The 72,089-nt window shown below is 38.9% G+C and overlaps 1 protein-coding gene across 4 annotated transcripts; it reads left to right on the forward strand.

Annotated features, from left to right (window-relative positions):
* Positions 1 to 5,606: 5,606 nt before the first annotated feature.
* Positions 5,607 to 44,090, forward strand: LOC113930978 (nuclear RNA export factor 2-like). Of its 4 annotated transcripts, XM_035725637.1 has the most exons (22): positions 5,607 to 5,720; positions 7,608 to 7,705; positions 28,441 to 28,624; positions 28,857 to 29,010; positions 29,314 to 29,397; positions 29,512 to 29,616; positions 29,734 to 29,814; positions 29,933 to 30,002; positions 30,148 to 30,236; positions 30,357 to 30,464; positions 30,642 to 30,751; positions 32,588 to 32,624; positions 32,979 to 33,047; positions 33,133 to 33,188; positions 33,328 to 33,435; positions 33,556 to 33,620; positions 33,725 to 33,840; positions 33,933 to 33,975; positions 34,557 to 34,629; positions 35,184 to 35,366; positions 43,646 to 43,706; positions 43,845 to 44,020. In XM_035725637.1, the coding sequence occupies exons 1-22, from the start codon at positions 5,686 to 5,688 to the stop codon at positions 43,887 to 43,889; spliced, it is 1,974 nt and encodes a 657-aa protein (XP_035581530.1). In that variant the 5' UTR covers positions 5,607 to 5,685; the 3' UTR covers positions 43,890 to 44,020. The 4 variants fall into 4 exon arrangements, with proteins under 4 accessions (XP_035581530.1, XP_035581532.1, XP_035581531.1 ...); XM_035725639.1 differs by lacking the exon at positions 35,184 to 35,366; XM_035725638.1 differs by lacking the exons at positions 33,933 to 33,975; positions 35,184 to 35,366 and having other exon boundaries at positions 43,845 to 44,090.
* The last annotated feature ends 27,999 nt before the right edge of the window (positions 44,091 to 72,089 follow it).

Raw genomic sequence — 72,089 nt, forward strand, 5'->3', positions numbered from 1 at the left:
TATCATTATATAGCATTCTTTATTTTTTTCTGACAGCTTTTGACTTAAAATCTATTTTGTCTGATATAAGTATAGCAACTTTTGCTCTCTTTTCATTACTATTTGCATGGAATATTTTTTTCCATCCCTTTACTTTCACCCATATGTGTCCTTAAATCCAAAGTGAGTCTCTTGTAGACAGCATATACTTAGATCTTGTATTTTATTCATTCAGCAACTTTACTTCATTTGAGTTTAATTCATTTATATTTAAAGTAATTATTTATAGGGTAGGATTTACTACTGCCATTTGAAAAACTGTTTTTTGTTTGTTTTATAGTTCTTTTATCCCTCTTTTTCTCTTTTGCTGTCTTTCTTTGTGCTAGAAACTTGAGTAAACATTTCTCTAAAGACACACAAATGTCCAATAGGTATATGAAAAGATGCTCAATGTCACTAATCATCAGGGAAATGCAAATTAAAACCACAGTGAGATCACCTCATATCTATTATAATAGCTGTGATAAAAAAGTAAAAGATAAATGTTGGTGAGGATGTGAAAAAATTGAAACCCTTATACACTGTTGGTGGGAATGGGAAATAATGCAGCCTCTATGGAAAATAGTATGGAAGTCACTCAAAAAATTAAAAACAGAACAACAATATGATAGAGCAATCTCACTTCTGAGTATTTATTGAACAGAATTGAAATCAGGATCTTGAAGAGAAATTAGTAGTCCATGTTCATTGCATTATTCACAATAGCCAAGATGTGGAAACAACCAAAAGGTCCATAGAAAGATAAGTGAATAAAGAAATGTGATATATACATACAATGGGGTATTATTCAACCTTAAGAAAGATCCTGCCATATGCAACAACATGGAGGAAACTTGAAGGCGTTTTCCTAGGTGAAATACGCTAGTCACAGAAGGACAAGGACTGCATGATTACACTTATATGTGGCATCTAAAATAGTTAATTTCATAGAAGCAAAGAAGAGAATGGTGGTTATCAGGGGCTAGGTAGGAGGATGGGGATATGGGGAGTTGCGCTAAACAACATGTATAAATTTTGGTTATGCAAGATGAATAAACTCCAGTGATCTGAAGTACAACATTGTGCTTATAGATAACAATACTTTTGATCACAATTGGTTAAGAAGGTAGATCTGATGTTAAGTGTTCTTGCCAAAATAAAAAAAAAAGAAGTATCATGTTTGTTGTTTCATTTTTTACTAATGTCATGATTGACTAAACCAACTGAGCAACCTGTTCAGTCATTTTATAACAGTCAACTTACTTTTTGATGTTTTTAATAGATGATTTTTTTCCTGCATCTATCAAAAGGATCATATGGTTCTTATCCTTTCCTTTATTAATGTGGTGTATCACATTGATTGGTTTGCATATATTGACCGACTCTTGAAGCCCAGGAATAAATCCCACTTGATCGTGGTGAATGATTTTTTAATGTACGGTTGGATTTGATTTACTAATATTTAATAGAAGAATTTTTTAAACATTGTTTGTCCTTCATTTTCACCTTCAATTTCAAATTAGAAATTTCATTTCTAATTACTGATAATATTTTATCAATAATGAGTTTATTACAAGAAACTAATTATAAGCTACATTCTACAATCCCTTTCAAAAGAATGTGTTTCCTTTAGGAAACTACATCAAGAAAATTAGCTCCCTCTTCTGCAGTATTTTTAATTTCTGCCATACGAGACTTTTGTTTTAGGATGTTGAGTGTGTGCTTACCAAATTTATCAGCTAAAAATTGTGTAGCTAGAGTATGATTTTCTGGTTAGTGTGGCAGATGTCAAATTTATTTAATTTCCAATTACACTTATTTATATAATTTGTGTTTCAATGTCTATTACTGCATAAGGGACTTGAATGAATTTAAATCTAAATTTTCAGTTTTTCTACTCTAACCATTTGCATGTATTAATTTATATCATTTGAAAGACTTTTAATTGCTGGTTTGTATAAAAGTATCCCATATAAAAACCGATACACTGAACTAAATTTGGATTTCAGAATCAGGTTCTAGTGGACTTTTGAAAGTACCTGTGTATTGTGTAAGACTGATGAATCACAGACCTGTACCCCTGAAACAAATAATGCATTATATGTTAATAATAGAAAATTAATTAAAATTTAAAAAATAAAAATAAATAAAATTGATTCAGTAACAAAAAAAAAGTACCTGTCAGTTTTTAGAGATCACAGGATATGCCATGTTTTTTGCATTTTGTGAAAGAATATACTGGTAGAGCATCTTGTACATTTTAGGTTATAATTGGGCTCAAACAGACTGCTGTGAAGTAGATAATTAAGAAATTATCTGGGGATATTATGGAAATACAAAGTTTACCAATATCACTTAGTTCCCAAGCCTAATTTTCTTCTGAATAAAGCTGGCTGGGGCGCCTGGGTGGCTCAGTCTTTAAGTGTCTGCCTTCAGCTCAGGTCATGATCCCAGGGTCCTGGGATCAAGCCCCATACTGGGCTTCCTGCTCCACAGGAAGCCTGCTTCTCCCTCTCCCACTCCCCCTGCTTGTGTTCCCTCTCTTGCTGTGTCTCTCTCTGTCAAATAAATAAATAAAATATTTTTTAAAAAGCTGGCTAAGCTCACTCATTTATATCATTTGCAGACATCTCTCTCAGCAGTAGATTGAAGTGTGATATAATAACAAAACAGTGTGGCTGCTTACATAAAAACTGATTTCACAATATTTTTAAAGATTATTTTTTGAGTGGCAAAAAACAGTTACATTGAGTAGATAACAAAAGCCAAGGTGAGACCGTTTACATTTTCCACTTTTGATAACTTTAAAACCTTGAACCACACTTACTTATTTTTAATGGTCTTCATGTGAATGGGGTTTTCAAACTGTATCAGAGAATCATACTATCATAAATGGCACAGCTCGTGAGCAAAAATCCTGTAAGGAATCCCAATCTTTTCATTCCTCTCCATCCTTTGGCCTCAAAGAAGTTTTCATTGTAGATGTAATTTTCTATTTCCATGCTGTGGAAGCCCCCAAGAATGAACTCATTATCTGTAGTTGTTGAATTTTACATTATATTAGGGAAGGGGAGCATAGGGAGCACTTTGTCACGGAGCATTGTCTACAACTGGTTTTCTTCTTTCCCATTGCTTGACACTGACAGTAAAATTACTTCTAGTTAAATAATGAACTTCTTGAACAAAAAAACAACCATCTTCTGATTACAATTTCTATAAAGATACAGTCACATCTGATGAATTCCCTTGTATAATGTTATCAGGTAAGTCAATTTTACTTTCTGGAAGTAAATTCACATAGGACCTCTAATTCAGTTGTACATATTTGTTTTTGAACCAAAAGCATTTGAGTATTTATGTTTAATTTAATGGATCACAACTGCCTGTTATTCCCCTTTTCCATCTTTCTGTGTTAGGTAAAGCCACTCCTCCAAAAGCCACTAGCGCTGACCTCCAAAATGTTCACCACAAAACAGAAATATAAAAGTAGTAAAAGTTGTTCCCAACAAATCTTGCCAAATAATGTTCAAGAAGAATGACATATCGATCTGCCTCAAATAAATGCAGTACCTGATAAATGCAGTGTGTAAACTGCCTAGCACATATAAGCTGTGTTCATATAGATGTTTATCCGCAGGCTTAGCACCCCCCCCCAATGTATATTAAACAGTGCTGACAGGCACCCATTGATGTAACTAAATATTTTTTTAATCCTAAAAAATTCCTGGTAATCATCTCAGAGGAAAAATATATGATAGGACTACAGGTCTGACAGGAGAAAATCTGACTTTTCTGAAGAAAAGTTATAATTAGAACTACAGTGTTCATCTTTTGGTGAAAGAAGCTGATCTCAATCACCATCAATATGTGTAAGTCTCACTTGAGCATAAGTGGGATAGGTATAATTCTGCTGTGTCTTACACTGTGATCTGTCCATCTGTAGGTAGTTACAGAAACTAGAGTTGGGCCAGGCATAAGGTCTTGATGTCAGACTCCTGTGACTATAAAGATGCTTCCTGAATCTGATTTGAAGTTTTGTAATAGGTTTTATTGTAAATACATGGCTCCATTTTCATAACCTGCATTTACATGTGTCCCATAAATGATTTTTCAAAATTATCTACAGAACACCAATTTTCATGAATTGTAGACAATCAAAAAGAAAATCACAACTTCCTTCAGTAGTCTTAGAACTACAAATACAGAGTCTGTTGTCCTCCTTACTAAAATATTCAGATTCAGCCCAGGTGCAAAATTTGGTCTGTTGAAATTTCTTCAGCTTATTTGTGTAACTATGCTATATTGCAGGTACCCAGCAAAATAATACCATTGCTTTTATAGCATTAAGTTTCCTAAGTCAGCAAACCAGAAAGGCCACATCAAATTTATTGTGGATATACATACAAAGCTTCAGTTTTCCACACAAATCAGCAAAAGAGGTGTTCATAAAACTGCAATTTAAAAAAAAAACACTACATTGTATATTCTTCCCCTTTCTCTTCTTTCTAGGGAAGTTCAAAGTATATCTAATATACACAGTAATATCTAATTCAGATTCCACTCATTTTTAATTTTTGTAATTCCAGCAAGAGCCAGGTATTATGTTTAAATTCTGCAATATTTCCCTTTTTGGTATTTATTTAAAAGGAGATGTTTTCAACTAGCATTTAGCATTATATACCACCTATTATATAAATGAGTATTATATATATTATTACAATTATATTTATACATTAAAATAAATCTAAGGGCCTTAATTAAAAATTAAAGTTTCAATTTTGAATAGTTCTAATTACTGGTAGTACTTGAAATTATTTAAATGGCATTTCAAAGAGGTCCTCCATTATCTCAACTTTTCAGAAACTGAGGATGGCTTTCCAGTTAGTCTGAATAAGGAAGGCTGAATTAATATTAATTTTCTTTGGAGAATCTAGTGGTTGATCAGAAGACAAAGTTTGGATCCAAAGTGTCTGAAGGCAATCCCTGACTTGACATCTATAAATTCTGACTTCTTAGGCAAGTGGCTTAACACATCTGTGCTTCAACTTCCTCATCTGTGAAAATTGGAATAATAAAGATAGTACCTATGCCATAGAATTACAACTATTAAATGAGTTAACATTTTTAAGTCCTTGACACATAGTAATTACACATTTTTTTTCAAATTAAAAGCTAAAATTCACTTATTGGTTTGCTTTAATTTCCTTTAGACTTGCACAAAATTAAGTCAACAATGCTTATCTGTAACCACTCCTTAGGCTTTTGATGTAATCTCCACAATATGGCAATTGTTATGGTTTTAGGGAGGACCCATTTCATTGCTATGTATTAATTTATGTTTTAAATCTCATGTATTATTAGAAAAATAACATAGAATTAGCACATTAAAAAAGGGGTGGGGCAGGTAAAGCCCAAGCTTGTGTGCTAAGGAAGGTCACTTGGAGCCACCACCATGTGTCTCTATCACATGGAGATCGTAGGCTACCAAACTGTAAATCTATGAGTTAGGAGCCATGTGACTCCTACCATTACGTGGCAGTCACGTGAGCACCGCACTACCCAATCACCATTGGTCACCTATATCCTCTGGTCTCGTGAGGCTCAGCTTTCTCCGTCACATGAAAATCCACTGCTCCTAAACCCTGAAGTCACTTGGATCTTTCTGTCATGTGGACCCTGCCAGTGAAGGCCATGGAAGTCAGGTAGACCCCCGACAGCTGTGGGTTACACGGATCCTGCAGTCACGTGATCCCCCTATGTCCCCTACGGTCGTGTGCGAGTGTGCTTTTCAGTGTGTGGAGTCTCCTGAAATGTGGCTCAACTTAGCTTTGTACGAAGTCAGACCTATACAAAGGGAAGACCTTTAGAACTGTGGTCTGCACCCTGGAAAAGGGAGAAATTTCCTGAAACTCGGGTTCAGATCCCATCCTTTCCATCAACTTATATCCTGCCGCGGTAAGCGGCACTCGGGTGGGTTGGGGACCAGTAAATACTGGATATTTACTCAGAGAATTGGCATGAGAGGATGCGGCAGAGGTTCATGTACTTCTCTCAATGGTCAGTCTCTAGAAACGCGGTGGGACCCCATTCCTATTCCTCTTCTGCACCCCCACACTAACGCCCTATTCGATTATCACCCTGCCGTATTAGCTGTCTGTATTGGACTCCTCTGCCATCTATGAGTTAGGAGCCGTGCTGTTATCAGACACCAGAGACCTCTTAGATGCCAATTTTTTTTTAAGATTTTATTTATTTCTTTGACAGAGAGAGATAGCGAGAGAGGGAACACAAGCGGGGGGGGGAGGGGGGAGAGGGAGAAGCAGGCTCCCTGCTGAGCTGAGAGCCCCAATGCGGAGACTCCAGAGAGTCTTGCTGTTATCAAAGACACCAGAGACCTCTTAGATGCCTCTTAGATGCCAATTTGGTTTTTTTTTAAAGATTTTATTTATTTCTTTGAAAGAGAGAGCGAGAGAGGGAACAGAAGCGGGGGGGGGAAGGGGGAGAGGGAGAAGCAGGCTCCCTGCTGAGCTGAGAGCCCCAATGCGGAGACTCCAGAGAGTCTTGCTGTTATCAAAGACACCAGAGACCTCTTAGATGCCAATTTGGTTTTTTTTAAAGATTTTATTTATTTCTTTGAAAGAGAGAGCGAGAGAGGGAACACAAGCGGGGGGGGAGGGGGGAGAGGGAGAAGCAGGCTCCCTGCTGAGCTGAGAGCCCCAATGCGGAGACTCCAGAGAGTCTTGCTGTTATCAAAGACACTAGAGACCTCTTAGATGCCAATTTGGTTTTTTTTAAAGATTTTATTTATTTATTTCTTTGAAAGAGAGAGCGAGAGAGGGAACACAAGCGGGGGGGAGGGGGGAGAGGGAGAAGCAGGCTCCCTGCTGAGCTGAGAGCCCAATGCGGAGACTCCATCCCAGGACCCTGAGATCATGACCTGAGCCGAAGGCAGACGCTTAACAACTGAGCCACCCAGGCGCCTCTAGATGCCAATTTGTACAAACAATTCCAAATCTGATCTTAATTTCTCTTTCTTCTTTGATTTTGTATAGAGAGGGAAGAAGAGAGACTTTTTTAAAGAACTGGATATTTTTTCAATAAAAGTGAAAGTTCAGCTATACTCAAAGAATATTTTTAAGTGTGACAGTAGCCATTATATGAAGTTTTAGAATGTTTTTCTTAGATTTACTTTGTAGTTCAACAGTTTTTCAAAGTGCACATTGGGTGCATATATTTTTGTGCTAGGGATTTCTAAATGGCTTAAACTAATCCAACCAGACACTATTACCTTCTGATTTTCCTCCTGATTTTCTAACCATTGCTTCTTAGAATCCTTGAAAATTCTCCCTTCCTCCTGTTCTTCATATGGAAAAAATAGTAAATTTATTTAAGAAAAACATATTAAGTAAAATTATGGGTGATACATTTCATAAAGATCACATAGATGGTAGAGAATGAGTAAAATTCAGCAAATAAAGGATTGTGTTTATGTTTGTGGGGTTTTGAAATATTGTTTGATAGACAAAGAATATTGTCATGTGTAATATTTTTATTATATGATATCCATTTTACCTTTTCTCTCATTTCAGCACTTCCAGGTTTGATATACAAAACACTATGTCTGAAAGACACCAACAACAAACATATGTTCTTCCATCAGAGAAATTTGGAACATACAGAAATGAAGGTAAAAGGATTTTTATATTATCATATTTTAAGATAACTATGCTAATATGCAATTTGAATATCAAAGAGAGAGGTAGTGTCTTAGTCCATTCAGGCTGCTTTAACAGAACATCATGGAATTTACAACTGAGAGTTTCCAAGTGAGCCAATTCACAGAATATTTCACAGACCATATCTTTTTGCTATTGTAAATAATATATTCACAATGAAATATTATTTTCTATTTGTACAATTCTTTTGTATATATTAGTATTACATCCAATAAATTGGTTAATCTCTATTCTTATAATTTTCTGTAGATTCTCTGGAATTTTTTATGAAGACAGTTTTGTTTCTTCACTCTTACACACTTATTAATTTATGTATATATGTATGCATTTATTTATTTTGGTTAACTGCACTCATTCTCTGCCTAGGAGACTCAGTCAGATGTTGAACAGAACTGATTATATGAGGGGTGCCTGTGTGGCTTAGTTGGTTGAGCGTCTGACTCTTGATTTTGGCTCAGGTCATGATCTAAGGGTTGTGAGTTTGAGCCCCATGTTGGGCTTTGTGCTCAGTGCAGAGTCTGCTTGAGATTCTTTCCTTCTCTCTCTGTCCCTCCCCCCACTCATGCTCTCTCTCTCTCTCTTAAATAAATAAATTCTTTTTTTAAAAGAACTGATTATATGAGTCATCCTTGCCTCTTCTGGTTAAAATGGAATGCTTTTAATGTTTCACAATTATGTATGGTGTTTGTTGTCTTTTTAAAAAAATACATGTTATCAGTTTAAAGAAATAGCTCTCTATTCTTGGTTAGCTGAGAGTTGTTTAATCTTGATTGGTTATTAAGTTTTATTTATGTCCTTTTCTTATGAAAACTTTGTGATGATTATCATTTTCCTGCTTCTTTATCTTATTAACTTAATGGATTACATTATGGATCTCCTAATGTTAAACCACACTGCAAGTTTGGGATAAACACAACTTTGTTATGTTGTATTATCTGTTTTACCCATTGCTGGATTTGGTTTGCTAATTTCCAATTTTTTGCATTTCTATAACTAAGATTGAACAAAAATTTTGCCTTTTAATGCATTATTTGTCAAGAATCCTCTTTATATTAAAAAAGGAAAACCCTTATATTATTATTTTCTATTTCTTCAATTTAAAAGAATATTTTATGACACATGAAAATTATTTGAAATTCTCGTGTCTGTGGCCATACTTAAAGTTTTACTGGAACAGAGCCATGTTATACGTATAGCAGCCTTTGGTTGACAACAACAGATTTGAATAGCTCTTGATAGAGCTATTCTCAGGTGTGGGGATTGATTTTCCAAACATTCAAATATGTAAAAGCCATTCTCACCTTGCAGGGCCCACAAAAACAGGCCGCAGGAGCGGTTTGGTCTATGGGCCATAGTTTGCCAGTTCCCTGCTCTGTGCTAATGGAATCACTAGGTCTCCAAAATAGCACCGAGTGGAAGGTCAGCAAATGAGATGGAAATCATTCCTAGGCTCTCCTGGCAAGCATAAACCAAAAACTGACACTTTAACACAGTTTTCAGTCTTGGTTGCACACTGCAGTCATGTGGACAGTTTAAAAAATGTAGTTGCCTAGTCTGATTCCAATTCTGCTTTAATTGTTGCAGGTATACCCTGGTGCTAGAATTTTTTCCTTTTTTTATAATTTCTTTTTCTCAAATTTTTATTTAAATTCTAGTTAGTTAACATATAGTGTAATACTGGTTTCAGGAGTACAATTTAGTGATTCATGACTTACATATTACACCCATGGCTCATCATAAAAAGTGCCCTCCTTAATACCCATCGCCCATTTAGCCCATTCCCCATCCACCTCCCTCCATCATCCCTGTTTGTTCTCTATCATTAAGAATCTCTTATCGTTTGTTTTCCCCTCTATTTTTCCCTTATGTTCATCTGTTTGTTTCTTAAATTTCACATAGGAGTAAAATAATATCATATTTGTCTTTCTCTGACTGACTTCTTTCACCTAACATAATGCACTCTAGCTCCATCCACATCATTGCAAATGGCAAGATTTCATTCTTTTTGATGGCTGAGTAATATTCCACCCTATGTATATACCACTTTTTCTTTATCCATTCATCAGTTGATGGACATTTGGGCTCTTTCCATAGTTTAGCTATTGTAGATAATGCTGCTACAAGCATAGGGGTTCACGTGCCCCTTCAAATCAGTATTCTTGTATCCTTTGGGTAAATACCTAGTGGTGCACTTGCTGTATCTTAGGGTAGGTCTATTTTAACTTTCTGAGAAACCTCCACACTGTTTTCCACAGTGGCTGCACCTCTGTTTATATTCCCACCAACTGTGTAAGAGGGTCCCCTTTTCTCCACATCCTCGCCAACATCTATTGTTTCCTGTGGTTTTAATTTTAGCCATTCTGTTGGGTTGAGGTGGTATCTCATCGTGGTTTTGATTTGTATTTCCTTGATAATGAGTGATGTTGAGTATCTTTTCATGTGTCTAATGGCTATCTGGGTGTCATCTTTGGAAAAATGTCTATTCATGTCTTCTCATTTCTAAACTGGATTATTTGTTTTTTGGGTGTTGAGTTTGAGAAGTTCTTTATAGATTTTAGATACTAATCCTTTGTCAGATATGTCATATTATAAATATCTTCTACAATTCCATAAGTTGCCTTTTAGTTTTGTTGATTGTTTCCTTCATTGCGTGAAATTTTTTATCTTGATGAAGTCCCAACAGTTCATTTTTGGTTTTGTTTCCCCTGCCTCTAGAGTCGTGTCTAGTAGAGTCATGTCTAGTAACAAGTTGCTACAGCCGAGGTAAAAGAGGTTGCTCCTTGTGTGCTCCTCTAGGATTTTGATGCTTTCCTGTCTCATGTTTAGGTCTTTCATCCATTTTGAATTTATATTTGTGTATGGTGTAAGAAAGTGTTCCAGTTTCATGCTTCTGCATGCTGCTGTCCAGTTTTCCCAGCACCATTTGAAGAAACTATTTTTTTCAATTGGATGTTCTTTCCTGCTTTGTCAAAGACTAGTTGACCCTATAGTTGTATGTCCATTTCTGGGTTTTCTATTCTGTTCCATTGGTCTATGTGTCTGGTTTTGTGCCAGTACCATACCGTCTTGATGGCTACAGCTTGAATTCCGGAATTTTGATGCCACCAGCTTTGGTTTTCTTTTTCACAATTCCTTTGGCTGTTCGGGGTCTTTCGTGGATCCATACAAATTTGAGGATAGTTTGTTCTAGGTTTTTGAAAGATGTTGTTGGTATTTTGCTAGGGATTGCATTGTATGTGTAGATTTCCTTGGGTAATATAGACATTTTAACAATATTTGTTCTTCCAATCCATGAACATGAAATGTTTTTCCATTTCTTTGTGTCTTTTTCAATTTCTTTCTTAAGTGTTCTATATTTTTCAGTGTACAGACCTTTTACCTCTTTGGTTAGGTTTATTCCTAGGTATCTTATTGTTTGGGGTGCAATCGTAAATGGGATTGATTCCTTAATTTCTCTTTCTGCTGCTTCATTATTGGTGCATAGAAATGCAACAGATTTCTGTACATTGATTTTATATCCTGTGACTTTGCTGAATATATGTATTAGTTCCACCAGTTTTTTGGGTTTTCTACATAGAGTATCATGTTGTCTGCGAAGAGTGAAATTTGATTTCTTCCTTGCTAATTTGGATTCCTTTTATTTCTTTTTGTTGTCTGATTGTTGAGGCTAAGACTTCCAGTACTATGTTAAATAGTAATGGTGAGAGTGGGCATCCCCGTCTTGTTCGTGACCCTAGAGGAAAAGCTCTCAGTTTTTCCCCGTTGAGGTTGATAATAGCTGTGTCTTTAATATATGGCCCTTATGATGTTGAGGTATACCTACTTTGTTGAGTGTTTTTATCAAGAATGGATGTTGTACTTTGTCAAGTGCTTTTTCTGTATCTAATAAAATCATACAGTTCTATCCTTTCTTTTATTAATGTGGTGTATCACATTGATTGATTTGTGAATATTGAACCACCCCTGAAGCCCAGGAATAAATCCCACTTGATAGTGGTGAATAATTCTTTTAATGTACTGTTGGATTCAATTTGCTAGTTGAGAATTTTTGCATCCATATTCATCAGGGATATTGGCCTATAATTCTCTTTTTTAGTGGGGTCTTTGGTTTTGGAATCAAGGTAATGCTGGCCTTGTAGAATGAGTTTAGAAGTTTTTCTTCCATCTATTTTTTGGAACAGTTTAAGAAGAATAGGTATTAACTCTTCTTTAAATGCCTGGTAGAATTCCCTGGGAAGCCATCTGGCCCTGGACTTTTGTTTGTTGGGAGATTTTTGATTACTGATTCCATTTCTTTGCTGGTTATGGGTCTGTTCAAATTTTCTATTTCTTTCTGTTTCAGTGTTTGTAGTTTGTATGTTTCTAGAAATTTGTCCATTTCTTCCAGATTGCCCAGTTTGTTGGCATACAATTTTTTATATTCTCTTATAATTTTTGCATTTCTGTGGTGTGGTTGTGATCTCTCCTCTTTCTCTCATGATTTTATTTGGGTGCTTTCTCTTTTCTTTTTGGTAAGTCTGGCTAGGAGCTTATCTATTTTATTAATTCTTTCAAAGAACCAGCTCTTAGTTTTGTTGATCTGTTCTACTGTGGGTTTTTGCTTTGTTTTGTTTTTATATCATTTATTTCTGCTCTAATCTATTATTTCCCTTCTTCTGTTGGCTTTAGGTTTCATTTGCTGTTTCTTTTCTAGCTCCTTTAGGTGTAAGGTTAGGTTGTGTATCTGAGACTTTTTTTACTTCTTGAGATAGGCCTGTATTGCAATATTCTTCCCTCTTAGGACTGCCTTTGCTGCATCCCAAAGGTTTTGAACTGTTGTGTTTTCATTTTCACTTGCTTCCATGTATTTTTTAAAATTTTTTCTTTAATTTCCTGGTTAACTCATGCATTCTTTACCAAGACGTTTTTAACCTCCATGTATTTGTAGTCTTTCCAAATTTTTTTCTTGTGGTTGACTTCAAGTTTCATAGCATTGTGGTCTGAAAATATGCATGCTATTATCTTGAACTTTTTGTATTTTTTGAGGCTTGATTTGTGACCCAGTATGTGATCTATTCTGGAGATTGTTACATGTAGACTCTAAAAGAATGTGTATTCTGCTGCTTTAGGATGAAATGTTCTGAATAAATCTATTAAGTCGATCCAGTCCAATGTATCATTCAAAACCATTGTTTCCTTGCTGATTTTCTGCTTAGATGATATGTCCATTGCTATAAGTGGGGTGTTAAAGTATTGTATTATTATCAATGAGTTTCTTTATGATTGTTATTAACTGATTTATACATTTGGCTGCTCCTGAGTTGGGAGCATAAATATTTGCACTTGTTAGATCTTCTGGATAGATAGACCCCTTAATTATGATATAATGCCCTTCTGCATCTCTAGGTATAGTCTTTGGTTTATTTTTTTTAAGATTTTATTTATTTATTTGCTAGAGAGAGAGAGCATAGGGGAGAGAGAGTGAGCAAGAGTACAAGCAGGAGGAGCTGCAGGCAGAGGGAGAAGCAGGCTCCCTGCTGAGCAAGGAGTCCAATGTGGGACTCGATCCCAGGACCCAGGATTGTGACCAGAACTGAAGGCAGCCGCTAAACTGACTGAACCACCCAGGCGTCTCTAGTCTTTGATTTAAAATCTAGTTTTTATGGTATAATTGTGGATACTCAAGCTTTATTTTGATGTCTATAAGCATAATAGGTGGTTCTCCATCCCCTTTCAATCTGCAGATGTCTTTAGGTCTAAAACGAGTGTCCTGTAGGCAGCAGATAGATGGGGCTTTTTTTTTTTTTTATCCATTCTGATACCCTGTGGTTCTCCATCCCCTTTCAATCTGCAGATGTCTTTAGGTCTAAAACGAGTCTCCTGTAGGCAGTAGATAGATGGGGCTTTTTTTTTATTATCCATTCTGATACCCTGTGTCTTTTGATTGAAGCATTTAGTACATTTACATTCAGAATGATTATTGAAAGATATAAATTTAGTGCCATTGTGTTACCTATAAAGTTGATGTTTCTGGTGATGTTCTCTGTTCCTTTCTAGTCCTTGTTGCTTCTGGTCTTTTTTTCCCCACTCAGAGTCACCTTTAGTATTTCTTGCAAGGCTGGTTTAGTGGTCTTGAATTCCTTTAGTTTTTGTTTATCTGAGAAACTCTTTATCTCTCCTTCTATTCTGAATGACAGTCTTTCCAGATAAAGTATTCTTGGCTACATATTTTTCCCATTCAGCATGTTGAATATATCATGCCACTCACTCTGGCCTGCCAAGTTTCTGTGGACAGTTCTGCTGCAACCTGATCTGTCTTTCCCTTGCAGGTTAAGGACTTTTTTCCCTTGCTGCTTTCAGCATTCTTTCCTTGTCTGTGTAGTTTGTGAGTTTGACTATGATAGGTCTTAGTGATGGCCAACTTTTGTTGAATTTAATGGGAGTTCTCTGTGCTTGGATTTCAATGTCTATGTCCTTACTCAGATTAGAAGTTTTCAGGTGTAATTTGCTCAAATAAACCTTCTGTCCCTTTCTCTCTCTCTTCGTCTTCTGAGATTCCTATGATATGAATGTTATTAACCTTTAAGGAGTTGCTGAGTTCCCTACATCTACATTTGTGATCCAATACCTTTCTTTCCCTCTTCTTTTCAGCTTCATTATTTTCCATCATTTTATCTTCTATATTACTGATTTATTCCACCACTTCATCCAACCTCATTGTCATGGCATCTAGTCAGGTTTGCATCTCAGTTATAGCATTTTTTATTTCAGCCTGACTAGTTTTTAGTTCTTTTATCTCTGCAGTAAGTGATCCTGTAGTGTCTTCTATGCATTTTTCAAGCCCAGGTAATATCCTTATAATTGTTGTTTTAAATTTTGGTTCAGACATCTTACTTATATCTGTATTGATTAAATCCCTGGCTTTACTTCTTCCTGTTCTTTCTTTTGAGGTGAATTCTTCTGTCTTGTTATCTTGTCTAGGTCACTGTTTTTTGTGTGTGATTGTTAGGAAAGCCTTTATATTCCTGCTCCTGAGAGTAATGGCTATATTAAGAAGAGGGCCAAAAAAAAAAAAAAAGTCCTATATGTACTCTGCTCCAGTGTTTTAGCTGCTCCTACCCTCAGGTCAGTCCTCTGCAGAGTTTCTTTTTTGCCTGCAGTGGGGAGTGTTTGGACCTTGTCTACTGTGTGGCAAGTTTTAACTAGGTGTCTTTTGGTCTGCTTGTTAAAAGAAGCTAGATCCTATTTCCCCCAGAGCTGAAGCTTTGCAGCACTCTATGATCAGTAAACTTGGTGCTTATGAGGGGTTTGTGCTGGTCTTCTAGGGGTGGGGCCTGCTAAACTGATTCCAGAAGAACTTGCCTAGGAAAGATGCTCCTGCAGGGTGCAGGGGGGTGGGGTTTGACGTAAGCAGCTCCAGCCTCCACTGGGGGCACTGTGTTGCTCACTGAAGTCTTTCAGTGCTGATGGGTGGGGATGGGGAATGGCCTTGTCCCACTCTCTTGCCTTGGAGCAGGGAGTTTGCACCTGTCACTCTTCACAGAAGAGCAAACAATCACCCATATTGTGTCCCTGGCTTCTGTCAGATCCATGCCTTTACCCTGTCTGTGTCTGAGCTATCTGCCTGCCAGATGGCAAAGTACTCCTGTGTTTTACCTCAGGCATGCAGCTGGGTTTCAAAACCCCAAATTTTAGGAACCCACATGGCCTGGACCTGCACTGGTCCTCTGGGAGAGGGTCTCACTACACTTCCCGGTTTGCAGGTTTGTTCCAGAGAAGCGGTGACACAACCACACTGCAGTTCAGAGATTATGGTAAACTGCAGCAAAAAGTTGGCACCAAGGTTTTCTGCCCTCAGCTGGTGTCTTTGTTCCTATGCTAGGGAATAGGGCAGCATGTTGGCACTGCCAGTTCTTTTGTCCCGGAGAGGCTGTGCCACCACTCCCAAATTCACTCCAAAGAAGGGGAATTGTTTCTCCCCATGCCACCCAGGGGATCCTCAGACCACGCTGCCCACTTCTGGGTCTCTGCCCTCCTTCCACACAGGAGCACCACTAGGCATGACCCCGGTGATGGCTCAGACTTTTAAAATTTCAAACTTTGCACTCAGCTGCTTATAATAACTTGTGGTAGTCAGTCCCCCCGCCCTTTCCCCAGTTAGTGGTTTTGGAGAAGAATTTTTCTTGTGTAATCCCCTACCTGCTGCTTCTCTCTCTCTCCCCCTCTCCCTCTCCCTCCTCTCTGTGATCAAGGCTACCTCCACTTCCCAGCACCTACAGTCTTTTCTCCCCCAAATCAACTCTCTGCAGCTCCTACCTTCCACAGGTGGTCATTTTTCTACCTATAGATGTGCAGTTTTGTTCTCTCAGTCCTCAGATTGATTTCTTGGGTGTTCAGAATGATTTGATATTTATCTAGCTGTGTTCGAGGGATGAGGCAAGCTTAATGTCCCCCTACTACTTTGCCATCTTAACTCCTCCCTCTTTTTTCTATCTCCCCAAGTGGCTCTAGTATGTGAACAAGGTTCAGAACTACCTGAATGATTTAAATGATGACAGTGTAAATATTTAACAATATTTCATTTGAAAATTTTATACTTGTGGTTTTGGAATAATAATATTACATTAATAAATACATATAATATGCCAATAGTAATAAACAAGGTGCAGATGAAAGCCAAGCACCCATGAGCACAGTGCTGACTTGGCAGTGAAGCTTTCTTTGCAGGAGACAATTACAACCCAGGGTAAGGGTGGAAGAGACAGAACAAACTCAACAAATCAAATGATTTGCACTAAGGGAATATAAAAAAAAAAATAGAAAAAGCTGAACAGGACCTTAAGATAATATTTTCTAGAGAGATAAAAGAGTGATAAAGGAAGAGGTTATATCCATTATAAAAGAATAGAAAACTGATCAAGAAATATGGCTGATTTAACATAAAGATTCACTTTCACTTCTTCCTGAAATCTCATTAAAATAATATCAAAGGTATACAGATACATGTGATGGGATATTACTCAGCAATAAAAAAAGGCAAAAACCTGGGCGGATCTCAAAAACATTGTGCTGACTTAAAGAAGCCAGACACAGAGGCATACAGGGTGTATGATTCCATTTATATGAGATTCTAGAGCAGACAAAATGAATATGTAGTGACAGAATGCAGATCAAGGTTTACATGGAGATGAGAGAAAAAGAGATTAATTTGCTATGGTATATACGCATGTGGTATATGCTTTATATTTGATCAAGGTGGTGGTTAGCTCTAATCCCTGATTTTTACATATAAATAATTTGGGATCAGGATAAACTGGGTGAATAGTCCAAATTGTTGCAGCTTATTAATCAGAGAGAAGACAGGGGGATCTGATTATCAATAATAAATTATTTCTATTGTGCTGTGTAATGAATCAATAAGAGTAGTGCTTCCCCCCAAGCACCTGACAAAACCTCAACCCAGCCGTGTATACTAGTGAAGCGTGGACATGAAAGTATAAATATCTGCATTCCAATCACCCATTTTTAAACACAGTTGACATTCTTATGTTCTTTTACCTTGACTTCTTTGTGTTTATATTTATAAATCAAAACAAACTTTCACTAATATTTATTTCTGAATAATGTATTATAATGTACATTTTTTAAAATTGTGGTAAAAAACACAGAACATAAATTTACCATCATAACCATTTCTAAGTATATAGTTCAGTACTGTTAAGTATACTCACATTGTTGTGAAACCAATCTCCAGAACTTTTTCATCTTACAAAACTGAAACTATATTAAACAGCAGGTTCTCCTTGCCCTTTCCCCCAACCCCTGATAACCACCATTCTACTGTCTGTTTCTATGAATTTGACTACCTAAGATACATCATAAGAGTGGAATCATATAATATTTGTTTTATTGTGACCAGCTTATTTCATTTAGCATAATATTTTCAAGGTTCATCCATTTTGTAACATGTGACAGAATTTTCTTCCATTTTAAGGTTGAATAATGTCTTATTGTATGTATATACCAAAATTTTTTTATCCATTCATCCATCAGTGAACATTTTACCATCTACCTCTTGGTTGTTTATGAATAGTGCTATGAACAAGCATGTGCAAATGTCTCTTTGAGACTCCACTTTCAATTCTTAATATATAACCAGGATTGGGATTGTTGGGTCATATGGTAGTTTTTTTTTTTTTTTGAGGAATCACCATACTATTTTCCATAAAGGCTATATTGTTTTGCATTTCCACCAACAGTGCACAGGGCTTCCAATTCTTCACATCCTCACAAACACTTGCTCTGTTTGGGTTTTTTGTAGCCATCCTAATAGGTGTAGGTGGTAGCTCATTGTGGTTTTTATTTGTATCCCTCTGCTGATTAGTGATGTTTCCTTCTATTCCTATTTTGTCAAGTGTTTTCTTTTTTAATTATGAAAATGTGTTGAATTATGTAAAATGTTTTTCTGTATAACTGTGATTATCAGTTTGTTTTTGTCCTTCATTCTGTTAATGTAGTTTATTACATTGATTGATTTTCACATGTTGAGCTATTCTTGCATCCTATGCATAACTTGCACTTGGTCATGGTGTATAAACCTTTTAATGTGCTGTTGCATTTGGTTTGCTCATATTTTGTTGAGGATTTTGCATCATTATTCACCAGGGATATTGGCCTATAGTTTTCTTGTAGTGTCTGTCTGGCTTTGGTATAAGGGTAACGCTGGTCTCCTAGAATAAGCTTGGAAGTGTTCCTTCTTCAGTTTTTTGGACAGATTTCATGTGGCATTCATTCTTTAAATATTTGATAAAATTCTCCAGTGAAAGGCATCTGGCCCTGGGCTTTACCTTGTTGGGAGGTTTTTGATAATTGATGCACTCCCCTTACTGTCGATCTGTTCAGATTTTCTATTTCAGTTATGATTCAATCTTGGTAGTTTGTGTTTTTCTAGGAATTTATTTCTTCTAGGTTTTCCAATTTGTTGACATACAATTGTTCATAGTATACTCCTATAATACTTCCCATTTCTGTAGTATCAGTTGTATTGTCCTTCTTTCATTTCTGACTTTAGTTATTTGGATCTTTATTTTTTTCTTAGTGAATCTAACTAGAGGGTTGTCAATTTTGTTTATCTTTTCAAAACCCCAACTTTAAAGTTTTGTTGATTTTTTCTATTGTTTATCTTTTCTCTATTTCATTTATCTTTGCTCTTACTGAATTATTTCCTTCCTTCTGCTAGTTTTGCGTTTAGCTTGGCCTTTTTCTAATTTCTTGAAGTATAAAAGTATGTTGTTGATTTGGGATCTTTCATCTTTTTTTTTTTTTTTTTTTTTTAATTTTTTTATTGTTATGTTAATCACCATATATTACATCATTAGTTTTTGGTGCAGTGTTCCATGATTCATTGTTTGTTCATAACACCCAGTGCTCCATGCAGAACGTGCCCTCCTCAATACCCATCACCAGGCTAACCCATCCCCCTACCCCCCTCCCCTCTAGAACCCTCAGTTTGTTTTTCAGAGTCCATCATCTCTCATGGTTCGTCTCCCCCTCTGACATACTCCCCTTTTCTTCCTCTCCTGTTATCTTTTTAATGTACACATTTAAAACTATAAACTTCCTTGTTAGCACTGCTTATGCTGCATCCCATAAGTTTTGGTATGTTTTATGTTCATTTTAATTTGTCTAGAAGTAGTTTCTAATTTCCTTTGTAATTTCTTTGGCCCATGGGTTGTTTATGAGTGTGTTGTTTAATTTCAGTACATTCATGGATTTTCCAGTTTTCCTCATACTATTGATGTCTAGTTTCATTCCATTGTGATTGGAAGAGATATTGGTATTATTTCAGTCTTCTTGAGTTTGTTAAGACTTAACGTTGTGGCCTTACATGCAGTCCTGGAGAATGTCCCATGTGCGCTTGAGAGGAATGTATGCTGTTCTTGGGGGAGTGTTTTGTATGTGTTTCTTTGGCCCAATTAATCTATACTGTTGCTTAAGTCTTCTATTTCCTTATTGATCTTCCATCTGGATGTTCTATCCATTATTGAAAGTTAGGTATTACAGTGTCCTACTATTATTGTGTTGTTGTTTATTTCCCCCTTCAATTTTATCAAAGATTCCTTCATATATTTAGGAACTCTGTAGTTTAGTGCATACATACATAAATAATTGTTATATCGTCTTGCTGAATTGATCCTTTTACTATTATATAATGTCCTTCTTTGTCTTTTCTGACAGTTTTTTACTTAATGTATATTTTGTCTGGTGTTAGTATAGCCACTGCATCCCTCTTTTGGTTACCATTTGCATAGAATATCTTTTCCACCCTTTCACTTTCAGCTTATATATGTCCTTAGATCTAAAGTTAATCTCTTGTAGAGAGCATATAGTTGGATCTTGTTTTTTCAATCCATTCAACCAATCTATGTCTTTTGATTGGGGAGATAAATGCATTTATATTTAAAGTAATAACTGATGGGAAAGGACTTACTATTGCCATTTTGTTCATTATTTTCTGTATGTCTTATAGCTTTTTTGTCCCTACTTTCCTCTCTCACTGTCTTCCTCTGTATTTAATTGAGTCCCTCTCCCTCTGCCTCTCCCCCTGCTCATTCTCTCTCTTTCTGTATCTCTCTCTCTCAAATGAATAAATAAAATCTTTTTAAAAAATTATAGCATTTGTTTTAAATTGATAACAATTTAACTTCAATTGCATGCAAAAACTTTACTGCTTTACACCTCCACCTCCCCTACTTTATGCTATTGAGATTGCACATTACATCTTTATATATTGTATATTCATTAACATAGATTTATAGGTTTTTAAAAATATTTCTGTCATTTAAATTCCCATTGTCATTTAATGCACCAAAATTACAATAGTACAGGTTACTATATTTGCCCATGTATTTAACTTTACTGCAGAATCTAATATTTTCATATAGCTTAGTGTTTCTGTCTAGAATTCTTTTATTTTAGCTTGGACTCCCTTTAGTATTTCTTGTAGAACAATTCTAGTGAGAATGAACTCCCTCAGCTTTTGTTTATCTGGAAAAGTTTTAATTTCTCCTTCATTTGTTAAAGGCAATTTGCCAGATACAGTATTCTTTGTTGACAGTTTTTTTTTTTTTTTTACTTCAGTACTTAAAATATATCATCTCACTCCCTTCTTGCCTGCAACGTTTTGGCTGACAAATCAACTGGTAATCATATAAAAAGTTCCCTTGTACATGATGAATTGCTTTTCTCTCTTTTTTTTAAGATTTTATTTATTTATTTGACAGAGAGACACAGCAAGAGCAGGAACACAAGCAGGGGGAGTGGGAGAGGGAGAAGCAGGCTTCCCACTGAGCAGGGAGCCCGATGTGGGACTCGATCCCAGGACCCTGGGATCACGACCGAGCCGAAGGTAGATGCTTACCGACTGAGCCCCACTGGTGCCCGAATTGCTTTTCTCTTGATGCTTACAAGATTCTCTCATTGTCTTTGACTTTAGACAATTTGATAATGTAGTTTAGTGTGATTCTCTTTGAATTTATCCTAATTGGAGTTTCTTCAGCTTCTTGAGTCATCATGTCCATGTCTTTCCTCAGATTTGGGAAGTTTGGGCCATTATTTTTGCAAATAAGCTCTCTGCCCATTTTTCTTTTATTTCTGAGATTCCCCTAATGCATATATTGTTCTTCTTTATAATGCCTCATAAGTCCCATGGGTCTCCTTACTTTTCTTTATTCTTTTGTCTTTTTGCTCCTCTGACTCAGTGATTTCAAATGACCTGTCTTCATGTTCACTGATTATTTCTTCTGCCTGACCAATTCTACTGTTGAACCCCTTACAGATTTTTCAGTTGTTTTTGTATCTTGCAGCTCCAGAATTTTTGCTTTTTTTGTAGTGTTTATCATTTTGTTGATGATCTCATTTTGTTCAGACATCGTTTTCCTGTTTCATCCAGTTCTCTGTCTGTTTTCATTTTTAGCTTTTTGAGCATCTTTAGGATCATTATTTTAAATTCTTTGTCAGACACCTCACAGATCTTTTTATTTTACAGGTTCTGGAGTTTTATTTTATTCTTTTAACTGGACCATATTTCCCTGTTTCTTTGTAGGCCTTGTAAATTTTGCTGATACTTGGGCATTTGAAAAAGCAACCAACTCTGCCAGTTGTTGTGTGCGGGCTTCATGCAGGGGATGACCTTTGCTAAGGTCAACCTTGCTGGAAGCTCTAAGACCTTTCATACCTTTTCTGGTCTCTTGCTCTCCCTGGCATCTGCCTGTGAAACTGCAGTTCCAATTTCCTGCTCACCTCTGTTTTCAGCACTTTCTAAACTTTGATGCAAACCCAGTAAGTTTTCTAATTTAAACAAGACAAATTCATCCTGGATCAGTCCCCTAACAAGCCATAATGTTAGATATATGGCCCACTCTTGTTTCCATCCCAAGGGAAGAGAAGGAATATGGGCGGCTTCCTCCCAGTTGTTCTATGGTGTGTCACAAAGGCAGAGGGGCATGAACAATCCTGCAAAACAACATGAATTTTACTACCCTTTTAGCAAAAATCCCTCCTTGGTTTTATAAGGGCTTGAAAGCTGTATTTTCTCAGTTGATCTCCAGTCTTTACAGAGGTATTCTGGTTCATATGTTGTTGTTAACTCAATGTCTCTGATGGGGAAGGAAGGCCTGTAGCTTCCTGGTCAACCATGTTGCTGACATCACTCTGTAATACACAGTTTTGTATCCTGACTTTTTTTTCTTTCACATAGTGTCATAAGGTGTCAGGAGTATTCTATCTTGTTTTTTGAGCCTACTACTTAAACTTGAATCATTTTTTTATAGAGAGAAAGAGAGCAGGAGTGGGAGGGAGGGGCAGAGGGAGAGGGAGAGAGAGAATCTTAAGCAGCGTGGAGCCTGACATGGGGCTTGATCTCACAACTCTGAGATCATGACCTGAGCCAAAATCAAGAGTCAGATACTTAACCAACTGAGCTATCCAGATGCCCCACACTTTTTAAAATAATAATACATTTTTAGCAAAAATACTGGAACTCAGAATGTAAGCCCCCTTTCAAATCAGTCTGTATGCCTGTTTCAGAGTGTAAGCTTTTTATTTTGGTTGTCTTAATCAGATAAATGTCAGATAATTTCACACTAAGGCTATCCTGTTTTATTGTTGCTACTTTATAAAATACATTAATAGCTGACGCACAATCTTCTCCCACACACCCATCTGTTTTCCTTCTCATTTCCCAGAGGACTAATAACAATGAATGCAAATAACACCCATTCATCCTTTACTAAACATCAGATGTTGTACTAAGTACTGACCTAATAATAGCTAACTTACAGTGTTTATTTGGTCACAGGCATTTCTCCAGGTGCTTTCCATGTATTTCCATATATTAACTCAATTTTCACAACTATAAGGCAAAACTGTTACTATTTTCAATTTAAGGGGAAAAAAATAAGGTGAGTTACCATGAGGTCAAAGTTACTTTCCCTGGACCATAGAATTTAGCACCAGGATTCAAGCCCCCATTGATCTGACCTCTAACCCTATGCCCATAACCAATGATGTATGACTCTGCGTTAGGGCTGAAATGAGCACTGGGATGGTACCCAAAGTCCAGTGGGCAATATTGGCTATGGTGTCTGGGACCAACATGACCTTAACTCTAGCCCTCTGTCCAAGAGACTCATCACTGTATGCCCTTCCCCTATATGATCTCTCTTTTCTCAGACTGTGTGGGAACTATTTCTCTGGTGTTCAGCTTGAAGATGAAGTAGCAGAGACAGACAAGTTATACATGGAAAGAAAGGACGGTTTCCAGAGAGGTGTATATTGCCAGGATGAATTCAGTTCCTCATAGACTTTTTCCATTTGTGTTTCATTCTCTTCCCAATGATCACCCTCATCTTTCTGGCCCATACATCCATCCCTTGGCCTTTTTGCTCTGTATGTCAGGTACCCATGCCCCTTCTTTCCCATCTTTGATTCGAGGGACAATCATTTCTACCCCTCTTCTGTCAATATCGGCCACTCCCTGATCCCATTGTCTTTCTATGTCAAAGAGCCTATAAAGCACAGACATATAATTATAAGTATATACTTCGGCATAGAATATTTTAAAGTGAAATGTCTGGGTCAAAGTGTAAGAATGACTTCTGAATGGTTAAGCATACTGTAGGAAATTAGATCCTCCTGCACTGTTAGTGGAGAAGTATATTGGTGTAAATATCCTTAAGAAATTGTCTCTTATAATTTAAAATATGATGTGCTTCTTCTGGGAAGCTGTAGAGCACAGAATAAAAACCTGGAACTGTCCTAAATCTCACGCCATGCTCCACTTGGTAATTTGGCTTCCACCATTAGAAATACCTTGTATAGAGAATTCTAATACTTCAAATTTGAAAATCAATTCAAATATTAAAATGCCAAGATGTAAAAAAAATTAAAGGGCATATTAAAAACAAGAAGCAAATATTGGGTGTATATATAGTATATAATACATGAAAAGAAAATGTACTTTAGGGTCCTGTTTTGTGTGGCAATGTACTTTCTAACATGATTTGAAATGCATGTATCTGTAATCTAATTATACAAATGTAAAACTGATAATATCAACACATGCCCATGCACACACACATGCTCATGCACACACTCTTGTTTTCCTCTGAGACAAGGACCATACTGCTGTCACAAAACTGAGCACTCACAGACATACATGTAGGTCCAGAACATTCTTCCTACATATACCAGGCACCCAGGAAGCTATATCAGCTGGATTTAAGGAAAACTTCTCATTTCTGCCACCAGATTGCAAAAGCCTCCCTTTCTCATGAGAGACTATGGACTCTCAGAAACAAACTGAGGGTTTTAGAGGGGAGGGGGGTGGGGGGATGAGTTAGCCAGTGATGGGTATTAAGGAGGGCATGTACTGCATGGAGCACTGGGTGTTATACGAAAACAATGAATCCTGGATCACTACATCAAAAACTAATGATGTATTGTATGGTGACTAACATAGCATAAAATAAAATTTAAAAAAAAAAAGCATCCTCAGATCAGAAAAGCAGTAGTTTTAGCATTAATCAAGAGGTGGGTAATTAGCTCTAGTTCTAATTGTACACTAATAAAAAATACTAATTTTGCAAAAGACAAATTCAACACATGGTAGTTTTACAAGCAGGTTGTGAAACAGTTCTGCAGCCCATTTTTTTCTGGAATAAGTAGATGTGGGTAGAAATGATTGAGATGTATGGATTCTCAAAAGTGGCTTTGTTGATCGCAAATCTACATTGCCTGCATTCATTTAACAAATACTAATTAAGCCCCATTATATGCCAGACAGTGCCACCTCAGAGTGACTCCTAATCTGCAAACACTGTGATCCAAACAGATTTCTTCATCTAGTTCAAGACGCATATCTCCACTTGGTCCAAGGCACCTGGTACCCACCCAAGCAAGAATGACTAACTCCTGCTCACAAAACATCATCCCTGGTCTGCTCACAGAAATCTGTCCTTGAGACCTGAAAGTCCACCATTAAAGGAGAATAAGCACACTAGCTAGAGGAACACTTAGGATGTGGAGGCGGACCAATAGGTGAGGACACAATTTCTGTTCCACCACTGACTTGGCTGAGAAATCCTGGGACATGTACCTAACACCTGTGAGCCTAATAATCATGATCTGGAAAGGGACTGTGGATACAATCGTTTTTGGACTTCTGTGAGGAGGTCAAAGAACTCTAGTGAGTCTGCGCAACACTGAGCCAATGTTGGTTGCCATTGGGCAAGTGGTGTTTTACTTCTCACCCTGTTCTTTCCCTACCATAGCAGGGATGCCATTACCATGTACTCAATGGCATAGCAATGATGTAGGCAGAATTCCAAACCGACACAGGAAGTAGCCATGCGAACACGCATGATGTCGTAAAGGATACTCACAACCATTTCTTTATGGGAGGATCAGTTAATACTGTGGTAGAGACTGAGGGGAAACCCAGGCAGCCTGGGTGAGAGGCACCAGCTGATTTCCGATGCTCCTGTTGTTGCCTTTGTTTTAGGCATGACAATGAGACAAGGATCATGCTGAGAGGCAATCCTTCAGTAAGTGGATATGCGTGTGTGCACATGTGTGTGTGCGTGGTCTCTCTGGCTTTTTAATCACATGCCCACTGTCCTATGAGATTCCCAAAACAAGGCTATGCTTGAGATCGCTCTTGTCTGAATCACCTTGATGAGGGAGGCCTCTGGCCCTGTTTAGACTTGGTTGGTCAGTCTGGGGATTGCTGTAGCTGTTACCTGGCTCACTTTTAACACTTTCCCCTTGACAACGTTATTTCTGAAGTAATGTCAGTTCTCAAAGATGACTCTGACGCCCCATACACACCATATGTTAACCATGGATTATTATTATTTTTAATATTTGAGTTTTTCCTTTCATTGGTGGATTTTTATGAAAATCAGTTGGTTTTCTGACATTCTCCAAAGGTCACTAATAAGGTTTCTCTTTGTTGTTATTGTTGTTTAGTATCATTATGAACTCATGGCTTTTTAACATGTTGATGGGCTTCAAACCATTGTTTTGAGCAGAGGAGTTAAATGATTTGCATTATGTTCTGCTGTTGGGCTGAAAACAGACGGTAAGGGAGCAAGGATGAAAGTAGAGGGACCAGTTGGAAGGCAGTATAATCTAGGATATAGACGTTGGTGTCTTGGCCAGGGTGGTAATAATGGCGGTGGTGAAAAATGGCTAGATTCTGGATGTACTGGAGAGAGGAGACAGGAGAATTTCCTGATCAGTTGGATGTGGAGTGTGAGAGAGAGAGAGAGCACTCCAGGCTGCTTCCAAGTTTTGAGGACTGAGCCATTGGCATTTCAGGGTCAAATGCTCTACCCATGTTTAATTCCACTTCCAGTACCACACAGGGAAGGTCCCGAAGGTGGTGAGTACAGGATTATCCTGACAGCAAGGTCACATACTGAAAGCAATGACTCTCCAGAGGAATTAATCTGAGGCATGGTCGTAATCACTACATCATGGAGCAATCAGTAGTGAACAAATTTTTACTCATAAGTGTGCCCTGAGATAGCATGGAGTAATTTAGGTACAAAATGTACAACACACAAACCGAGACAGCCTTAAATATTAGAACCCCAAAAAAAGCTGTTTTCTACCAGTCTAGGTACCTTAATCCTCCCCCCACTGCCTACTCAAACCACTAGTATTATTATCTGCTGTTACACTGTTTCATTTGAATGTGGTAAAAATAAAATACCCTTAGTGAATCCACTGTGGGAGAGAGAATTGGGACTCTTACTTCTGTAGATGCCAGAAAATTTCCAAATCTTTCCACATGGCGAATTATATATGTTAGCAGGGAGTATTTGCAGGGGGAGGGGTGGACATCAATACAACTCCTAGGAGTGAATACAGGGTGAAGTATCACCAAGACACTAAGTATACCTGTGGTTACAATATCCAAGAAAGTAGATATCAGAGCAAAGGAAATTGATAAGAGACAGAAAGAGGCATTATGTAATGATAAAAGGATCAATCCACTGGGGTGTCATAATGATCCTAAATGTGTACAGACCAAACAGATTCAAAATACATGAAGCAAAAAACTGATAGAGTTGAAAGGAGAAATAACCACATCCATAATTATAGTTGGGGCCTCCAACACCACTCCCCTGCTTAGCAAGGGATAAAATTACTAGAGACAAAACCAGCAAGGATATAGGAGATCTGAATAGCACAATAAATAGGATCTATATGAAATAAATATAGCACTCCACCCAACGACAACAAAGTACATTTGCCCCCCAATATCTATGTAATATTCATCAAGCTAGATCATCTCCTGGGCCATCAAACAAACCTCAACAAATTTTAAAAGAATTGAAATCACACAGAGTACATTCTCTGACCATAATAGACCCAAATTGGAAATCAATAATAGAAAGGAAAAAGAAGAATTCCTACACACTTGGAAATGCTAGTTGACATATTATCCCAGTTTGTCATTCAGATCCTTGTTATAGAGGAGCTGAGGTTAGGAAGAGTTGTCCCCTCAGCTGAAAGGCATTTCAGGCTGGACAAAAAGAAAGCTCACTCTGGATATTTCAAACTGAGTATTGTTGACCGCAAGGCTGGAGGGAGGGGGACAGCTTAGGAGGCTGTTACATCAGTCCCACCTGACATTAAAGCTTGAACTACACCAGCAAAGGAAGTACAGCTTGCTGATTGTTAGTGGGATCAGTTTGGTGGCTGATTGTATTTGGGAAGCATGAGAGATTGCCTCCCTGGTATTGGTGTTGTTTTTAGACAGGCCTGAGAGAAGGTACAATTCAGATGTCTTCCCTGTGTATGGCTGGTTTCCAGTCTAACCCATGGATGCACACATCTCTGTTTTGTTTTGTTTTCTATTGTTTTTTTTTTAATAAATCTGCTTCCTTCTTTAAAAGGTTCAATACAGTTTTCTCCTCCTCCTCCTCCCCCAAGATTCCTACCCTGATAGTGCCATCTGTCAAATAAGGCTCTCCTATCTGGATAAGCAGAGGAGTTTCCTTTCCAGGGTTTGGGAGATTGGACCCTTAGGGCAGGTTGACACTTTGCTTGCCCTACCATGGTGTTAGCCTAAGATGTGGTACACAGTAAGTGGACCACTGATGTGTCTTCAAACTTGTATTTTTGTTCCCCTTTTGAGAATACAACGATGGTGGTAACTCACCTCAAGGAAGAAAGAAAGTTTGGAGCTCTTTCCAAGGTAATTTTGGCAAGAGGAGCCCTCAATATGAAGATGGTGGATATGAGCCTCAGCCTTCACACCTCCAGGAGGATGATGGAAATGTGTTGATGAGGGATGTCCAGGAGGACCCCCAAGTAAGACAGTAAGTGACCAGGCAGACTGGTTTGCATGCAGCAGCCCTTGGGACTAGGCAACTCTTTCACTCTCCCTGGTCTTCTTTTTCTTCTCTCACTGGAAAACTGAAGAATGCCAGAAGGGGAATAATAGCTAAGCAATCCTAATTGTAGTTCTGGTGACAGAGAGGTGAGGGTGTATAGAAGAAGACTTTCTTAGCATTTATGGTCACCCTCCTCCTCTCCACTTCCCCTCCACAGCATTCCCTATAGCACCCGGCGCGACAAGAGGAGAGTGAAATGGCAAAATGAGGGCCATATCCATATTACTGTGTGGAGAGATAGAAAAACTCTGAAGAGAGAAATGGGGGAGAACACACAAGATGGAACCCCAGGGAACTGGTTCAAGATTACCGTGAGTGTCTTGGCAAGGTCTGCATTAGATAGAATATCCCGGAACCTTATAAAAAAAGGAAGACCACATTAAACAACTTTATATCAATTATTTGGAGGAGAGCTTTCCAATGGAGAGTTCTATCCATTGGAGGGTCTAGGAAATCCATATTTGGCACGAAAATAAGAAATAATGCCAGTAGTCCCTTCTTATGAAGCCCTGTACAGCTCAATAGAAGGTCAGACAAGAATGCTGTTGGGTCTGTTTTCCAGCTTTAAATCTATGTTGTATCTCTTTACTCCCATCCTTTCTTTTCACCTTTAGATTCCCTGTGGGAGAAAGTATGACAAGACATGGCTAATGAATTCAATCCAGAACCATTGCAGTGTCCCCTTCACTCCAGTGGATGTAAGAGAGGATGGTGAAGCCAGATGAGTGGGCACAGGGAAGTGGGGGTGGGGGGAGCTCACTGAGCAGGAAGACTCTCTCCTCCAAAATTATTGTTGCCTCCCCCTCCTGCAGTTTCACTACGTGAAAAACCAGGCTCGGTTCTTTGTCCAGGATGTTGGCACTGCCTCTGCATTGAAGGATGTCAGCTACAAGATTTGTGATGAGGAGAACCGAAAGGTAATGTGTTGAGGGCATTACCTCTACCTAGTCCCGGGGCAGGACGACAGGGCAAGGGCTGGTCGTCTTCTTTGGAATGAAAGTTCTTGGTGCTGACCCCACGTCTCCTTTCTGCAGATATCTATCTTTGTCAATCCTTCTACTGTACCCTACTCTGTGCGGTATAAGTTGGAGCCAGAAGAAATGGAACAGCTAAAGGTAATGCAGCCTCAAGGTCCATTGTGCCCACACCCAGACCCACCTCTTCTTCCTCCAGCCCCTGATTTCCCTATCCCCACCAGAACCTCCCAGTGGCTCTCTCCATCTCTCTTTACAGCTGACCATGAACAAACGCTATGACGTCTCCCAGCAAGCTCTTGACCTCCAGTGTCTCCGCTTTGACCCAGGTACACTTGACAGTAATTCTAGGGCAGGTGAGGGCACAGGGATCTACCTGGGAGGGAGACTGAGGGATGGTGATGTGGGGGAGAGGTTGGTGCTGGTCCTGGACCCCTCTCAGCCTTCTGATTGCCTCCTCTCGGCTTCCTGAAGACTTGGTAAGACATGATATAGATATAATCCTGAATCGAAGAAACTGCATGGCTGCCACCCTGCAGATCATTGAAGAGAATTTCCCTGAGGTGAGGCCTTAGGCCCAGTGCTGTTATTAATGGAAGGGGGTGGAATTTATGGGATGGAGGACAGATTTGTCTCTAAGACCCTAGATAGTAACTGTCACTTTAACTCTTCTTCACCAACAGCTGTTGTCCTTGAACTTGAGCAACAACAAACTGTACAGGCTGGATGGCCTATCTGACATCATAGAGATGGTCCCCACAGTCAAGATCCTGGACCTCTCCAAAAATGAGGTGGGAAGAGGGAGCCAGATCAAAGTTGGGGTTGTCAGTGGGTGGTAGTGCTCATACAAGTGATGACAGGAGGCAACAGAAGGTACCTGTGTGGAAAGGTGGGGACTGGGGGTGCAGGGACCTGTGTGTCTCTCTTTCCCTCGGACTCCTTTCCAGTTTCTTCCCCATATTTCTCAGCTGAACTTGGTGTGGGAGTTAAACAAGATGAAAGGGCTGGATCTTGAAGAGCTTTGGCTAGAAGGGAACCCCTTGTGTGACACCTTTCCAGACCAGTCCACCTACATAAGGTCAGTGTGAACACCTCTCACACGTCCTGGGAACCTTTGGTCCCGGGAGCCTGAACTGTCCCTGAGGATGCAGGTGTGCAGGAAGTTGCAACCCTGGTCCTCTAGAAGGACCATAAGTCCCACCTTCTCCTCTCTGTGTGTCCTTCACCTGTAAGGAGTTTCCTTCCTCTGACCTGCTCACCTATTCTCCTGGTCTGGGGTCTGTTTCTACCTCTCTGCAGCCAGTGTTCTTTTTTTTTTTTTTTTTTTTTTTTGCTTTTTTTAAAATGATCTTTTTAAAATTTTTTTATTTAAATTCAATTTAGTTAAAATTTAGTGTGTTATTATTTCCAGGGGTAGAATTTAGTGATTCATCAGTTCCATATAACACACAGGGCTCATTACATAAAGTGCCCTCCTTATGCATTCAGTGTTCCTTAGCATGCCCTCCAAGAGTGTGTTCCAAGAAGCAAGGTTCCTCCTCCTCACCAGGACCAGGAGCGACCAGTCTTGAGCCAGATATTGGTGCCTTGGACTGAGAATGGTCCTCCCAGTCCAGGGCCTCATGCTAAGACAGGCCTTCCTACCCCTTGCTGAGATGGGGTTTCCCTCACTTGTTCTGAGAGGGGACCTCCTTCTTTTGCTCCAAAAGGGTTGCCCTCTCTAATCTCAGGCTGCCATGGTGGCTTTCCTGCCCCATGATGAGGGCCGAGGTCCTGAGGGACTGCCATCGTGACATCCATTCCTCTGACCCAATGTCAGGAGCAAGGTCTTCCTTGGGAGAAACCAGGGTTCCCTGAGTCAAGGGGCCAGAAGTGGGTGACTGCCAGTGAGCAGAGGGCTTCCTGAGGCAGGAATGGAAGCCAGAGGGCAGAGGTGCTTGAGAGGACAGGAGGACAGGCCTCTCAGAGGCACTGCCCCTCCCCTCCCTCCGCACGTCACAGCATCCTGACTGGTCCTTCAGAGGAGCCCTGGGTAGCCCGACATGTGTATAATCCCTCAGGCAAGGAACCGACTGGGACTGGAACAGGTGCACTGGGGTCATCAGGAGGGAAGGCGGTGATCATAAGAGGGGACCACAGACCCTCAGCCCCATGCTGACCTGGGGCTTGACCCTCTACTCCCTCTGGGGAAGGTCTCCTGCCCCCGTGGCTGCCTCATTTCCCATGCCTGGCTCACACTGAGTTCACACGGGTGACAACGTTTCAGCCAGCATACGATGGGCCCCCAGCCCAACACCTGCACGTTTTCCATTGCTACGTCGGATGCCAGGGCCAGCCAGGGCAGATGAAGGAAAGGCCTGCAGGCAGAGAGCCATTTCCCCCTTCTCTCTTCCTCCCTGACCCCCACCACCGTGGTAGAGCTTCTTTCCCTTCCCTTTGTTTTGCCTTCTCTTCCTCCTTTGTCTCTGGTTCCCCTATGTCTCTCCCACCTCTCCCCTCCTACCTTCACTCCCTCTTCTGTCTTCATCCCCCTACCTCTCCCTCCTTACCTCCTGGGCCTTGCCTCACTCACCTCCCTACCCCAGCATCCTGGGCTATCCCTGGGGGGGTATCATGGTCCTGGAGCATGTTGGACCCCTAATGAGGTAGTAGAGCACTGGACTCCCACTCCATTCCCACTTTCTGGAGTCTTCAGTGGGGACTTGGAGGAAGGAAGGGAGGCAGGAAGGGGAAGGCAGCCCTGGAGCCTGAGTTCTAAATTTTGTTTTTTGTGGCACTGAAGAAGGGAGTCAGGGCCATCTAGGAGGGAGCTACCCAGTAGAAAGGAGAGGGAGGGAAGGGAGGGAAAGTGTAGAAGGAAGGCTTCGCAACCCTGACCTATCAGTCACTTCTTTCTATTTTGGATTTTTGACAGTGCCATCAAGGATTGTTTTCCTAAGTTGTTACGCCTGGTAAGTGACTACATTCATCATCGTTTCTTACTAACATTGATCACCACCACACCTGCCCTCAAGCCCTTTGGGCCTTGCTTAGATTACAGGTTTGTGTCAGAACCTGAACCATTTTAGGGGGCCAGGACTCCTGAAAAAAACATGAATATGTTCTCTGGAAAAATGTACACACACACACACACACACACACACACACACACAAGTTGCATATAATAGTAAATACTTTCAGGACATCATGATGAAGACACTCACTGTAATCTTGCCCATGTAATTTCCAGTGCTCTTTCATACCTAACCTCTGATCATACAGGGCTGCCTCCCTGGTCTCCACTGTTGACTTCTTCCCTTCTCCAGGATGGCCAGGAGTTACCATCACCAATTATCATTGATACTGACACACCCTGCTTGATGAAGCCCTGCAAGGTGAGGGAAAATTGATCAACAACATTTGGGCTATTACAAGGGAGGCTTTATCAGCTGCATAATCTCAAATGTCTTTTGATTCCAGGAAAGTTACAAAGGATCTGATGCACTGAAGAGTCTAGTCCTGCAATTCCTGCAACAGTAAGTACTCCTGGGAATCTGGGGAAGGGGTTGGCTGGGATGGGTGAGGCCACCCAAGCTCACAACTGCTGAGTGGGTCTTGACATCTCATTTGGGGTCCAGAGCACAGAGATGGACTGTCCTCATTACTCTCCAACAGATACTATTTGATCTACGATTCTGGAGACCGTCAGGGTCTCCTTGATGCCTACCATGATGAAGCCTGCTTCTCCCTGGCCATTCCCTTCAACCCCGAGGACCCAGCCCCGTGAGTAGCAAAGCTCCAACTCTGCTCCTAGGCCCTGTGGCTCCCCAGTGGATACAGGAAAGCTCCTGGAAATACCCACACTAGCCAGACCACCACCTTCTGTTCCTCTTTCTCTACTAGAAGCAGCTTGTGCGAATACTTCAAGGAAAACAGGAATATGAAGAAGCCCAAGGAACCCTGTGCATGTATGATGAGGAAGATTGGGCAGGGAAAGGGGGTGTGCAGGGGTAATTATAAGGCTCAGGGTGTGGCAACCCTTGATCTTCGCTTTCTTCTCCTCCCCCCATAGCCCTGTGTGTTCAGCCACTGAAGTATACAAAACATAACATCGTGGGCTCCCTCTGTGTACTGCCCAAAACACAGCATGACCTCAGCTCTTTCTTGGTGGACATGTGGTTCCAGACGGTGAGCACTGGCTTCCTCCCAAGGGCAGCCCCCAAAAGTCATGGATGGGTAGGAAGTTTAGTTGACTTAGCACCTGGGCCCTTCCCTTTCAGGAGACGATGCTCTGTTTCTCTGTTAACGGGGTGTTCAAGGAAGGTGAGCATGCACTGAGCCCCTCCCCAGATGCCCCACTGCTCCCTCCCCGCTGGCTGGGCTCCCTCTCAGAACTGTCCCAGCTTCCCTGATCCCTTTCCTTCTCTTCCTATTCCTGCTGTGTTCTCCTGCCTCCACTCTGTCCCCAAACCATCCTGGTCTGAACCGGCTCTATGCCTGTCTGCCCCACACAGCTTGGGCATTAGGGACACAGTCTGTTTCCCTAATGAGTTTCATGGCTGTCATCCCAGATCCTTATTCTGAGAACTACCTGGGGTCGTTACTTAACCTCTAAGTTTCCTTGTTTGCAAAATGGGGCTAATAACACCCACCTCTCAGGCAGCGGTGAAAAATGAATCAAATGACCTTGTGAAATGGTTGTCATACCACCTGTCACATAGTAGAGGCCTTGTCACTGGAAGCAGATTGTTCCTACTGTTGCCATCCCTATACGAGACACCCCGACTCCCAGTGAACAATTGTTCCCTTCAGCATGAGTATCATGTCAGACCCTGACTGGGAACACTGTGTGGGCATGTGAAGCATGTGTAACTCTAAAGGGGTATTGTTGTTTGTTGTTAAAGTGGAGGGAAAGTCTCAGTGTTCTGTTCGTGCTTTCACCCGGACCTTCATCGCTACCTCTGCCAGCAATTCCAGGTGAGTGCTACATTGTAGGTGGGAATGCTTGTCCCAGCTTGGGCTCAGGGGTGTGGGAACCTGGTAGTGAAGACATCTTGGTTTTCTCAATATTGTGGGAAGCAACAGGTAGATCCAAGGAGCAGTCCGGTCTGGTGGTTAAGAGCATGGGCTCTGGAGTTAGAGCACTAGGTTCTCTTCTTGACCCCAGCACTCACTGGGTGTGTGTGATCTTGGTTAAGTCACATGACCTCTCTGTGACTCATTGTCTTCCTTGGAAAATGGGGATTAGACTGTCCATTCCCTTGAGCTATTGTAAGGGATGAATGCGGGTGTAAAATCATCCTTGGGTTGCAGGTTAAGTACACATCTAGTGAGGCTGGTAGACAGTCCCTGCACAGGTGGGCTCTGTGGGAGGGGTGGAGGCACCAGCCAGGGAATCTGGGGGCGGGGGGGCAGGCACAGTAGAGGTATGGAAGGAATCTGGTTGCTGAGTGGGAGTGGGAGCAGGATCATTGTTGGGGATGTGGAGTTGTACATTCATCCACTTGTCGGAGGGCCCGTTTTCCCTTCAGTCTATGCATCGTGAATGATGAGCTGTTTGTGAGAGATGCCACCCCCACGGAGACTCAGAGTGCATTCTCCAACCAAGAACCTACACTGACCACCAGCTCCATGCCCACCCTCTCCCAGGAGCAGCAGAAAATGGTGCATGCTTTCTCCACTCAGTCTGGGATGAAACTCGAGTGGTCTCAGAAGTGAGTGCTGGGTGTACATGGGAAGAAGGGTGAGCTGGGACAGCGACTTGGGTGGGGGAGCGTGAATCAAAGAAACTCACAGGAAATTTGGAAAAATAACATTTTGGACAGTTTGCTTCCAAAAAAAAAAAAAGAGGAAAGAAAGTGGGCCCATGGAAAAGGTATCATACTATTATATATGTGAAGGATTTAAAAAATAGTATAATGCTCGATGACATTGTCTTATATATAGAAAATCTGAAAGAACCCACCAAAAAGCTACTAGAACTAATAAACTCAGCGGGGTTACAGGATAAACGACCAATATACAAAACTCATTTGCATTTCTATGTACTTGCAATGAGCAGTCCCAAAATGAAATTAAGACAACAAGCCCATTTACAATAACATCAAAGTAGTGAAATATTTGGAAACAAATATAACAAAAGAAGCACAAATCTTATACTCTGAAATCCATACAACGTTGTCGAAAAAAATTAAATAAATGGAAAGATATCCCATTTCCAGGGGTTGGAATATTGCTAAACGGCTTAATATTGTTAAGATGGCAGTAATACCTAGAGCAATCTACAGATTCAACACGATCCCTGTCAAAATCCTTCTCTGCAACAATTGACAAGGTTATCCCAAACTTCATATGTAAGTGCACCAAAACTATCTCAAAAGAAAAGGACAAAGTTAGAGGACTCACACTCCCTAATCTCAAAACTTGCTACAGAGGTACAGTAATCAGGACTGTGTGGTGCTGGCTTGTGGACAGTGCATGAATCAGTGGAGTAGAACTGAGAGTCCACAAATAAACCCTCACAATTATGGTCAATTGATTGTCAATGAGAGTGCTGAGAAAAATCTGTTGGGAAAAGAAATAGTCTTTTCAGCAAGTGGTACTGGGACAACAGGATATCCACATGCAAAACAATGAATTTTGACCCCAGATTCACATCATGTACACACGTAGACTATAAATGGATCAAAGATCTAAAGGTTAAGAGCGAAAACTATAAAGATCTTAGAAGAAAACAGGTGTAAGTTTTCATTAATTAGGCAAGTGTTTCTTATATATGACACCAAAAGCACAAGCAACCGAAGAAAAATAGATAAATTGGGCTTCATCAAAATTAAAAGATGTTATGCACCAATGGACACTATCAAAAGAGTGAAAATCCCGCCAAAGGGATGGGAGAAAATATTTGCACATCACATACCTGACAAGAATATATGAAGAACCCTTGCAGCTCAACAGCAAAAGGACAAACAACCCCATTTTAAAAAGTGGAAGGGGGGTCTGAATAGACATTTCTCCAAAGAAGATATACAAGGGACCAAGGAGCACATTTAAAACTTCTCAGCACCGATTGGGCGGAGCAAGATGGCGGAGGAATAGGAGACCTCGATTTCGTCTGGTCTCAGGAATTCAGCTGAATAGGGATCAAACCATTCTGAACACCTACGAACTCAACAGGAGATCAAAGAGAGTAGCAACAACTATCTGAACAGAGAAGCGACCACTTTCTGGAAGTCATTTTATAAAATCTTTTATAATTTTCATCTTTACAGTCATCTTCTATCCCTTCATTGTATCAACCCTTATTTTGTACATATATGTCTTTCTTCCTTTAAAATTTTAGGAGGCACTTTTTTCTAACAGACCAAAATATGCCCAAAATCTAGTGTGTGGCACTGATCTATACACTAGCCTGATCATATTTGATCACATTCTGCTTTTCTTTGTATTGTCCTGTTTTTGTTTTTATATTTTTTTTCTTTTTCTTTTTTTTTCTCTTTCTTTTTTCTTTCTTTCCCTTTCTTTTCCCCTGGTTTCAGGTCTTTTCGGATTTGTATACAGTATATTTGCTGGGGACGTTGTAAACCTGTTAGCATTTTGTTCTCTCATTCATCTTTTCTCCTCTGGACAAAATGACAAGACGAAAAAATCACCTCAGCAAAGAGAACAAGAGGTAGTACCGTCAGCCAGGGACCTACTCAATATGGACATTAGTACGATGTCGGACCTAGAGTTCAGAATCATGACTTTAAAGATACTAGCTGGGCTTGAAAAAAGCGTGGAAGTTATTAGAGAAACCCTTTCTGGAGAAATAAAAGAACTAAAATCTAACCAAGTCGAAATCAAAAAGGCTATTGATGAGGTGCAATCAAAAATGGGGGCACTAACTGCTAGGATAAATGAGGCAGAAGAGAGAATCAGTGATATAGAAGACCAAATGATGGAAAGTAAAGAGGCTGAGAAAAAGAGGGAGAAACAAGTACAGGATCACGAGGGCAGAATTCGAGAGATAAGTGATACGATAAGACGAAACAACATTAGAATAATTGGGATCGCAGAAGAAGAAGAAAGAGAGAGGGGGGCAGAAGGTATATTGGAGCAAATAATAGCAGAGAACTTCCCTAATGTGAGGAAGGAAACAGGCATCAAAATCCAGGAGGCACAGAGAACCCCTCTCAAAATCAATAATAATAGGTCAACACCCCGACATCTAATAGTAAAACTTACGAGTCTCAGAGACAAAGAGAAAATCCTGAAAGCAGCTCGGGAGAAGAGATATGTAACCTACAATGGTAAAAATATTAGATTGGCAACAGACCTATCCACAGAGACCTGGCAGGCCAGAAAGGACTGGCAAGATATCTTCAGAGCACTAAACGAGAAAAATATGCAGCCAAGAATACTATATCCAGCTAGGCTGTCATTGAAAATAGAAGGAGAGATAAAAAGCTTCCAGAACAAACAAAAACTAAAGGAATTTGCAAACACGAAACCAGCCCTCCAAGAAATATTGAAAGGGCTCCTCTAAGCAAAGAGAGAGCCTAAAAGCAGCAAAGATCAGAAAGGAACACAGACAACATACAGTAACAGTCACCTTACAGGCAATACAATGGCACTAAACTCATACCTTTCAATAGTTACCCTGAATGTAAATGGGCTAAATGCCCCAATCAAAAGACACAGGCTATCAGATTGGATTAAAAAAATAAGACCCATCAATATGCTGTCTGCAAGAGACTCATTTTAGACCCAAAGACACCCCCAGATTGAAAGTGAGGGGGTGGAAAACCATTTACCATGCTAATGGACACCAAAAGAAACCTGGGGTGGCAATCCTTATATCAGACAAACTAGATTTTAAAACAAAGACTGTAATAAGAGATGAGGATGGACACTATATCCTACTTAAAGGGTCTATCCAACAAGAAGACCTAACAATCGTAAATACCTATGCCCCGAACATGGGAGCAGCCAATTATATAAGGCAATTAATAACAAAAGCAAAGAAACACATTGACAACAATACAATAATAGTGGGGGACTTTAACACCCCTCTGACTGAAATGGACAGATCATCTAAGCAAAAGATCAACAAGGAAATAAAGACTTTAAATGACACACTGGACCAAATGGACTTCACAGACATATTCAGAACATTCCATCCCAAAGCAACGGAATACACATTCTTCTCTAGTGCCCATGGAACATTCTCCAGAATTGATCACATCCTAGGTCACAAATCAGGTCTCAACCGGTACCAAAAGATTGGGATCATTCCCTGCATATTTTCAGACCACAATGCTTTGAAACTAGAACTCAATCACAAGAGGAAAGTAGGAAAGAACTCAAATACATGGAGGCTAAAGAGCATCCTACTAAAGAATGAATGGGTCAGCCAGGAAATTAAAGAAGAATTAAAAAAAATCATGGAAACCAATGAAAATGAAAACACAACTGTCCAAAATCTTTGGGATACAGCAAAGGCAGTCCTGAGAGGAAAGTATATAGCAATACAAGCCTTTCTCAAGAAACAAGAAAGGTCGCAAATACACAACCTAACCCTACACCTAAAGGAGCTGGAGAAAGAACAGCAAATAAAGCCTAAACCCAGCAGGAGAAGAGAAATCATAAAGATCAGAGCAGAAATCAATGAAATAGAAACCAAAAGAACAGTAGAACAGATCAACGAAACTAGGAGCTGGTTCTTTGAAAGAATTAACAAGATTGATAACCCCCTGGCCAGATTGATCAAAAAGAAAAGAGAAATGACCCAAATCAACAAAATCATGAATGAAAGAGGAGAGATCACAACCAACACCAAAGAAATACAAACAATTATAAGAACATATTATGAGCAACTCTATGCCAGCAAATTAGATAACCTGGAAGAAATGGGTGCATTCCTAGAGATGTATCAACTACCAAAACTGAACCAGGAAGAAATAGAAAACCTGAACAGACCTATAACCACTAAGGAAATTGAAGCAGTCATCAAAAATCTCCCAAGAAACAAAAGCCCAGGGCCAGATGGCTTCCCAGGGGAATTCTATCAGACATGTAAAGAAGAATTAATACCTATTCTCCTGAAACTGTTCCAAAAAATAGAAATGGAAGGGAAACTTCCAAATTCATTTTATGAGGCCACCATTACCTTGATCCCAAAACCAGACAAAGACCCCATCAAAAAGGAGAATTACAGACCAATATCCTTGATGAACATGGATGCGAAAATTCTCACCAAAATACTAGCCAATAGGATCCAACAGTACATTAAAAGGATTATTCACCACGACCAAGTGGGATTTATCCCTGGGCTGCAAGGCTGGTTCAACATCCGCAAATCAATCAACGTGATACAATACATTAACAAAAGAAAGAACAAGAATCATATGATCCTCTCAATGGATGCAGAAAAAGCATTTGACAAAGTACAGCATCCTTTCTTGATCAAAACTCTTCAGAGTATAGGGATAGAGGGTACATACCTCAAGATCATAAAAGCCATCTACGAAAAATCTACAGCGAATATCATTCTCAATGGGGAAAAGCTGAGAGCTTTTCCCCTAAGGTCAGGAACGCGGCAGGGATGTCCACTCTCACCACTGCTATTCAACATAGTATTAGAAGTCCTAGCCACAGCAATCAGACAACAAAAGAAATCAAAGGCATCCAAATCGGCAAAGAGGAAGTCAAACTCTCACTCTTTGTAGATAATATGATACTTTATGTGGAAAACCCAAAAGACTCCACCCCAAAACTGCTAGAACTCATACAGGAATTCAGTCAAGTAGCAGGCTATAAAATCAATGCACAGAAATCAGTGGCATTCCTTTACACCAACAACAAGACAGAAGAGAGACCAATCAAGGAGTCAATCCCATTCACAATTGCACCCAAAACCATAAGCTACCTAGGAATAAATTTAATCAAAGAGGCAAAGGATCTGTACTCAGAAAACTATAAAATACTCAGGAAAGAAATTGAAGAAGACACAAAGAAATGGAAAAACGTTCCATGCTCATGGATTGGGAGAACCAACATTGTGAAGATGTCAATGCTACCTAGAGCAATCTACACATTCAATGCAATCCCCATCAAAATACCATCCACTTTTTTCAAAGAAATGGAACAAATAATCCTAAAATTTGTATGGAACCAGAAGAGACCCCGAATAGCCAGAGGAATATTGAAAAAGAAAAGCAAAGCTGGCGGCATCACAATTTCGGACTTCCAGCTCTATTACAAAGCTGTCATTATCAAGACAGTATGGTACTGGCACAAAAACAGACACGTAGATCAATGGAACAGAATCGAGAGCCCAGAAATGGACCCTCAACTCTATGGTCAACTTATCTTTGACAAAGTAGGAAAGAATGTCCAATGGAAAAAAGAGAGTCTCTTCAACAAATGGTGTTGGGAAAATTGGACAGCCACATGCAGAAGAATGAAACTGGACCATTTCCTTACACCACACACAAAAATAGACTCCAAATGGTTGAAAGACCTAAACGTGAGACAGGAGTCCATCCAAATCCTAAAGGAGAACACAGGTAGCAACCTCTTCGACCTCATCCGCAGCAACTTCTTCCTAGAAACATCACCAAAGGCACGGGAAGCCAGGGCAAAAATGAGCTATTGGGATTTCATCAAGATAAAAAGCTTTTGCACAGCAAAAGAAACAGTCCACAAAACCAAAAGACAACCGACAGAATGGGAGAAAATATTTGCAAATGACATATCAGATAAAGGGCTAGTATCCAAAATCTATAAAGAACTTATCAAACTCAACACCCAAAGAACAAATAATCCAATCAAGAAATGGGCAGAAAACATGAACAGACATTTTTCCAAAGAAGACATCCAAATGGCGAACAGGCACATGAAAAAGTGTTCAACATCGCTCGGCATCAGGGAAATCCAAATCAAAACCTCAATGAGATACCACCTCACACCCGTCAGAATGGCTAAAATTAACAAGTCAGGGAACGACAGATGTTGGCGGGGATGTGGAGAAAGGGGAACCCTCCTACACTGTTGGTGGGAATGCAAGCTGGTGCAACCCCTCTGGAAAACAGTATGGAGGTTCCTCAAACAGTTGAAATTAGAGCTACCATTCGATCCAGCAATTGCACTACTGGGTATTTACCCCAAAGATACAAATGTAGGGACCCAAAGGGGTACGTGCACCCCAATGTTTATAGCAGCAATGTCCACAATAGCCAAACTGTGGAAAGAGCCAAGATGTCCATCGACAGATGAATGGATAAAGAAGAGGTGGTATATATACACAATGGAATATTATGCAGCCATCAAAAGGAATGAGATCTTGCCATTTGCAACGACGTGGATGGAACTGGAGGGTGTTATGCTGAGTGAAATAAGTCAATCAGAGAAAGACATGTATCATATGACCTCACTGATATGAGGAATTCTTAATCTCAGGAACAAACTGAGGGTTGCTGGAGTGGTCGGGGGTGGGAGGGATGGGGTGGCTGGGTGATAGACATTGGGGAGGGTATGTGCTACGGTGAGCGCTGTGAATTGTGTAAGACTGTTGAATCACAGATCTGTACTTCTGAAACAAATAACACAACATATTTTAAGAAAAAAGAAAAAGAAGAAGATAGCAGGAGAGGAAGAATGAAGGGGAGTAAGTCAGAGGGGGAGACGAACCAGGAGAGATGATGGACTCTGAAAAACAAACTGAGGGTTTTAGAGGGGAGGAGGGTAGGGGGATGGGTTAGCCTGGTGATGGGTATTAAAGAGGGCACATTCTGCATGGAGCACTGGGTGTTATGAACAAACAATGAATAATGGAACACTACACCAAAACAAATGATGTAATATATGGTGATTAACATAACAATAAAAAAATTAAAAAAAAACTCAGCACCATTAGTCATTAAGGAAATGCAGATTAAACCCACAATGAGTTACTACTTCACACCCATTGGGACGGCTTTAATCAATAAAATGAATGATAATAAGTGTTGGTGCAGATGTGGAGCAACTGGAGTTCTTATGTATTATTGATGAGAATATAAAATGGAACAGTGGTTGGGGAAAACATTTTGGCAGTTCCCCAAAATGTTAAACATGGAGTTACCCTATGACCCCGTAATTCCACGCCCAAGTATCTAAGGAAAACATATGTTCACTCTAAAACTTGTACAGGAATGTTCATAGCAGCATTGTTCATAATAGCCAAAAAGTGGAAACAACCCAAATGTCCTTTAGCTGATGAATGGATAAACAAATCTGGTACGTCCACATGGTAGAATATTATTCAGTCATAAAAAGAATACAGTTCTGATATATGCCGTGCCATGGATGAACCTTGAAAACATGCTGAGTGAAAGGAGCAAGCCTCAAAAGGTCACATATTGTATGATTCCATTTATATGAAATGCCCAGCATAGGCAAATCCACACGGACCAAATGCAGATTAGTGTTTTCCAGGGTCTGGGGAAAGGGGAGGAATAGGGAGTCATCTCTAATGTTTAAGGAGGTTTTTTTTTTTTTTGGTTGTTGTTGTTGTTGTTCGTTTTGTTTTGTTTTTTAGGCGATAAAATTACATGGGAATTAGATAATGGTGATGGTTGTGCAATCTTGTGACTATACTAAGAAAACACTGAACTGCACACTTTCAAATGGTATGTGCATAAAAAAATAATAAAATGGCGTGTGCATTATATCTCAATAAAAATGATTAGAAACTTGTACTCTTAAATTTTCCATTTATTTTCTTGGACGTCTCTCTTTATCAATGTATATTAAGTTCCCTTGTTCTTTTGGAGAGCTTTATTTTCTGTTTTGAAATCTAGTGGGCATGAATGCCAGTGATAGGCATTTTCACTAGGTCTTTCTTCATCATTGCACATAGCGTTCATACCAGTACATGCATCCCAGCAAAAATGTGGCACAGATTTAGCATTGCGTGGTCAGCATGTCTGTACTGTGGTACTAATGGAGATCACCTGTTCTCCCACTCCAGGTGCCTTCAGGACAACGATTGGAACTACAACAGAGCTGGCCAGGTCTTCACTATGCTCAGGGTGAGGTGTAGGAGTCATTAAGCGGGCTACAGATGGGCATTTCTGGGCCTTCGGGAAGGCCAAGAAGGCGGAGGCTGGGTGGCCTGGGAATGAAACTCCAGATCTGGGTCTTCTGATGTCCCAACTCCTTCCCTCCAGAATGAGGGCAAGATCCCAGAGGAGGCCTTCAAGCAAATCACCTAAAAGGAGCCTTGGGTGTCCACGCCATCATTGTTTCTCTTTTGTCCAACCTAAGGCCATGCCCATGACTGGGGATGGAGGCCTGGCTGACCAAGAAATCAAAATGACCTTGCAAGCCAGGTAACATAACCACCTGAAGGATCAGTTGTTCCATGTATTTTCCCCACACACGATTGCTGTTTATTTTCATAATAAAGAGTTATGTTGCACGTTGTATGTTGTGTGTCCTGGATTGCTCTTCTCCTGCCCCAACCATGAGCCAGTGAGTCCAGGCCTAAAAGGCCCTGTCCCCTCCCCGACATTATTCACCCTGGCGGTCCCCGGCAGGGACACAGGCTTGACTCCATAGGTAGTATGTCAATAAGTTCTGGTGAGAAGGTACACACACTGCTTCCAGGGATTGGCCTTTGGAAACGGTGTGACTCAGTCAGACGCTCTACCCGGAGGCCTGCAAAAGGAGGCATGTAACCTGGAACAATACGGGCTTTGCAAGGGCTGCCTACCGGCTAGTGAGGACAATGAAAGGAAGGACGATGACGACTCACATATATTTACTTCTTATTCCTAATCATTGGAATGCATTCAAAGGCATACTGTCAACAGTTTTATGACTTGCACACAAGTGAATGGGCCCCTTCACACCTCTCCCCATGCTTGCATTTGTCTTCTCATCCATCCATTGTACTGCCCCCTCCCCCTCTCTGAAGGTGCACTCTGGGAAGGATCTCACTTTAGCACCTGAGAGTGAGGGAGAGCCAGCCGGTTTGCCCAGTGCATTTCTCAGAGAGCTGACAAGGGTGCTCCGTGTCCATGTGCTTGAGGAGGTTCAGACATTTAGTTTCACTTCCAGACAAACAACAATAGCACGGAATCTCACATTATGGTCGGTTCTGTGGGACCTTTCTCAATGAGCAGCAATTGGCAGTCCAGAATCGCAGGCAACAGTTGAAAGGGACACTTGTGCAATTTATTTTCCACACTTCTGTAATGTTTGGACTTTAGACCACAAGCAGGCATAATTCTTTCTCTCTCTCTCTCTTTTTTTTTTTTAGAGATTTTATTTATTTATTCATGAGAGACAGAGAGACAGAGAGAGGCAGAGGCAGAAGGAGAAGCAGGCTCCCCGTGGAGCAGGGAGCCCGACGCAAGACTCGATCCCAGGACCCTGGGATCATGACCTGAGCCGAAGGCAGACGCTTAACTGACTGAGACACCCAGGCGTCCCTGGCGGGCATAATTCTCGAAATTAAAAAAGAGCAGTACCAAGTTTCTCATTACCATCCTATAAATGATGGCACAGGTGAGGTACCACCAGTTTACAAATTATGCCTCTATTGGCAGGTCTCACATAAGTCATTTCCTACCACTTGCCACTTTTCAGTTCCTCATGTACATTTACACAAGGAATCCATATGGGGGTGTGTGAATTTCTTAGAAATATGAACTAAAGGAATAATTGCCATTCCACAAGGAGTAATTCCATGCTATTCCATGTAGTGCCTCAGTGGTCAAAGACAAGTCTCAGCCTCCTCACCCAGGGAACTGAGCCTGCATTGTGAGGAACAGAGGCAGTCTCACATGTTAGCGAGCAATTGCAGTGTCTGGCTCCAATTAGGCCCTCTGAGCTGAGTTCCCTCATGGGCAGGGACCACGGAACCCATTGCATGGCCCCTTACTGCCTCTCTCTACAGCATTACATCTACATCATTAGGTGTCCACATCCTTGGCCTCCTACCCTAGCTAGCTCAGATGCCATGGACTTCCAGTCACTCATTCTCCTGCCAATTCTCCCCATTCCCTTGGTCCCATGGTACAAAGGCATCAAGTTTATGGACAGACACCTCCAACCAGATGCCCTTCTCCCAAAGGCTGCTACTGGGGATGGGTGGTGGACCCCTCCCCGTATCCCATCAGGACCCAGGAACCTCTGAGGGGAAGGAACCCCAGAAGCAGCTGCAGGAACTCCAGGAGGAGTGGCCTTGATGATGACTTTTTCCAACTAACTTCTGTGCCTTTCCTAAAAATCTCTCTGACTCCAGTATTTTCCTGTGTTCCCAACACTTTGTCCCAGACCTTGCTCTGAACTGATGCCCTTATCCCTAGGATTCCTGCCTGGAAACACCACCCCTAGCTCTAGAGTATAACTGCTGCTTATCTTTCTAAATATGGATTCTATTTATCCTACTTGCCATTTCTTTAATGATCACAGAATTTCTCTTCAAGCACTGCTCCTTATGATTCTACCACCCTGTAAACCCTGTGCTGGAGAAAGTCAGTCTTGGATGTGAGCACATCACCCCTTCAGTGACCATAACCAAGGGCAGAAGCCTTGGCCCTAGATCATACAAGATTAGACACTGTCTCACACCCCTGCCAAAATAAAGCAGGGAAAAATGGTGTCTGGCTGTTCTTAGCACCCTAGCCTGCATCAAAGAAAGGTAGTAATGTAGTGGGAGGATGGCATGATTTCTGGGGGTTAGCAGGGAGAGTGTCTGTGGCAGGGTCTGAAAATTTGCAGTTGTAACAGGAGCCCAGCTGTGATGGTTAATTTTGTGTGTCAAATTAGGTAGACTGTGCTACCCAGATACTTGGTCAAACATTATTCTGGATATTTCTATGAGGATTGTTTGGGATTAGATTAATATTTAAATCTTAGAGCAAAGCAGATCACTCTTCATTATGTGGGTGGGTCACACCCAATCAGTTGAAGGCCTAACAGAGAAAAGACTGACCTCCCTGAAGGAAGAGGGAATTCTGCCAGCAAATCACCTTCAAAGTTGAACTGCACCTCTTCCCTAGGTCTCCAGCCTGCCAGCCTATCCTGCAGATTTGGGGCTTGTCAAGTTCCACAATAGCATGAGCCAACTCCTCAATTAAAAAAAAAAAAAGAATGAAAAATGATACACCAACAAACTGGACAACCCAGAAGAAATGGAAAAATTCTTGGAAACATACGACCTACTAAGATGGAATCAGGAAAAAATAAAAAGTCCAAAGAGACCAATTACTCGTAAGAAGATTGGATGAGCATAAAACAAAACAAAACTCCCAATGAAGAAAAATTCAGGACCAGATGGCATCACTGGTGAATCTTACCCAACATTTATAGAAAAATGAATGACAATCCTTCTCAAACTCTTCCAAAAAATTGAAGAGGAGCGCGCCTGGGTGGCTCAGTTGGTTAAGGGACTGCCTTCGGCTCAGGTCATGATCCTGGAGTCCCGGGATCCAGTCCCGCATCGGGCTCCCTGCTCGGCAGGGAGTCTGCTTCTCCCTCTGACCCTCCCCCCTCTCATGTGCTCTCTCTCTTTCATTCTTTCTCTCAAATAAATAATAAAATCTTAAAAAAAATTGAAGAGGAAAGAACATTCTCAAATTCATTTTACGAGGCCAGCATTACCTTTATATCAAAACTAGAAAAGGACACTACTAGAAAAGAAAACTACAGGCCAATATCCTTGATGAATGTAGATGCAAAAGAAAAATCAATAAAATATTTGCAAACCAATTCCAGCGGCACATTAAAGGATAATTCACCATGATCAAGTGGGATTTATCCCTGGGATGCAGGGATGGTTCAACATATGCAAATCATTAAATGTGATACATCGTATTAATAGAATGAAAGAAAAATTACATGATCACTCAATAGGAGCAGGAAAAGCCTTTGACAAATTCCAACACCTGTTCATGATAAAAACTATTAACAAATTAGTTATAGAAGGAACATACCTCAACATAACAAAAGCCATATATGACAAGCCCACCACTAACATCCTTCTCAATAGGTAAGAGGTTAAAAGCTTTTTCTCAAAGATCAGGAATAAGACAAAGGTGCCCACTTTGACATCTTCTACTCAACATAGTACCAGAAGTCCTTGCCAAAACAATTAGGTGTTAAAAAGAAATAAAAGCCATCAGAATTGGAAAGGAAGAAGTGAGATTATCTCTATTTCAAGATGACATGATTTTATACAGAGGTAATCCTAAAGATTTTACCCAAAACTGTTAGATCTAATCAATGAATTCAGTAGTGGCAGAATACAAAATTAACATACAAAAATGAGTAGCATTTCTATGTGCCACAGTGAATTATCTGGAAAAGACATAAAGAAAACAATTCCATTTACGACAAAAGCAAAAATGAACTATTGAGACGATCAAGATTAAAAGTTTCTGCACAGTGAAGGAAACAATCAACAAAGCTAAAAGGCAGCCTATGGAATGTGAGAAGATATTTGCAAAAGACATATCTGATAAAGGGTTATTATCCAAAGTCTATAAAGAACTTATCAAACTCAACACCCAGAAAAACAAATAACCCAGTTAAGAAATGGACAGAAGACATGAATAGACATTTTTCCAAAGAAGACATCCGGATGGCCCTCAGACACATGAAAGGATGCTCAATATCACTCATCATCAGGGAAATACAAATCAAAACCATGATGAGATGCCACCTCACACCTGTCAGAAAGGCTAAAATTAACAACACAGGAAACAACAGAGGTTGGCGAGGATGTGGAGAAAGGGTTAGAGGGAATGCAAACTGTTGGTGGGAATGCAAACTCATGCAGCCACTGTGGAAAACAGTATGGAGGTTCCTCAAAAAGTTAAAAATAGAACTACCTTACAACCCAGCAATTGCACTCCTAGGTTCGAAGGGGCACATGCACCCCGATGTTTATAGCAGCATTATTAACAATAGTCAAATTATGAAAAGAGCCCAAATGTCCATTGACTGATGAATGGATAAAGAAGAGGTGATATAGGGGTGCCGGCGTGGCTCAGTCAGTTGAGCATCCAATTCTTGGTTTTGTCTCAGTTCATGATCTTATGGCTCTTGAGATCAAGGCCCACATGGGGCTTCATGCTCAGTGGGGAGTCTGCCTAAAGATTCTCTCCCTCTACCCCTCCCCCACTGTATCTCAAATAGATAAATAAATCTTTATAATAAAGAAGAGGTGATATATATATCACCTCTTCATATATATATATATATATTTATGTATATATGACTATCATCCAGTCCTCAAAAAGAATGAAATCTTGCCATTTGCAACAGTGTGAATGGAGCTACGGTGTATTATGCTAAGTGAAATAAGTCAGTCAGAGGAAGACAAATACCATATGATTTCACTCCTATGTGGAATTTAAGAAACAAAACAGATGAACAAACTGTGGGTTGATGGAGGGAAGTGAGCAGGGGTCAGACTAAATGGGTGATGGATATTAAGGAGGGTACTTGTGTTGAGCACTGGGTGTAAGTGATGAATCACTGAATTCTACTCCTGAAACCGATATTACACTTTATGTTCACTCATTAGAATTTAAATAAAATCTGAAACAAACAAACAAAAAAGAAACAATCTCATTTACACTAGCACCAAAAACAATAAAATACTTAGGAATAAATTTAACCAAGGAGGTGAAAGGTCACTACACTGAAAACTACAAACATTGATTTAAGAAAGTGAAGAACACAAATAATTGGAAAGAAGTCATAGATAGAAAGAATTAATATTGTTAAAATGTCCATACTACCCAAACCATCTATAGATTCAATGCAATCCCTATCAAGATTCTAATGGCATTTTTTTTACAGAAATGGAAAAAAGCAATCCTCAAATTTATATGGAACCACAAAAGACACTGAATAACCAAAGCAATCCTGAGAAAGAAGAACAAACTGGGAGGCATCACATTTCCTGATTTCAAGCTATATCACAAAGCTAGAGTGATCAAAACTTCATGGTATTGGCATAAAAACAGACACATAGATCAATAGAAAAGAATTGAGAGCCCAGAAATAAAGCCAAGCATATACAGGCCACTAGTATTTGACAAGCAAGCCAAGAATACTCAATAGAGAATAGACTATCTCTTCAATAAATGGTGCCGGGAAAATTGGATATTCACATGTAAAAGAATAAAACTAGACTTCTATGTTACACCGTTTGTAAGAACTAAAACCATAAAACTCCTAGGAAAAAACATAGAGAAGAAAGCTCCTTGACATGAATCTTGGCCATGATTTCTTGGGTATGACAGCTTAAGCGCATGCAACAAAATCAAAACGAAGCAGTGGAACCACATCTAACTAAAAAGCTTCTGCACAGAAAAAACAAAAAACGATCAACAACAAAATAAAAAGTCAACCTATGGAATGGGAGGAAATATTGCAAATCATATATCATATACCCCATATATCATATAAGGGGTTACTATCCAAAATATATAAAGAACTCATACAACTCAATAACAGCAAGCAATCCAATTAAAAAATGAGCAAAGGCCTGGATAGACATTTCTCCAAAGAAAATATAGAAATGGCTGACAGATACATGAAAAGGTACTCAACATCAATAATCTTTAGGGAAATGCAAATCAAAACCACAATGAAATATCACCTCACACCTGTTAGAATGGCTATCATAAAAAAGACAAGAGATACAGGTGCCTGGGTGACTCAGTTGGTTAAGCATCTGCCTTCAGCTCAGGTCATGATCCCAGGGTCCTGGGATCGAGCCCTGTGTTGGGCTCCCTGCTCAGCAGGGAGTCTGCTTCTTCCTCTCCCTCTGCCCCTCGCCCCCCCGGCTCCTGCTCTCTCTCTCTCTCTCAAACAAAATATCTTTAAAAAAAAAGACAAGAGATAATTACTGCTGACAAATATGGAGAAAAGGGAACCCTGTGTACTGTTGGTAGTGTGTGTGTGTGTGTGTGTGTGTGTGTGTGTGTATACACACACTATTTAGCTATAGAAAAGAAGAGACCCTGCCATCTGTGACAACATGGATGCACTTTAAAGGCATTATGTTATGTGAAATAAGTCAGACAGAGAAAGACAAATACTGTATGACCTCACTCATACGTGGAATACAAAAACAAAACAACAGAAACTCATAAAAAAATGAGAGATCAGATTTGTGTTTATCGGAAGCAGGGGATCAGTTGTCCACGAATTGGATGAAAGTGATCAAAAGGTACAAACTTCCAGTTATAACATAAAAACGTAGTGGGGATGTAATGTACAACATGATGACCATAGTTAACACTGCTGTATGGTGTATTTGAATGTTACTAAGAGAGCAAATCCTAAAAGTTCTCATTACAAGAAAAAACACATTGTTTTTGCTTTTTAAAATATCAAAAACTAATGATATACTATGTGTTGGCTAACTGAATTTAAATTAAAAAATTTAAATATCTATGAGAGAGGATTGATGTTAAATAAACCCACAGTCATCATTTTACAATATACGTAAGTCATTATGCTGTATACCTTAAACTTATACAGTGCTGTATATGTCAGTAATGTCTCAATGAAACTGAAAGAAAAAAGGAAAATACACACACACATACACACACACACACGTGTGCATGCACACACACATAAGCTATTGGCTCTGTTTCTCTGGAAAACCCTAACTAATACACCATGTAATGCTGAAACTGCTATTGCATGGATCACACTTTGAGTAGTAAGAACTAGAGAATATCTGGCAAGTGGGCACATGGCTCCATCTATAATAACGCTCATTTCAGCATTGTTTGTGAGAGAAAAAGTGTAGGAAAAAACAAAATGTCCATCAAAGGTGGTCAAAAAAATGCATTGTGATTCATTCTTACAGTGTGATATTGTATAGCAATAAGAGTGTCTTAAAACTATAGGAATCAGGCCTTATATTCACCTGAAAAATGCACTGTTATATCAAATTATCAAATGGAAGATAAACGCACCTACAATATGAATATATATGTATATGTATGTATGTATGTGTGTATAACATTTTTTATTAATTTCATTTTATTGTGTTATGTTAGTCACCATACGTTACATCATTAGTTTTTGATGTAGTGTTCCATGATTCATTGTTTGCGTATAACACCCAGTGCTCCATGCAATATGTGCCCTCCTTAATACCCATCACTGGGCTAACCCATCCCCCCACCCCCCTCCCCTCTAGAACCCTCAGTTTGTTTCTCAGAGTCCATAGTCTTTCATGGTTCATCATCCCCTCCGATTTCCCCCCCTTCATTTTTCCCTTCCTAATATCTTCTTCTTTCTTTTTTTTAACATATAATGTATTATTTGTTTCAGAGGTACAGGTCTGTGATTCAACAGTCTTACACAATTCACAGCTCTCACCATAGCACATACCCTCCCCAATGTCTATCCCCCAGCCACCTCATCCCTCCCGCCCCCTTCCACTCCAGCAACCCTCAGTTTGTTTCCTGAGATTAAGAGTCTCTTATGATTTGTCCCCCTCTCTGGTTTCATCTTGTTTCATTTTTCCCTCCCTTCCCCCATGATCCTCTGTCTTGATTGTCAAATTCCTCATATCAGTGAGATCATATGATACTTATCTTTCTCTGATTGACTTATTTCGTTTAGTGTAATACCTTCTAGTGCCATCCACGTCATTGCAAATGGCAAGATTTCATTTTTTGATAGCTGCATAATATTCCTGTGTGTGTGTGTGCGCGCGCGCGCGCGTGTGTGTGTGTGTACCACATCTTCTTTATCCATTCTTCTGTTGATGGACATCTTGGCTCTTTCCATAGTTTGGCCGTTGTGGACATTGCTGCTATAAACATTGGGGTGCACATACCCCTTCGGATCCCTACATTTGTATCTTTGGGGTAAATACCCTGTAGTGCAATTGCTGGGTCATAGGGTAGCTCTATTTTCAACTTTTTGAGGAACCTCCCTACTGTTTTCCAGAGTGGCTGCACCAGCTTGCATTCCCACCAACAGTGTAGGAGGGTTCCCCTTTCTCCGCATCCTCGCCAACATCTGTTGTTTCCTGACTTGTTAATTTTAGCCATTCTGACTGGTGTCAGGTGGTATCTCATTGAGGTTTTGATTTGGATTTCCCTGATGCCAAATGATGTTGAAAACATTTTCATGTGTCTGTTGGCCATTTGGATGTCTTCTTTGCAGAAATTTTTGTGCGTGTCTTCTGCCAATTTCTTCATAGGACTATTTGTTCTTTGGGTGTTGAGTGTGATAAGTTCTTTTTAGATTTTGGATACTAGCCCTTTATGTGATATGTCATTTGCAAATATCTTCTGCCATTCTGTCAGTTGTCTTTTGGTTTTGTTGATGTGCATACTATTTTTTAAGGATACTTTCATTCACAGTTCAAGCATAAAGCAATAGTGTACAAACACCTTATTCTGGTTATTAGTTACATCTCAGGGGCGGGGAAGACAGATGGTGCAATTAAGGGGATGGACTCAAGGCATTTGTCACGTTTATTGCTTAACCTGGGTTATGGGTACACAAGGGTTTATTTTATAGCTTTTTGTAAAATTTAGTGTATTTGATATTTTTGATAAGTAACAAATAAAACATTTAGGGGCTGAAGTTCTTTATCATAAATGTATATTCATTTTACCAAACAATTAAAATACAGTTAACTACAGAGATAAAAATATCAATAATCAGCAATCCCACCATCACTGGAAAAAAAGAGTAACACTGTGCTGTGTTCCATTCCTTTATCTTTAATTTGCTTGCATATATGCAAATACATTGTATATACATTACATCAACGTTTCATAGAATTGTGATATCATATATGCAGTTTTTATGTTAATACTGTTTTGTTAATTTTTGTAATTAATATTAAATCACTTGGTATGAAGAAAGGATTTAACTTAGATTTTTTAAAGATGTATTGTTTTAGAGCAGTTTTAAGTTCACAACAAAATTGACGGGAAATTACTTCCTGCTCCCACACATGCCTAACCACCTTCATTATCAACATCCTCAACCAGAGTGGTACATTTGTTCCCACTGATGAACCTACATTGATAAGTCATAATCACCCAAAGTCCATAGTTTATATTAGGGTTCGCTGTTGGTGGCATACATTCTATGGGTTTTGGCAGATATATAATGACATGCATCCATTTTTTAAATGTTGATTTTTATTGAACCTTTACAGCTGTACCTGTACCAGTTCTTGAACAATGCATCTTAATCTGTAGCCTTGGAAATGCCACACCTGTTTCATATTAAATAATGGAACTACCTTCTGCTCATGAGCTTTCTACAGTCTTCCTTTAATCTGAATGTCAACCATTCTCTTCCCAGCAGTGATGAACTTACAGCACCACAGAACAATTACACTGGCAATGTGAAGCCCACCTGCCCAACTTCCCTTTTGAATGGCTGGGAGGAGTAGTGATAATTAGAATGAATGACACAAAGATGTATTCAACACTGAAGGTGCTGATCATTTTTCTGATTGTTTTCAATGTAGTGTTTCATTTAATCTTCACTACAACAGGGGACAGGTACCATCCCGATCCCCATTAAATACAAGAGAAAAGGTGACACTTGGAAAAAGGAACCTGTTTACTAAAGATCATGTATCCTGCAACTAAAGGTGCCCATGGTCAAACCCATTCCCTGAACCACTGTTCCTATGTTATATGTCTTCTTTGTTATGGCTGAGGCCAGGACAGGGGAAGCGACTCACCCAAGATCCTGTGGTTTGGCATGAGCACAGGCCTCCTGAAGTTACTCTTCTGTCCAGCAGACCTCTTATTGGCTTGTTCCCATATATGCTCTCTTTTTCTGAGGCTCAGTTAGAAACTGTTCCACCAGTATCAAACTAGAAGGTAAAAGAAGGGAACAGGAAATCACCTGGAATAAAAGCAATTTATTTTCTTACCTTTCTCAAAATTCCTTGCTTAATTCATCCCACAACACAGGAATGACACCAAAACTCATGCACCAGGTAAATGTCTGTACATTTCTCTCCCTTGGCTACATTTCTGGATACTCTCTATGAGAGATATGCTCTTTGGTTTCTTTAAGTGTCAATTCTTTTATGAGAGGGGGGAGGCAGACTGGGCAGTACTAATGTTTATACAAGTCCTACAATGTGCCAGATGTTTCTATCGGTTTTCTCCGTTTCTCCTCACCAGAGTTCTGTGAGGAATGTATTGTTATTCCCACTTTACAGATGATCAAAATAGGCCCACAGATCACTATGCTTTTCCAGAGTCACACATTGACTCAGGAGCAAGAATGAGGTTCTCTCTCTCTCACTCCCCACAATATACCCATCAGCTTCCCTTTGCGAGATTGGGTTTCCAAAGCTTAAGAACTTATTGTTTTAAACTCTCCTAGAATTATGACCACATGGCTACTCAATGTGATATTGATTACAGAGATGAAACCTTGTGCCAGGAGGCCCAGGTGTACAAACCACATGGTCCAGCTGGTCTCTGAGGTGTTAAGCAAGGTCGATGTGACAGCAGAGTTGTTTGCTCTTTTTGGAGGGTGATCTGAGAACAGGTTGTTGACATTTACACGGGGACTTTAATGATTGGGTACTTTATACTTTAACTTAATCCTGACAGCTACTCAAGTTGCTGTTCATTGTTGACATTATTCAGATTAGGGTACAGGAGTTATGAGAAGTGAGGTAACTTTCCCCGGGGGAAATAACCTTGTAAATTAATGCTCAGGAGCTTAAAACCTAGAATTACACAAAATGCCAGTGTTTTTCTGCTCTGTGATGTGGGCAAAGAGTCAATGGAGCTAAGTGTATTATTTAGGATTTTGCTTTAACAATGTATTTGAATATATACATTCATATATATATGTATATGGTGGTATGTGTCTGTATATATGCTACATATATATATATATATATATATATATATATATACACTGTATATACATATATCTGTATATATCTGCTATACAGATGGTTTAAAACACCATCTGTATAGCAAAATTTAAAAAGTACAAAGTAGGGGCACCTGGGTGGCTCAGTTGGTTAAGCGTCTGCCTTCGGCTCAGGTCATGATCCTAGGGTCCTGGGATCGAGCCCCGAGTTGGGCTCCCTGCTCAGCGGGAAGCCTGCTTCTCCCTCTCCCACTGCCCCTGCTTGTGTTCCCTCTCTCGCTGTCTCTCTCTCTGTCAAATAAATAAATAAAATCTTTAAAAAATAAAAAAATAAAAGTACAAACTATATAAAAAGCTGGGAGAAAATATTTGGAAGACACATTGTAGGTACAGGGTTAACATCTTCAATCTTTCAATCAACAGAGAAATGAGCCAAAGATTACAACAGAGAATGCTCATTCAAAGCAACATAAATGTCCCATAAAATCCTTAAAAACATGCCCAACCATATAACTGATGAAATGCCAAATGAGCTCTCATTTGAAGTGAAACAGGTAAATATCAACACAATATGGAGAGTGATCACAAGTTTGTAAAATATATAATTTAGGATAAATATCTGTGCATTTTATTAGGATATATACCAGAAAAAACAACAAAATATGCATCAAATAATTAATAATGAGTATCTTCTAGTTGCTGTGGGAGTCCTGGCAGAAGATTAATATCCTGATATATTAATTCGGCTCAGTGAATAAAATCCCCAAAATGTTATTTTTAACCAACTGAGCCACCCAGGCGCCCCCAAAATGTTATTTTTAAATACTGGTTATGAAACACTTTTCAATAAAATAATATTGACTCTTATTCTGAAATGACTGTTTTCCTTCTTCTTTCTTATTTTAAAGTATACAATTCATATTAAGAGCGGCAATATTTAAATGTCTATAACCCTGTGCTGAGAAGGCCAGTGAACAAAACTGCCTAGGGTCAGAGCAAAAAGTCCACAATGTACACAGATGTAATGCCCCTAGAACAGTGGTCTGGATCTCAGAAGTAAGACCTGGGTACCAGTATATGTCACCTCCCTAAAGGCAGAAGGGACCGGTCACAGTCAGTAGTGTAAGTCCAGGGGGAAAAGAGGCAGATATGGGATCAGTGCAGAGGAAGGATTCTGTACCAGACACAACACGTTTGCAACATAATTTACAGACATAATTAATATACCATTAATTTCCATATAAGGAAATCTGACTAGCTGAAAGAGTCAGGTTCACATATACCAACAGATAATTCAAGGAAGAAAAATGAATGGCAATCAGACATGTGTAAAATTGCTCAACCACACCAAAAACTAAATGAAAATAAATGTAATAGAAGCATCGAGATATATAAATATGTAAACAAGGTATAGAACATCATGTAAAACATGACCTAATTTTTGAAAAATTTCTATTTCCATAAGAACATACATACGTCATATTTTAAACGATAAACAATCCCACACAAACATATATGGGGAATATTAACAAATATATTGACTGGTTATTTTGAGGTGGGACATAGAAGTTGAAGAGGGGAGATACAAGATACTTCCTCTCACAAATGCGTATTTCTTCCGTGTTTCCAAGGACTTGGGAGAGCACGTGCACTGATTTTTAATTAACAAAATAAAAGAAAATTATGACAGCATAAGAAAACCTAGTCGTGTTTTTATTTACAAAACTAATGCTGAAAAATATATTCCTGGACATTAAATGTGTTAAATATATTACAAAATAAAAAGGTTACACACAGCTTTGTATTTATAACCACACACATACGTGCATTCCTTAGTTTGAGAGAAGGGCCAAAGAAAACATCCTGTTACAGGAGTTAATATCCATGGGCTCTGCATCACCGCTTAATACTTCCTGTGCCATATAGACCCCAGAAAGTTTTCTCCAGAGGGCTTCCACAGGGAAAGCCTTTTTTTCCCTCTCTCCCTCCTTTTCAGGCTTCTTGCTCATGAGACCAAACTGCAATTCTGGATTTGATCACCAGATGGCATGAGTCTCCAATTAAATGTTATTTTCCAAAGGGAAAAACTATTCATTTGGCAAGATGAACAAATTCTACTTTGAATGGAGGTTATGAAACAGTAATGTAAAAAAACAAAATCGTGATTAATTTCTTAATTCAGCAATAAACACTTTTCAAAACATTCCTTCAAATCTTTGATAATGAATTGACAATATCAAATGAGTTCATCATAAAAGTCAATGAAATTTAAAGATTAAAAGATGTATGAAAAATTAGAGGGAAATTATTCATATTTACTGCAACACATACTTTGTATACCAGGAGCTCTCTTGAATCAGGAAAGACATAAACAAATGAAAATGAAAAATTCATAGAAAACTATAGGAATGCAAATAAACTTATGAAAAGATATCCAACAATAAACCTACAAATAAAAGTCCTGGTAATTTTATCCTCAACTAAAAAACATAAATTGCATGATAAGGTTTGCTGCCACCCCATTCTTACAAAAAAGTGTGTAAATCTGCTCACACATATTGTGCATCTGCACATATATTGCACATATACATTTGAGAAAAGCATCTGCAGAATGTGCCCCACACCATTAACAAAGGATAGCTCAGCAGGATAAAGGCTGCTAGATATAAGATCATTTTATTTTCCACATATACCTGCCTATATTGTTTGATTTATTTCAATTACAAACATACGTTAGCTTTATAACTGAGGAAAGTAAATGAGATAAATTTTGGAAAACAGGAAACAACTTGTTATGATCTGACCCCTGATTCCATATAAATCTACTGACCTCAAAAGTAATTCATAGTTGGGCGCCTGGGTGGCTCAGTTGGTTAAGCGACAGCCTCCGGCTCAGGTCATGATCCTGGAGTCCTGGGATCGAGTCCCACATCAGGCTCCTGCTCCGCAGGGAGTCTGCTTCTCCCTCTGACCCTCCCCCCTCTCATGCGCTCTCTCTCATTCTCTCTCTCTTTCAAATAAATAAATAAAATCTTTAAAAACAAAAATAGTTAATTGCTAAGTTAAAAAAACAAACATGAAGTATACGCCATATAATCCCAGTTATTGTTTATAATACACCAAAATGCAAAAGTACATGAATATGGGTGAGTACATGTGTGTCTAAAAGGATATGGCCAAAAATAGCCACACACACACACACACACACACACACACACACACACACACACACACACACACACACACAGATACACACTCCCTCAGAGACACTCACAATGGCAGCTTTCTCTTCATGAGACAGGGGTGGAACTTCCTGTCAGAAGTTCAGAGAATCAGGTAGCATCTGATTCTGCAGGAAGGCCTGCCTGTGCCATACAAGCCTCCAGCAAGCCCGGTTCGGTGGGTCAGACCAGAGGCCCCTCCCCAAATTCTTGCACAGCACCTGCAGAGGTATCGAGAGATGTAGTTCTGGTTCTTACCAGCAGGTGGCGATTTTCTCAATATGCTACCTTTGTTGCGAAGGAGAAGTATCAATTTTTGCGAGAAGAGACAAAGACAATATGAAATAAATAGACCTAAATAATTTTTAATTCATATGTATATGAATTTATACATATATATATGAAAATATAGATAGGAATATATATAGAGAGAATATATATATATATATATATATATATATATATATATATATATATATATATATAGACTCAAACTGTATGTATGATTTCATTTGTTGATAATGATTCCCAAAGCTGAGTCTCTCACAACCATTCATTTATTCAGCACACATATGTGGAACACCGGTAGCTCAAGTCCATGTGTCCATCCCACTCTTTTCTCTGATCTCAAACTCTCATTTCCAACTACCTACAAGACTTGTTCACTTGGAGACAAATGACTACAATTCCTTTCTATATGTGTGGAGTGGGTTTGTGTACGTGTATGTGTTTCTCTGCTGTTGAAGAGAAAACTAAAGAATCAGACAGGATAACTCATTAAATAATAAAAAGAAATGGCACAAATATCCTTTCCTCTCTCCAACTTCATATATTACGGTGAAAAAAAAGCACCAAAGCTCATAAATGTGTATACATTTCATATCTTTTATGTATATTTTCATATGCTCCTTATTATAGTCATGCTATTTCTTCTACATCAAAAATCCCATTTGATAGAAAAGAGAACTCTGGGACTAGCATTTTTAACATTTCTTAAAGGCTTAGTATGTGCCAGACACTTTCTATAGTTTATCTGATATTCTCCATCAAAATCCTGTTAGGCTGGAATTTTGCTACTCAGCAATATCTATTTCCTTCACTATTATTTTCCATTTATATATACACATGATGAAATATTGTATGTATGTACATGTTATAATAAAGATACATTTAACAGTTTATGATAGCACTATATTGATGAAAGGGCTGTGGAAAAAAAACAAAAACGTTGCAGCCCAAATCTGTCACATCTCAGTAGTCACCAGTGCAGGGAGCTACCTAATGCCCAGGATCAAGTAAGCCACCAATGCCTTTTGCCTCCCCAACCCATCCCCAGCCACTCACATAACCAAAACCATGTGATGGAGAATGGTTGGAGGTGGAGGGCAAGACTACCCTGAGAGACTGTAAGTATTTTCAGGGAAACAGAATGTGCTAGAATAGGCAAAGCCAGGTGCAACCAGAGCCAATGAGGACAACTAGAGCAATTATACAGAGATAAAGGCCCTACATAGTTTTGCTGACCTAAATATATACTGATCAAATCGGGGCACCATTGTGCTAGAAGATAATCAAATTGGATTCTCAGTTTAATGTTCAATGTAGAAGTTAATATTTTCAGTAGACAGTCTAATGCCTTTACATTGTGGACATTGACTTCTTCACTTTAAACTAACACTGTTCTCATGCTTTCTGCCAAACCATTTTTATTCCCAGTGTATGAAAATGAGTTGTGTCAATGGGAGAACAAGGATGCTTTGTATTCAGCCATATTTATTTTGAGAATTTAATAGAGAGTATTCATAGTGAGACTACTTTCGTGGGGGATGGAAGTCAAACATCCTTTAAATAGGAATGAAGGCAACCTAATTTTGTTCTCAATTTGTATGGTCTTTGTTTATATTACCAACAAGCAAAAATATTGTCATTCAATCTTTCATTGGTGAGTGCATTAAAATAAAATATTTAATTTTGAGAAAAATTATTCAGTTGGACGTTATGCTTTTGTATGATTCCTGCTTAGTTTTGACAGTGAGATTTTTGAACTGGTGGGTTTTTTTCTCCAGAGTCAAATGACAAATAGGTTTCTTTCTCTGTAAACACTGTCCATGTACCAGCAGATAAAACTTTAGAAATGAGAGTAAAATGTGTCCCGAATCTTTTACATTAATATGATTTTAAAAATAGTATTCAAGGCTCAGCAAAGACTAGTGCTGACTTTCTGTATTCTAGACATCCGGTTGACATTTCCGCCTTCACTATGTGAACTTTAACTGAGATTTGCATGAATAAAAGGTTATTTATTCCTAGTCCTTTCTCTGTAACATGGTTTATGCCTTTGATTTCCTGATCTATGAAATACAGATCATCACTCCTTGCCAAAAAAGAGACTGTGGTCATTATACAAGAGCTTATAAACTGAGAATCCCTGTACAATACAAGAAAGCCATATTTACACGACTCATGGCATGTCAAAAATGAGAATCGTTCTTATTTTAGGAAGGCTCTTGGGGGGCTGGCTGTAGTGTCCCCGTTTTTCTCATTGAATATTATATTTATCCGTGATAGTTCTGAAATTTTGGCAAACATTTTCATTAACCTCCATAATAACCGAAGCAATGAAAACTCTCACCTTATATATCTACTTATATATAGTTACTATATCAACTATATCTGGATGAAGTATATAATGCCAGGTTCTTCATGTTTCTGATTTTAATTTCATTCCCCTTCTTTTTCTACTCCTGATTTTCTAACTGAATCTCTGTTTATACAAAGATAATTGTGAAATATTAATCAAATCTGTCTTTTGATTTTAACTTACCTGGTTTTAGATGTCTTATATTCCTTCAGTTAATATTAGTTTACAACAGAGGATAAAAATTAGTGACCTGAAGACCACAATTTTTTCCACATATTTAATTATTTAAATAATTGTCAACATCTAAAAACTGGGGTATTTCACATATAAATACAGCTTTCTGGCTTATCTTTAAAAATGGGGTTTGGCCACATGGGGCCTACATTTTTACATTCCCTCAGGAAAACAACTGGCTGGAGCTGGTAGCAGTTTCCTCATCAGGCATTCATCATAATATTTATCACTCCCTATTCTATGACTCCACACACTGACACAGAATGTTAGTTTCTATTTTGTTGTTAATGCTATTGATTTTCTTACAGTAAAGAGAAAACTGAAATATTTCTTGCCTCCATTTAACCAAAAGTGTGGGACCAAAAGACTGAGAGTGTTGTTCATTTCAAGAAAACTGGAGGGAGAATATTCACCTGTAGAAGCAAAGGTTCTTCCCCTGATTTTTACATAGACCAACTTTCATTATTTACATTACCAATGTGGCCACCCTAGGCTTTGAGTTTAGCCTTCCTGGAGTTAAAAATTTTCCACGTCACATCACTAATATGCCACACAACCTTTCTGAGGAGAATATGGTATATATGCGCATTCTAAAATATTTAAACACTTAAAGGACAAGCATATTTGAAGTGACTTTTTAATGACAGATTAGAAGAATGTTTGATAGGATATAATGAACTTTCATTTGCTATATTTAGTACCATCATATTTTTTTTATCAGAGAAAGGACTATATTCTTCCTCCTGGCAGGTCACAATGGGGTATTGGATACAATACGTATTAGATAAATTCAATTCTGTGCCAAGTTGCCTCTGGCCATGATATTTTCCTCTGACCCAATGAGTGACGTTATATAGCAATAGCATTTCAATTGTGCCAGAACACTTTCAGAGATAGACAGTGGTCTGAATTAGGAAACTCTAAGACAGGCTTTGCCTGTTTTCAGGGTGGTTTGCTTTATGCCTTTACAAGAATTGTATTGCAAATATTCAACATAACTTTAAGTGCCTAAAATCAGGGAATGGACTTAATGGATTTGGATTTTCAGTAATAGAAGTAACTCCCACTGCTTTCTACATGTGTAACTTTTATTTGTGAAGTATGGGAAAGCATTAACTTAACTGCTAAATGCCCTCTCTCAAAATTTCAGATATTGTATTTGTCCACATTCCATGCTGGCTCTTGTTCATATCCAGCCATTTGGTAATGTCATGAAAACAGTTTTGTTTATTCACGTGTGCATTTGTTTTGGTCAATTATGCACAAATATTATCTGCTTTGGTTTAAAAATGAACATGTGGCCTGCAATTCTACTCCTAGGTATATACAGAAAAGAATTAAAGCAAGTGTTCAAACAAAAACTTACACACTAATCTTAAAAGCAACATAATTTATAATAGCCAAAAGATGGAAATAACCCAAATGCCCATCAATGGATGAATGGAGAAATGAAATGTGGTATATGCATATAATGGAATATTATTCATACATTAAAAAGTACTGATACACGCTACAACATGGATGAACCTTGAAAACATTATGCTTGTGAAAGTGAAAGTGAAAGAAGCCAGACGCAAAAGGTCACATATTATACGATTCCATTCATATGACATGTCCAGAATAAGGATAGCCATATAGACAGAAAGTAAAGTAGTGTTTGCTTAGGACTAGGGGAAGAATGAGGGGATAAGAGAGTGATAGCTGAGTGGTACAGAATTTCTATTTATGGTGATGAAAATGTTCTAAAATTGTGGTTCCATATATCTGTAAATGTACTAAAAACCATTGAATTGTACACCTTAAATGAGAAATTGTATGGGTGTGATTGCTATCTCAATAAACTTTCACAAAAATATAAATTTTTAAAATGAACACATGAGCCCTCTGGTTTTAGTCAATGAACTTTTAATTCAAGGAGTACTTGGGTCTACCATGTTTAAGTTTTCAGACTGACTCCCAGTACAACTGTAGCAGGGAAGAAATTTTTGCTTGCTTTGTTACCACTGTATCTGCTGCATCTAGAACAGTGCCAATAAATTTCTTTTTGAACACCATGGGTAATTCTCTAATATTTAAAATCAGTATCCACCAGAAAATAAGCTTCAAGAAGGCAGGAATTTGTGACTGTTTTCTTCACTGCTGCTTCTCCTGACCTTGAACAATGCCTGGCACAAAGTGGGCACTCCACAAATATTTGTAAAATGAATGTACAGCTTCTTCTGTTCCCAGCTCAATGCAACACTGTCTGTAACATCCAACCAGACAATAAAATAGCGGGAGAGGAACCTAAATGAAAGAAAATGAATTGGCAATGAAAAAAACAGATCACTCAAAGCAGAAATGGCAATCAAATATTTGAAAAGTTTTTCAAACCTCCTAAAAACTGAGGGAATTAAAGGACAGCAAAGTGGAAGGCTGATCCTGCTCTTTGCACTTGCTAACACTAAGGTTTCTGTCACCACTTCACTAAGATATTTTGTATACCTTCCATACAGACACACAAACACAACTGGAGAGACAGACTAGAGAAACAAAAGACTTCAGGCTTGATGAAAGTGGAAGTTCATTAAGGGTGGTCTATAGCTGACTGTCTTGATGGTGGGGCCTGGTTGTCGCACATATCACACATCTAGGTCCCCTCCTCTCCTCCTTACACTTGACACTCTCATTGGTGTGTGTGTGTGTGTGTGTATTTATGTGTCTGCTGTGGAATGAATCAGATCCAGGGCTTGGAAATCCACTTCAGCCAGAACCTCTCATCTCACATCTGTTCATCAGTTAAAATTTAGTGTAGAAAAGGTCCGCACCTGATGTTCATGAGTGAGTGCTTGTACATTGTTACCTTCATTGCCAAAAGGAGGAGACAGAAAAATATTAAACTGATGTAAAAAAAGAAGTCAAAGAAGACTAGAAGATCCACCCCAAATCCGGGGCTTTTACACGGTAATTGAACTGGGGAATGAGAGGTCCAAGGAACTGTCCAAGATGATGCAGTTAACTAATCAGAGAGAAAAGACTGGGACCTAATTATCAAAAATAAAGAATATCCACTGCCCTACAGAGTAAGTCAGTATATCTATATCACCTGATTTATAACCACTAGATTTACAGTTGAGGTTCCATGGTATCTTGAAAGGAACATAGAATTGGCAGTTAGGACTTTGGTTCTCATCTCTGATCATCCACTTAGTGGCTGTGTGATCCCAGACAAGATAATTCACTGAATTGTGCTCTAGTCTCTTCATCTAGGAAATGGAGGTCATAACTCCCCACACCACACGAATATAGAGGATAAAACGGACCGGCCAGACAAGGTAGCAGCCATAGTGCCTGGCATACGATAGGCACTAGGATATCCCACAGCTCCCAAGCAGGCAGAAGTCAGATGTCTTATGTCTTTACTCTTCTGCTTCTTCTCTACACCACTGTGATCCTAACTGCCTTCCCCAGCACAGCGATTAAATGCAGAAAAGACAATGATGTCCTCCAGGAGGAAAACTCCCAGGGAAAAACTAATTTAAGTATGAATTTTACTCCTCAATTCTATTGCCAATGCTATTGCTGACTTTAACATTAACCTCCAGATTGGCTACCTCCCTCTGTTCAACCCCTGTAGTCTCAGTGAATATCAGCCCTCTGCCGCTGCTAAGCAGCCTCAATGTCACAACATGCCATTGCTTCAACAACTCTCCTGACAGTTTCCTCAATTCTTTTACACCATCTTCATTTTATTCCAACCACTGCTTAAAAAACCACACACTACAAAGTACACAGTGGCATTATTTATCAAACAAAACCCTGGAAACAAGACAAGGATAAATTCCCACAAATATTATAAAGTCAGGGGTTCTGCACATTTTATTTATTTTTTAAGTTTTTATTTAAATTCCAGTTAGTTAGCATACAGTATAATATTAGTTTTAGGTGTACAATAAAGTGATTCAACACTTCCATACAACCCCTGGTGCTCATCACAGCAAGTCCACTCTTTAATCCCCAACACCTATTTAACCCATCTCCCCACTCACTTCCCCTCTGGTAAACATCAGTTTGTTCTCTATAGTTAAGAGTCTGTTTCTTGGTTTGCCTCTCTCTCTCTCTCTCTCTCTCTTTTTCCCCCTCTGTTCATTTGTATTGTTTCTTAAATTCCACATATGAGTGAAATCATATGATACTAATCTTTCTCTGACTTATTTCACTTAGCATTATACTCTCTAGCTCAATCCATGCCATTGCAAATGGCAAGATTTCATTCTTTTTATGGCTTTGTAATATTCCATTGTACATATGTACCGCTTCTTCTTTATCCATTCATCAGTTGATGGACCCTTGGGCTGTTCCCATAATTTGGCTATTGTAGATAATGCTGCTATAAATATCTGAGTGCATGTATCCCTTTGAATTCGTATTTTTGTATTATTTGGGTAAATACTAGTAATGCAATTGCTCTATCTTAGGATAGGTCTATTTTTAACTTTCTGAGGAACCTCCAAACTGTTTTCCAGAATGGCTGCACCAGTTTGCATTTCCACCAACAGTGCAAGAGGGTCACCTCTCTCTACATCCTCACCAACACCTGTTGTTTCCTATGTTTTGATTTTAGTCATTCTGACAGGTGTGAGGTGATATCTCAGTGTAGTTTTAATTTGTATTTCCCTGATGATGAGTGATGTTGAGCATCTTTTCATGTCTGTTAGCCATCTGGATGTCTTCTTTGGAAAAATGTCTGTTCATGTCGTCTGCCCATTTTTAATTTGGAGGGTGTTGAGTTTTATAAGTCTTGTCTTGGAACCAAGATGTCCTTCAACAGATGAATGGATAAAAAAAAATGTGGTTCATATATACAATGGAATATTACTCAGCCATCAGAAAGGATGAATACCTACAATTTACACTGACATGGATGGAACTGGAGGGGATTATGCTAAGTGAAATAAGTCAATCAGAGAAAGATAATTATCATATCATTTCACTCATATGTGGAATATAAGAAATAGTGCAGAGGATCATAGGGGAAGGGAGGGAAAACTGAATGGGAACAAATCATAGAGGGAGCCAAACCATGAGAGATTCTTGACTCCAGGAAACAAACTGAGGGTTGTGGAAAGGGGAGGTGGGTGGGGAAATGGGGTAACTGGGTGATGAGCATTAAGGAGGGCACACAATGTGATGAACACTGGGTGTTATATGCAACTCATAAATCATTGAACACTACACCAAAAACTAATGATGTATTATATGTTGGCTATTTGAATTTAAATTAAAAAAAAGAAAGATGTTATTAGTCTTATTTTACATATAACCCAACTGAGGCACACAAGGACATCCAGAAGAAAGTTCTGGATCTTGGTCCCCAGCACCCAGAAACCTCCCATTTGGAAGCCTTGTGGTCTTCCAGTCTCAAGGATTGGTTGTCTTAACTTGCTGGGGTGCCTTCATAGGTTGTATCATGCAGAAAAGGGGTAAGTGGCCTTAGCGGGATGACCTTGTGATTCAACCAGTCTTCAAGTTACTGAGGCAGTTTTATAAAAGCACAGTCTTTAAATGGGGAAAGAAGACCTGTGGGAAGGGTGATAAATTAACTATTTTAGAGTCTCACCTCATGCCAGCATTTTTTAGACCCTCTAATTCTAACTACAACCAGTGGAGGCCAGATCTACAATTCCCATTATACAAATGAGGAAAGTAAAGCAAGGACAAAGAGGGTAAGGTTCTTGAAAGCTGAATCAAACCTAAAACATAAGCTCCTTTCACATCATCGTGATGGTTTTCCAATATGAAAATAACTGAATTTTGTAAGCATGTAATTTACAGCTGAGGGATCATGTTATAGCTGAACTTGGTAGTATCCTGGAGGGAACATGGGGTTGGCAGTCCAAAAGGCATTGGTTACCATCTCTGTCTTTTTCTCCAGGGGTTGTGTGACCCTACACAATATCCCTCTTATTTTCAAACCTTAGTTTCCTTATCTAGAGAATGGAGATGATAATTATCTTCCTTGCAGGAATAAATAAAATAACATATGTGGAACAAATGCTCAGAATTCCCTGAGTTCCCTACAGGGCAGGAACCAGAAAACCCATCTGCAATGGAACCATGTACCAGCTGACATTTAAATGGCAATAGTAATAGCAGTAAATTGCTGGAGAGTACAATCAAGTATGGAGATAATAATAACCAGCTATCCAAATACCCACTGATAAACAAAGTTAATATTTAGATACAGTTTCCTTATATATATAGATAGGTAGATAGATTTATAATTTATATAACTGTTTTAATACATAACATAGATGGAAGGAAGGGAAAATACAAGATAATAACTTGTTTTGAGCAAACATAACAATTATGTAATCAGTAAAAGTAAACAAAATAAAAAAATTTAAATATAGGATAAACCTGTGAATTAAACCACAAAAATTATTTTAGAAATGTATTTAATTACTTGGAAAATATGTTGTTATCTGAAAAAGACATGTTGCAAACATATGGTATGGTAAGATTGCATTTTCCTTTGAAAATATATTTATCTTTATATTTCTATTACACATATTATCTCACACATGCATGTGTATGTGTGTGCTCACACATATGCGGAGTTCTCTTTAGGTAAGAGTATAGATGAAAGGAACTTCCTATCACTTGCTGTGGTTTAAGAGAGTGTACATTGTGGAGGAAAGAAAAGTCCAGTGATTTATTATAAAAGTTCACATATTTCCAATTCAAGGCATTCTGGTAAAAATAATTCATTTTAATTTATGTTTCACTTTTCTAGATATAGGGATCTATATATGAAACCTATGTATTTCTCCTCATACTAACTGAAGAATTCATCTCTATTTGTGTTCTCTGTCTCTACTTAAGTAGGCAGTCCTCACTTAAACAATTAAATTGCTCCCAAACTCCTCAGGCAAGAAGTCCAATGACTCATTTTTTCCATAAATAAAGGCACAGTGTGTGTTTCAAGTCCAGTAATGGTAGAGTAACTCATGTTGGACCAATCCTCTCAGCTCATAATTAACAACTCTGGAAAAAAATTAATATAACTATCTGAAAGCACTTGAAATAGACTGAAAGCAAGCAGGGATTGGAAGGAAGTTAACATTTGGAAGAGGGAATAGAATCTGACCGCCTGTTTTTATGACATTTTGTCTGGTTACACATGGAATGTCTAAAACTCAGATGGACATCTCTAGTCTTACTAGTTTAGGACTCAATGGACAGATTTTGGGACAACCACAGCAGCTGGAAAATGAAGAAGGAACTCACTGGAAGGTGAAAACCACAAAGAAGGTACCACAAATTCTGTGTAAAGTCTTGGCCCAAACCTCTGGTTGACCCCTGAACTACGTACACATGGTGAGGAAAATGCTAAGTTTCTGTTCTTTTAGCCTGAGCTGAAATATTTCAGCTAGTGCTAATTGCAGGAGAGACAGAGTTTGGATTCAAAATTGAGCCAAGTTAACTGCTTGCTGAAACAAATAAATAGTTTTTAGAGAAACAAAATTCAGAATCTACAAGGTATCATTCACAATATCCATGATACAGCCCAAAATTATTTGACATTTGAAAAAACAGAAAAATATAACCCATACCAAAGCAGAAAAGTAATCAGTAGAACTGACCCCCAAAAGAGCTAGAGGTTGGAAACAGCAGAAAATCTATTATAGCCATGCTCAAAAACATAAAGAAAAATATTCTCATAATGCATGAAAACAAGAAATGGAAAATACTTATAAATGGAAACGTGAGATCCGGAAAATATATCTAAAAGAAAAAAATTCCTGATGAGCTTCACAGAAGACTGAAGGTAATGGAAGAGTTTATAAACTTAAAGTGAGATCAATAGAAATTATATAGTTTGAATAATGGGAGAAAAATGTGTGAAAAAATTTGAGTCACAATGACCTGGGAACAATGCAAAAAGTCTAACATATGTGTACCTGGATTGCCAGAAGACAAGGGAGGCAATGGGGAATAAAAAGTATTTAAAGAAATGATGAGGGAAATTTCCTCAATTTGGTGAAAGACATACATTCACAGATACAAGAAGCTGAGAAAATCCCAAGCAAGACAAAGACAAAGAATACCACACCTAAGCACATCATGGATAAATTGGTGAATGCCAAAGACAAAGAAAAAAAAATCTTAAAAGCTGTTTCACGTCAAGATAACCCATTATATACAGAGTAGCAACAATACAGATGATAAATGACTTCTCTTTAGAAACAATGGAGGCCAGAACACAGTGGGAAAACATCTTTAAAGAACAGAAAGGAGAGAAAAACAACCTGTCAATCCATAAATTTCTATTCAACAAAAATATATGTCACTAGTCAAAGCAAAACAAAGTGTCCTATAAAGAAAAACTAAGAAAAGTCATTGTCAGTACATCTGCAATATAAGATAATTGATACCAGATGTAAAATCTAATCTATAGGAAGGAATAAAAAGCAGAAGAAATGGTAAATATGTGGGTAAATATTAAAAAAACTACTTTTTATTTCCCTCTTAATTTCTTTAAAATACAAATGACTGTTTAAAGCAAAAATTATAACGTGTTGTAGAATTATAATTTATGTGGATGCAATACATGTGACAGTTACAGCATAAAAGAGAGGTGTGGTGAAAGGAAATGTATGACAACATGGTTCTTTCATCTTATGTGAAGCGGTACAATATGGATTCTAAAAACACTGTAGGGGCGCCTGGGTGGCTCAGTCGTTAAGCGTCAGTCTTTGGCTCAGGTCATGATCCTAGGGTCCTGGGATAGAGCCCCGCATCGGGCTCCCTGCTCAGCGGGAAGCCTGCTTCTCCCTCTCCCACTGACCCTGCTTGTGTTCCTGCTCTCACTGTGTCTCTCTCTGTCAAATAAATAAATAAAATCTTTAAAAAATAATAAAAAATAAAAATAAAAACACTGTCAGAGGTTAGTGATTTATATTGTAATCCTTAAAAGCAACCACTTAGAAATGTAAAGAGGTATAGTTAAAAAATCAATAAAGTGGAATGAATGGAATTCTAAAATATATCCATTTAATCTAAAAGAAGACAAGAAAGAATGGAGAAATGTCTTTAAAAGAGATACATTAAAAATAACAAAGTGTTATAATTAAATCTAATTTTATTGATATTTATTTTAAGTGTAAATAGACTAAACTCCTCAGTTAAAATATAGGAATGGAATTTAAAATGCAAGATCTCAATATATGCTGTCTAAGGACGTGCAGTTTAAATATAAAGGTCAAATAGGCTGAAAATAAAAGGAAAGGAAAAGATATACCATGCAAACAGTAAGCATAAGAAAACTGTGGTGGCTATATTCGTATCAGATTTTTGACGTGGTAGCTACAGGATCCTGTGTCTCTGCTTCAGGATAGAAACATGAACAAAATGAACAAAGCCCTTGCCTTTATGGAGCTCATGATATAGTAGAGTTGATAATAGACAGTAAACAAGAAGTAAAATATAGAGTATATGAGATGGCATAGGTGCTTTGGAGAGGAGCAAGAAGGTAATAATTAAGATCAGGGACTTTGGAGGCACTATGATGAGTTTCAGTCACAGCTGTGCACACATAACAGCTATGTGGCCTTAGGGTAGGTACTTAAACCTCTCAGTGCCTACCTTTCCTCATCTCATAGATGGATATAATAATGACAATAATAATAATCATGGTAATACTAATAGTACTTCCCTTGATGTGAAAAATAAATGTGTTAGTACATATGAACACATAAGTGAGCACTACCTAAGTTTTTCCTATCATTTTTATTTTGGAAAAAGTAATGCAGGGAAAGTGGAGAGGGAGTGCCTGGAATGGGGTGGGGCTGAATTTTTTTAAGCAGTGCAGTCATAAAAGTTCTCTGAAGAAGGTGACATTTGAGTAAAGACTTATCTCTATATGGAGGATAATTGTGTGTTAGAACAGAGGCCAGCCCAGGAGGCAAGTGACTCACTACAAGTCTAATGATCAGTGATAGGCCTGGAATCTGGGGCCTAGGTATTTGATTCCAGTCTTCTGTTCATCATGACTATCACTTCTCTCTCAAACTTAATGGGAAATTGTTTCTTTAATATTCAACTAAAATATGAAACAACAAAGAAAGGCACACAGACTAAAAAGAAGTTTCAAGGATGAATTCTGTTCCTCAGAGGTTTTCCATGTGTCATTCTTATTACCAGTGCTCTTCCTCACATTAACATCTTAACTTTCTCATTGTTATCACTTACATGAAAATCTTCTTTACCATCCAAACTTAATTCCAAAATCCACCATTTCACATACTCTCTTGACAAAATCCTCAACTCCCTCAGTATCAGTAAAGTCACAAATTTTCTTTTTAACAATCATTAACACCCATCATTAAGTAGCAAATGGACATTAATTGGTTCCAATATTTTACAGTAAACTATATTATGAATTTATTTAGAAAAAATAATGAAAGGATAAAAAA

This window comes from Zalophus californianus, chromosome X (assembly GCF_009762305.2).
Source record: "Zalophus californianus isolate mZalCal1 chromosome X, mZalCal1.pri.v2, whole genome shotgun sequence".
NCBI lineage: Eukaryota > Metazoa > Chordata > Mammalia > Carnivora > Otariidae > Zalophus > Zalophus californianus.

Bases quoted from the DNA above. Each gene is read 5' to 3' on its own strand.
- LOC113930978 (XM_035725637.1), top strand. From the start codon at position 5,686: ATGTGGACCCTGCCAGTGAAGGCCATGGAAGTCAG. The intron at 30,003-30,147 runs GTACACTTGACA...GGCTTCCTGAAG, and splicing joins GTGTCTCCGCTTTGACCCAG to ACTTGGTAAGACATGATATA. The intron at 33,436-33,555 runs GTGAGTAGCAAA...TTTCTCTACTAG, and splicing joins AACCCCGAGGACCCAGCCCC to AAGCAGCTTGTGCGAATACT.